The 70,062-nt window shown below is 44.3% G+C and overlaps 3 protein-coding genes across 8 annotated transcripts; 2 read left to right on the top strand and 1 right to left on the bottom strand.

The window, feature by feature from the left end:
* Positions 1-11,383: 11,383 nt before the first annotated feature.
* Positions 11,384-23,078, bottom strand: HIF1AN (hypoxia inducible factor 1 subunit alpha inhibitor). Its single transcript, XM_069459787.1, has 8 exons — positions 22,876-23,078; positions 22,338-22,588; positions 18,870-19,018; positions 15,952-16,097; positions 14,680-14,786; positions 14,199-14,262; positions 13,827-13,937; positions 11,384-12,984 (listed from the first exon to the last, which is right to left on the bottom strand). Exons 1-8 carry the CDS (start codon positions 23,050-23,052, stop codon positions 12,940-12,942), a joined length of 1,050 nt encoding a protein of 349 aa, XP_069315888.1. The 5' UTR covers positions 23,053-23,078; the 3' UTR covers positions 11,384-12,939.
* A 4,200-nt stretch (positions 23,079-27,278) lies between these two features.
* Positions 27,279-32,540, top strand: NDUFB8 (NADH:ubiquinone oxidoreductase subunit B8). 3 transcript variants are annotated; one of them, XM_069460091.1, is made up of 6 exons: positions 27,314-27,432; positions 27,683-27,809; positions 29,509-29,608; positions 30,033-30,188; positions 31,626-31,630; positions 32,140-32,200. In XM_069460091.1, exons 1-6 carry the CDS (start codon positions 27,348-27,350, stop codon positions 32,183-32,185), a joined length of 519 nt encoding a protein of 172 aa, XP_069316192.1. In that variant the 5' UTR covers positions 27,314-27,347; the 3' UTR covers positions 32,186-32,200. The 3 variants fall into 3 exon arrangements, with proteins under 3 accessions (XP_069316191.1, XP_069316192.1, XP_069316190.1); XM_069460090.1 differs by lacking the exons at positions 31,626-31,630; positions 32,140-32,200 and adding an exon at positions 32,341-32,540 and having other exon boundaries at positions 27,279-27,341; XM_069460089.1 differs by lacking the exons at positions 31,626-31,630; positions 32,140-32,200 and adding an exon at positions 32,341-32,540.
* Positions 32,541-35,511: 2,971 nt separating this feature from the next.
* Positions 35,512-68,877, top strand: SEC31B (SEC31 homolog B, COPII coat complex component). 4 transcript variants are annotated; one of them, XM_069460113.1, is made up of 27 exons: positions 35,512-35,561; positions 38,267-38,358; positions 39,066-39,152; positions 39,512-39,635; positions 45,751-45,946; positions 46,155-46,250; positions 47,197-47,340; positions 47,693-47,835; positions 48,690-48,789; positions 48,916-49,077; positions 49,656-49,790; positions 52,205-52,435; positions 54,358-54,432; positions 54,696-54,794; positions 55,150-55,249; positions 55,773-55,951; positions 56,172-56,298; positions 56,662-56,807; positions 57,523-57,696; positions 58,217-58,378; positions 64,233-64,404; positions 65,184-65,498; positions 65,746-65,804; positions 66,086-66,232; positions 66,532-66,651; positions 67,409-67,480; positions 67,712-68,877. In XM_069460113.1, the coding sequence occupies exons 3-27, from the start codon at positions 39,074-39,076 to the stop codon at positions 67,889-67,891; spliced, it is 3,537 nt and encodes a 1,178-aa protein (XP_069316214.1). In that variant the 5' UTR covers positions 35,512-35,561; positions 38,267-38,358; positions 39,066-39,073; the 3' UTR covers positions 67,892-68,877. The 4 variants fall into 4 exon arrangements, with proteins under 4 accessions (XP_069316214.1, XP_069316215.1, XP_069316216.1 ...); XM_069460115.1 differs by lacking the exon at positions 35,512-35,561 and adding an exon at positions 35,747-36,031 and having other exon boundaries at positions 47,200-47,340; XM_069460112.1 differs by lacking the exon at positions 35,512-35,561 and adding an exon at positions 35,747-36,031.
* Positions 68,878-70,062: the final 1,185 nt, after the last annotated feature.

The raw sequence follows: 70,062 nt of genomic DNA, 5'->3' as shown, positions 1-70,062 counted from the left end.
ACAGATTCCTGGGCCCCACCCAGAACAACGTAATGATTCTGGTGGTGGGGCCTGAAGTCTGCATTTCCAACAAGCTCCTCCAGTGATTCCTGTCACTTCAGAATCATTGCCCTAGATGCCTGACTCGTTCACCACTCCTATCCAACTCCGAGAACCTGGAAGTGTTACTGTACTTTGAACAGTTAGAGAACCCAAGACGTACACATTTAAGTTGGTGACAGGCACAGGCCAGTAGCAGGGACTGGGGCCAGGGATTCAGGCTCGTCCACGACCCCACAATGGTGGAGACCTTGGTCCCGGAGACCCTTCCGTCAGAGGAGCGGCCCCCTGCGCCGAGGGCTCTGCGCTGGGGCAGACAAAAGGCCACGCGCTAAGTAGCTCAGACCGGAATGCGTGGCCCCAACGGAAGCCACATCTGGATTCTACGTGTGTCTGGGCCGCCGGCGAGCTTTTTCCACACCACAGCTGTCTTCTTGCCACTTCGGAGACCTGGGCCGGCAGCGCCTGAGCGGAGCGGGCCCCGCGGGCGCCCCACGGCGGGGAGTGCTGGAAACGCAGCGGCTGCCTCGCCGCCCACTCCGCTCCGCCTTTGGCTCAGGAGCCCTGCGTGGAGCGCGTGCGCCACGCTGCGGCCGCGGCGGGGACGGCATGTCCCAGGAGAGAGCACAGCAAAGAGAAGCTTCAGGTCCAAAATTTCCAGGTTCCCTCCCACCTCATCGCCCCGTTTTCTAGACACCCCTGCCCTAAATCCCTTCTAACTAATCCCTAATCCCCCGACATCAGGAAAGCCAGAGAAGATATTCACAGGCCAATGGCTCTGGGCTCCCACCACACGAAGTGAGGGAATGCTGACCCCCGTATTTCCCCCCAAATTTCTGAAATGGGCTCCAGATACAACTGTCTTTGCCTGGGTTCAGGTTATACACGCCTACCCTTCATTTCAGAAATCTCAGCATCATAGAATTTCTAGCAAGTTTCTGGTAACGTTAAGGCCCATTGCCATGCTGGCTCCCTATTGAAAATATTCTCTCATTTGTCACTGACCTTTAAAATAAAAAAGACCTCAGAATTGGACCCAGTATTCCAGAGGTAGCCTTGACCATCTCAGAAAGCAGTGGGGTAAACACCTCTCTTGATCTGGCCGCTGTTTTGGTTAATGCAATTCATGGTTGGATTAGGGTTTTAGCAGTCACATCACACAGTTGACTCATATTGAGCTTGCAGTCAACTAAACCCCCCAGGTCTTTTCTTCATGAACTGCTGTCAAGCTGGGCCCCTGCCCCCACCCGGTACTTATGTCATTGATTTTGTTTTAACCTAAGTGCAGGACTCTACATTTATCCCTGTTAAATTTAATCTTGTTGGTTCCGGCCCAGTGTTCCAGCCTGTTGAAATCGTTTTGAATCCTGACTCTTTCATGCAAAGTATTAACTGCCCCTCCTAGCTCTATCACCTGCAAACTCGATGAGCCTGCTGCCTCGGTCAGTTGTCAATAAAAATGTTAGACAGGACACAGGCCCAGACTCAGCCCTACGGCATACTGCTGGAGACTTCCCTCTAGTCTAGGCTGACATGGATCCATTAATCAACCCTCACTGAGTCTGGCTCTTCACCAAGTTTCATGGCCATTTGGTTCAGATGTCTCTGCCACATCTACAGATATTGGGAGAGGCTCTGTCAGCTGCTTTGCTGGAAATTTCTCTCGCCCCAGGCTGTGGCCCCAACATCAAGCCTAGGCCTTCTTTCTTCCTGCCAAACTTCCAGCATCATTTGTTCAACCATAACTTCAGGGGATTATAGACTCCCAATGGTGTCCCCTCCTGCATGATTTGAGCTAATATTTCTGAGCTTCAGGATCTCCCTGGCTTTATCTTTGCTAATTCCTACCCCATCACCCCATGCCTCCTCTGAGAACATATTCTCTTAAATTCTCTCTCCTGTTGTTTTCTCTGCCTATAAATGTGCAGTGGCCTCCTTTGCCTAAAAAGCCAAGCTGCCTCCTTAAACTGTAGATGGCTTCTGCATCTGTCCTCTTGAAAATCCATGTACTTCTAAATTCACCCCCCGCCCCATGTCTCCTGAATCTTGGGCAACCTGGCCTTCCATTCCTCTGCTGAGTAACCACAGTGCCCAGGTAGTGGGCAGTGATAGTGGAGATGGAGGTAGAAAATTCACAACCAGACCACAAAGATCAGATATGAGAACTTCCTAAAGCACAGAGCCTGGGACCCCTCACAGACTAAAGTCAGGCAGGGGTCAAACTAAGCAGGTGATCAGGAAGTTCATAGGAACTGAGACATGAGGTTAGAGCCTAAGCCAAGTGCCTGGTCACAAAAGGAGCAACAAACATTGAGAAGTCCAAGCCTGGGCACTTCTTACATGTTTCCTCTGGGGGCTGGAATCAGCCCTGGGGCAGGTGAGATGGGAAGACAGCCTGGCTGGCATGGGGAGGATGTGAGCAGAGTGGGGAGGTCAGGGCCTGTATTTTTCCTGAGCCCTTATTCTAGGCTACACGGCATCAGATGTCAGGAACTCCAGTGAGCCTCAAGTTCAGGGATCACACACTCAAACGTCTATGTGGGTCAGACAGGTCACATGAGTGAGACAAAGCAGGCATAGGGTAGAACAATGAGGAGCGGAGACTGGCAAACTGGAAGGAACACACCCACGGGAGCAGGAGCTACTCAGCTCCAGCCAACTGTCATATGGGAAAGGTGATTTCATTGTTGCCTGATCTGATTTTCCAGAGAAGCCAGGAATCTTTTTAGATATAAGTTTTTGATCTTTAATGTTTAATTTTTTAAAACTTTCAACAACATGTATTGGTCAACAAAAGTATGTCTGTGGCCCTGATTTGACCAGTGGTAGCCACCTTTTAAATGCTGCTAGTTGCCTGGTACTTGGAAGGGCGAAGGTGACTCGGTATTGTGGTAACACCATATTTAGAACTTTCCCTGTGAGTTTTTTGATGATTCTTGTGTTCTGTAGAAACAATTTGTATTCCAAACTTAGTTTTAAAAATATATTCAATTTCTCAGAGTTACAAATTTAAAATCCTAGTTCTTTTCTAAGCTTTTAAGTTCAGCTTACAAATATTATTTTGCTTATAAAACAAAGGAGTTTGACATAATGTTTGAACCAACTTACCTTTAATTAAACTCCTTTATTTATTTATTTTTGGGGTTATAGATAACCTTGGTGTGGTGGTTTTCTCAGTTGCTAGTAGTTTGTATGCTGTCTAATTAAACTCCTTTAAATACTTAAAAGACATTTATAAGGTTATTTGACTTCCTTAAGTACTTAATTCATCTGACCAAAACAAACCTTCCCAAGTACTTATATCCCCAATAAATTAAGTTTATAAATACAGAAAATCTTAAGTCATTTTAAATGTTCCAAAACTATACAGAAAGTTAGCAAGATTTCAACTTAAAATCCAACTATAAATACTCAACACTTTTTAGTTGGCATTACAAAACAAACCTGTTACTCTCATAAATTCCCTTCCATATGTCAAGGACTTAAAATACAAACTGCATAGATTCCTTAAAGCAAACAGTAATGATGTAGGTTTGATGTTCTTAAACATGTCTAACCTTTGTTCTAAGGCCTCCATCGTTAAAAGATGCATCCCTTCCAAGGAAACAACTGATCCCCCCTCACCCCCTGTATTTTGGAGGTTATCTTCATTGTCTTCTCAGATGACTAAAACTGCAAAACCACCAGAAACTTAGTTGGGCCACTGACTAGATTCTGAAGAGACCCAGAAAGCCCTATTTATGACCTTGTGAAGCCCCATCACAGAGCCTCCCTTATGTAGAGAGGCAGTCAGCCAGCTCACATCCCTGGGTATAGTGCTCTTCAGCACCTAACTGCACTTTCTCACTGAAGTCTAGAACCCCACTCAGGCTGCCACTGCCATATACCTAGACTGGGTGGTACATTTCCTTGGCTCTCAAAGCACAAAATGGCTTCCCCTCCTAATGATTTTTTTTTTTTTTTCTTCCTTCTAGGTAAACCACCACTCTCAGAGTTTATAAGACAATACCCAGTTGAATGCAGGATTTCTCTCTTTCTTGTGAATTTCTTCTCACAAACTTTTTGTGTTCACAATTCCTAAGGTTTTCCTGACAGAACTCTCGTCTCCTCCCCAGTTCAGTGGCCTGTCCTCCACTCCACACTGCCTCTCCTCGTTTGGCTTTTCCCTCTAGCACTCAGCACACAGCTTCTTTCTTGAGACTCTCACCTCTCAGCATCACCCGTTATGCGCTCCAGCCCCATGCCAAATAGATGGCGAGAGGATCCCTACTGTCTCCAATATTGTAGGTTCCTGCCCCTTTCTCCACGGTTCTTCCCCATTCACACTCACACTCCCTTAGGGCAACTGAACTCACCCCAGAAAAGAAAGGAAGTCTGATATTACTTGTTCACACTAAGAGAAGGACAGCTGAGTCCTCCTTTCTATGCTGGGTAAACTGAATGCTTCCTAAGGAGAAAAAAAATGAAAGAGGGGGAACTAATGCCTATTGAACACTAACTAGGCACTGGCCATGGAGTTAACTGATTCACTTCAATTGTCTTGTTCATTCCTAATAGCCACATGAAGGGACCTGTTAAGAAATCTGGGCTAGGCGTGATGGCTCACTTCTGTAATCCTAGCACTCTGGGAGGCAGAGGCACTTGAGGTCAGGAGTTTGACACCAGCCTGAGCAAGAGCGAGACCCTGTCTCTACAAAAAATAGAAAAATTAACCAGGCGTGGTGGTGGACACCTGTAGTCCCAGGTACGAGGACTGAGGCTGAGGCAAGGAGGATTGCTTGAGCCCGGGAGTTTGCGGTTGCAACGAGCTATGATGACGCCATTGCACTCTAGTCTGGGTGACAGAGTGACGGGGCAACAGAGCAAAACCCTGTCTCCTCCCCCGCCAAAAAAGAAATCCAAGCTCACAGACAGTAAGTAATCTGACTATCTCTGTTAGGAAAAGGTGAAACCAAGATTCAAACCTAGTCCTTGTGATTTCAAACCTTAATCTCTTGCTCAACACACTGCTTTTCCTTCTTAAATCAAAACAAAATCCTACTAGTCAAATACTGGAAGAGTGAAAAGTGTTTTGGTGGTTTTGGTGGAAAGTTTTGGTGGAAACTAAAGCAGCAGTTTTGGTGGAAAACTGCTGCTTTACTGATTTCTGGCTAGAAAAATGAGAGGCTCTAATGTGAAAGCTTGGCCAGGCACAGTGGCTCACACCTGTAATCCCAGCACTTTGGGAGGCCAAGGCAAGAGGATGGCTTGAGCCCAGCAATTCAAGACCAGACTGGGCAACATAGCAAGATGCCATCTCTAAGGAAAAAAAATCTGGAAACTCCTAAAAGTCTGTGCCCTACCCACTCTGTAAAAGCTCTCCCAAACCCCCACTCCTGGCAACATCCCAACAACTAACATTTATTTAATAATCAGTTTACACAGTATTTTCACCTACATTGTCCTAACAACCCTATATGGAAGATAGTATTAGTATTAATCAATTATAAAGATGAGGGGACTGAAGCATAGAGACTGGCATGCCCAAAGTTGCCCAGCCTGTGCAAAGTACATCATGTTTCAGTGAGGTTCACTGCCCCTGAGCCTTGTGTTCTTTCCACTCAGCCACACAGTGTCCTCCACAGACACCTTCCTGCCCTATTTCCTTTGTTCTTCTGGGGATAAGATGGCAACCCAGAACCTACATTTGCTTCTGTTCCTGAAGACCCTACCCTAGTATAATCCTCTTTGTCCCCAGCCCTGCCCTGCTATACTGCACTATATACTATATATTCAAGAGGCAATAAAAACCTGGCCAAGATATAGCTCACATTTTGGATTAAGGAACAGAGTTTCCCTAAAAGATAGCATTGACTTCAATGACCGAGTGAATAGGTTTTAAGTAAACTGAATAAAACAGCAAAATTAGCTAGGGCCAAAGAGGTTTCCAAGGCCCAGAGCAAGTTATCTAGAAGGAAAAGAGGTGACTCCAAGGTGACTACAGAATGGTCTGAAGCCGAGAGGGATGGCTTGGCACAAGCTAAAGACATGTCTCCTTCACCCATGGGGCTGGGGACAAGGGTCTGAGGCAAGATGACAGCTACGTAGAGAGGAAGTGCAGAGAGGCATGGTTTATAGTATGAAGGGGAAGTGGCTGGGGGTGGGGACAAAACCTAAGAGAAGATCAATGGGATCATGTTGTAGAAGGTAATGAGAATACCAGCCAGAATCTGTCACAGGCTGAAGAAACTCGATTCAATATCTCTTCCAAGTAGAGTCTGGCAGGGTAGTTCCAGAGGCCAGACTGCAGATAAGAACAGTGGAGGGGCACAAATGAGCAAGTCAAATTTATCTGCATTCCAGGACAAATCTGGGCCAGTAACTAAAATGATTTTCAAAGACTTCTGGGACTAACCAAAGGGTTTTCTTCTTATTTTGGGGATCTTTTGTCTGGCCCATTTCCTGGAGTGATTAACAACAAAACCTTTAAGCACTGAGCAGCAGAGTGTTTCTGGACTGGAAGAAAGAGAAGCCAAAGGAGAAACTCTGTAACATCTGGTTAACTACTCATCTTCCAGAAAGCAGGTTAGACCCTATCATTTCCTGCAGGAAGTCTACCGTGAGCACCTGAGCTTGGTCAGGTGCTTCTCTTCCATGCACACACCCATAACTCTCATTGCCCGTTTGTCTCCCCCATTGAACTGAGAGCACCACATGGGTAGGAACTAACAGTGCCTGGAACAGAAGCGCTCAACAAATGGTAGCTATTAATATCCCATTCATATTTTTCTGAATTCTGAGTGCCCACACCCACTCACATTTAAATTTTACACACTTGTAATTTAAACATATCAAAGGGCATGGACTAAAATTGAACCAATGGGGCCTGATTTGATGACTGCTGAAGTGTCTCATGGTGTGAGGACTTTTCTCCAGGTGTACTGAGGACTCGTTCAGCTGCCCATGGCCTCTCACACTGTGTAAGGAGAGCTCAGAACCGATAGCTTCTCACCCAAAGCCCCAGGATGGTGTGTAGAGCAGTAAAGTCTGGCCAACCACGCAGAAGAGGCATCAGACACTTCCCTGTTTCCCCTCCTGTAGGACAGGTTTAGGTGCCAGGATTCTTCAGTCTTCCCGAACTCAGTGATGGCTTTTCTCCAGGGTAGTTCTCCTTGTTCTTCCCTATGTTTTTCTTGAGAGGGAAGGAATCTGGAAATCTGTTTAAGAGACCACTGAAACCAAGTTTCTGAAAAAGTCACATAATAAATATAACAACCACCACCACAGCCATTTATTAAGTGCTTGCCAGGCACTGTGCTAAAGCTTTACAAACATTGTTTCGGTTAATCCAACAACCCTGAGGTAGATATTTTCAACATCCCCCCCCCCCCCACCATGTCATTATAGTTGAGGAAACTGAGGCTCAGAGAGGTTAAGTAAATCAACCAAGGTCAACCCCAGCTGGTAAGTAGCAAAGCTAGAAATCTGAACCAAAGATATTTGACTCCAAAATCCATGCTTTTAAACATTATGCTAGATTGTTTCCCATTTTAAGTTAAAGGATACATGCGCTAGATTGTTTCCCATTTTAAGTTAAAGGACACATGCTCCTTCCCAAAATATTACACAAACCAGATTTGCGGGGAGGGGAGAAGTGTTTTTTAACTTCCTTAATCAGCTACGGTATTTGAACTCTTGGAGTGAAGAGACAGTCTGGGTATAAGCTGGCCACTGAGTCCCTTTCTCCTGTTCCCATAGCTGCCAGGCCTTTCTCATGTAAGATCTCCACTCCTGACATCTGACCATTCAATATGCTGTTTCCCTTTCAGCAACCACTAGAATGCAGAGGTCAGCCAAACTTGGTGACAGGGAACCAAAGACACCTGAGAGAAATTAGGAGACATTCACAAAATGCCCATCATTCCTAACTGCTGGACCCTAAGGCACACAGATGCACTTAGATGGAAACACAAATTGCAGTACTTCCACCCTGGTTTACCAGGCCCAGCTTCATTCTTGCAGAGTATCCAGACCAACCCCTATGACCCCTCCCTGTAACTGGCTCTCTACAACTCTCTAGATATCCTCCCCACAACCCATCTCTGGAGGCCTCACTAACCATAAGCCCCTGGGCCTCAAGGCTGCCAGTTTTTGAGGCTTTGCCCCCCATAAATGCCCCAAAAGTGCTCAGCAGGGCTTGATTCAGGATCCCATGACCTATGACGATTAAACAAAACTGGCTGAAGACAAGCACAGGAAAGGCCACCAGAGTGAGACAAGCTGAACAAGGATGTACAGAACTGACAAATGAATGGCAAGAGAACACATGGACAACAGAACAAATGGACTAACCATAGATAAAATAACAGAGCTATCAAAAGTCAGAAATGAAAGATGTCTCTAAGATGAAGAGAGATGACTCCAGAGAGAGGGACCCTGAAGACAAGTCTATCCAAACATGTAGCCACGGAGCTTTGGAGCAAAAGGCAATTGTTTAGGAAAAAGGGCTTTGGTGACAGGGCCACTGGAGAGCCTGGGCAGGGGAAAGCTGATAAGAGAAATCGGAGGCGGCTCTGGAAATGGAAGCCGGAACATCCCTTCAGTGCAGGCAGTTTGAGAGGATATCAAAGAAGTGTGCAGGGACTGGAGGACAAAGAGCTAGAGATCCCAAAGAGGAGTAGGACATGGGCTGAAATGCCAGGGCCTCTGAAGTCCCTGAGCTACTTCCAGGCATACCCCATTATCCACCCTATCTGGGTAAACCTGGTCACTGAGGGTCATTCCCTGCAGCCCTTACTAAGTATTTACGGCACCAGATTTTGAAGGGCGGAGACCCAGAGGTAGGGAACTTACTGAGAGGAGAGACACAGCCCCACTCTTGAGAAGTTCACATTCTGAAAGGAGACAGAGAACCATCAACCCCCCATCCCCTCATCCTTGAGGGAGCCTCTGACCTAAGGAACTCACTAGAGTCGAGTCACAAAACTGAAGAATAAATGCCAACTGGTGCAAATATTGTCCTTCCAAGTTTGAAGGTACAGAGGATGGATGAGAGGTAACTCAGAGACATGTGAAGATTCGAGTTGGGATTCTCCACACCTTAAGACTCAGCACCCACCACACAGCTACAGCTGCACTGATGTGGGGGGAAAAAAAATCAATGCTGTGGGACGCCTAGAGTGACAAGTCCCTCTCTGGAGTGCCCAAGGACTTGGAAGATCCTGGAGATGTAGAGCTTTGCTCTCCACTGATCTTCCTAATCTCTCAACAGTCCCTGACCTTGTCCACACAGGGTGCACAACATACATGGATAGCTTCATAACCTCCGGTTGTTTCGTGTGCTTTCCTCTCCAACTAAGCAGAAGTTCCTGGGGTCTGATAAAGGCCAGGTTTTCTTCAGACCCCACAGTGATAGAATGTCAAATACTTGTCATAGGTAGAGTCTCAGAGTGTTGATTTTTACAAAATTGATTTTCCACAAATAACAAACACAAGTCAAAACTATTCCATTGTTATTCTTTGCCCTGTTGCTTGCATTTGACACCTATCTATCTCTATCTTTGTTGGCTCATGCCCAAAGATGTCTGTTCCTGTATCCATCTCAGGCTGGGGACTGGGCCCCTATTCTTTGTTAAGAAATACAAGCCCCACCCACTTGTGGCAATACTGAAAGAGTACGTGGCCCAGAAGTCTCTGGGGGGAGAGTGAGGGAGTATCTCCCCACAGTAGGCTGGCCCACTGATAAGGATCCTTCCCCTCTCTGTCTCCTAACAGATTCAGATTAATGATCGCTCATTCCTAATTGTCAAATTTCTTTTCCTTCATCCTGTGTCTAATCACCAGTGACAGAAACCATTACGCAAATGAGAGCAGACGACTTCCCCCAACTGTTCGCGTTGGTAAAAACCTTGTAATTTAGAGCTCTGATTTGTAGGGGAAGCTGGTCTCCCCCAGGCATCCTGGGCATCTGCTCAACTGATGCCCAGAACAGCCCCTCCTCCATCGCCTGAATGCCAACCCCCCAACAAATATTTGACTTCACAAAACAGTAGTTTTCTCTGTACCTGCTGGTGTAAATATGGGAACTTGCAATGTGGCTGACCTCTGTATAGGCCAAACCCCTACCTTCCCTTAGTGTGTCTGCCTCCATGCTGCCAGCTAGGACAGGCGTAAGCAACTACAGCAGAAATGTTTCCTCTGCTAACCAGCCTCTAACTTAGGTAAGCAAAGGGAAGAGCCTCAATCTCTTCTTTGGGGAAAGAAGGAGTAGCAGACCACGAATCAAGACTCTTAGTGATCGATCACCTAAGAGTTTCAATTCTATAGATACAGAAGCATGCTTGGAGGAGGTATGGGACAGTAAATGCAATTGAATCTAGAACCCAGTTCCCCCATAGCTTCTTCCAGCACTTATACGGCTTCCCTGGCAGTTTTCCAAAGACGTCTCTAGCTGGAGCCCAGAAGAGCATTCACCCTGAGCTGCATCTTCTGCGCCCTCTTGGGCTGAGTCTGCCTACAGACATTGCCCAGTGGGGTGAGAACTAAGGATAGGGCCTGTGCCCTTGTAAGGGAAGGAGTTAAGGAAGGAGAATCAACATAGTTTGGCAGAAAAGGAGCAGAGGGTTTGCAGCCAAACAGCACTAGGTCAGAATCCTGATTGCCACTCATCACTTAATCTCTCTGAGCCCATTTCTTCACCTGTAAAGTGAGAATACCTACCTTGCAGGATAGTGAGGAACAAAGATAAAAGCACTAGGCACATATTAGGTGTCTAAAAATCAGGGGTTGCTATTAACCAAGGATCAGGACCAATCCGGTGAAAGTTCCAAGGTCAGCCTTCTCCCTCCCTCCCCTTCAGCCACCTTAGGTCAGACTTGTGTCAGCACAGCACCCAGCAAGGACCAGCTGAGTAGCACACACCTCCCTGCCGCACATCACCCACATCTCTGAAGGCTGAGCCAGGAATACAGCAGACCTGCTGAGGAGAACGATAATAATCTGCTGTATTTCCAAGTGTGATTGTGGCCAAGTTTATCCTCCGTCTGCCTTGTTCTTTGCTGCACTCCTCTTGCCCGAAAGAGATGGAGCGATGGAGATCCACTGCAATCACATTTCCCAGCACTGACTATATTGGAAAGAGCTACACTTGAGAAGGGTATCATGTCTTCACACCCACATTGCATCAGAAAACCCCACCATGGGGTACTAAAAATAAACACCCCTTCCCAAAATACACACACAGGCATGCACCGGCATACACACACATCCTCTCAGTCCATCAGTGCACTGTAAACTGAGCTTCGAGAGTGAGAGCCATAGCTCAAACACTGGAAGTAAACCTTAGGTAAAAAGAAAAAAAAAAAAAAAAGGTGGAGGAAAAATAAAACCAAAGACCTTCTAACTCCTTTGTCCTTCCAGAGAGAAGAGAATGGAGATGGGAATGGAGGTAAGTAGACACCGGGCTACTATACCACCCAATCCCAGGCGCCCCACTCCCACTGAATAAATGTAAATGACGGCCCTTCAAGTTGTGCAGTACACAACTAACTGCCCAGCTGTAAGCTGCAGCCCTGAGAGGGGTTCCCATGAGTAGCTACTAACAGAAAAGGAAATTCTACTTCCATGCTCTACTGGTTGCCCTGACTATTGAAGGTGTTGTGGAATATTATTACAGTAGGGTCTGGCAGAGGCGCTGGCTTTAAATGGCAAGGCTACATTTTTGCCCTTGCCCTGAGGTGGATGACAGGTAGTGAGTTAGCTGCCTAAGCTTGACCCATTTCATCTACTTAGCCAGGAAGCTCAGCAAAAGTAGAGGATGTGGCCTGGGCAGGGAGTGTCACAGGGCCCAGAGGCTCTGGCCAGTCAGCCTCAGGAAGGTTGCAATGAGACCTGACCAACATATGATGGCTAAAATCCAAGTTAAAAAGCTTTAGGTTAGGTCAGGCAGTACTTCCTGGGGCTCCCACTGTACTGCCCCACTGGACAAGGTAAGCAGTGGAGAACCTTGGTAAGCAGGGAGGCTGGCCAGTGTGGACGCATACACGCACACCCACACATGCACACGCACACCCACACAGAGGCTTGCATCCCTAGAACCTTGAGAAGCCACAGCTAGAACTCCCTTGGCACCCAGCACCAGGGCAAGAGTTGGTGCTGAAAGAGAAACTGTATGTGTCTTTAATTCAGAACTCATGCACAATCCTTGGTTCTTATGTCCCAAGGTCCTTTCCATGTATGGCTTGAGCTTGTAGGTCCCAGCAGGAATCCTATCTAATCCTTTCTCTCACAGGAAGGCTATTTAGGCTCTCAAAGGCAAGCCTCCCTCTCATTCTCCCCATTAGAGTCCCAGCAGCCATTCCCACCCAGCCTAGAGCTTGACTATGCAAAAACTGGATGGAGGCAGACTGACATAATGGTCAGACTAGCTCTGGCCCTGCAGCCTAGATGGAGTAGGGGTCCAAGAGCATCTCCTCTCACTCAGGCTGAGGCACTGAGGTTGCAGGAGATAGGACTGAGAGCCAGAAATGACACCCTGACCCAGAAGGTAGGAACAAGGAACAGATACATACATGTGTGTGTGTGCACACACGTGCACCCATCCCAAGGTTGACAGACTAACACACAGACAAGATGACAACCAAAAGCTGGGACTCCAAACACTGAATGCAGGACTTGGGGGGTGGGGGGTGGGCAGACGGAAGGTGCCAGGGCACAAGAGGCAAGAGTAAGAAACCCCTCCAAATGGGAGTGGAGTGCCAACCGCCCTGCCTCGCCCCAAACACCTGCCTCCAGGGCCATGGCAAGAGTCCAGTCCATTAAGTGCAGCGTGCAATACTAGCGCTTGGAGTCTCCTGTCCTCATCAATGAAGCGGTGTGGACGGGATAGCAGTCACCTGGCAGGAGGCCGTGACTCCTGGCAGGCTAGTTGTATCGGCCCTTGATCATTGTGTTCAACAAGGGCCCCACCTGTAAAGAGATATGAGGAGCCAATCAGAACTGCCTGTTCCCTGGCCCTGGAGTTGGACGGTGTGTCTTGAGACATTGGATATCCAGCCAAGGGCAGGGACAAAATTTTCATTAAATCTTGTGAACTCTCTAATCAAATCTCTTCCTGAAGGTCAACCAGTATTCTGGGGTATGGCCCTCTCCTTGGGGGTCCATCTTGTACTACCTTCCCTCTCACAAAACCCTGTATCTTACTTTAAAGTAGCATCAAACTGACAAAGAGATGGTCAGAGGAGCTAATAATCCCCAGACACCTCAGAGTGTGTCTGCATGTTTCTTCAATGTATCTTAAGAATGTTAAAAGCCTCTATATCCTCAACAAAAGGTCACCTACAATTGAGGCTGGTGCCATCTCCCAAACCCACAGGTATCTGTGCCTACTGACGTTACCCACAGGAAGGAGGCAAGAGCATTACAAATACAAATTTACCCAATGGGCCACTGGTGTACCTGCGTGGGAAACAGGTCTCAATAGTAGCCTTGGCACAGCTGGGAGAGTGCAAGGAGATGCTTTAGTGCTCGCTTCCTTTTCCAGAAGAATCCCCTCAGGGGTCCCCAGCTGGTGCACAACCCCCATGGGGAACATTACTACCAGCATGGAACAGATTATAATTGATTCACCAGTCAAGCCCAACTCTCACAAGAAAACAAGGATTTTCTGATCATACCCATAACCTCTATGGGCAGAGAGGACACCAGATACTGAAATAGAGGAGCTATGAAGAATGTCATACCAATCCTGACTTTCCTTGGTCAACCCACCCACTGAGCCACAGGAGTGCCACCATGGGGCAGCCACATACCTCTTGTGGGTTCCCCAAGGCCTCTCCAAGCATCTTCTCAATGTTTCTCATTATGGCCACTTTCTGATGAGCTTTGAGAGGATACTCAATTCTCTTAGGGGTGGGAGCCCCCTACAAAGGAAGCAGTCACTTAAGAAATGCCTTTAGCAGCAGGCTTCACTGTCACTCCACTATTCCTAGTACTATCCTCTCCCTTCTAAGAAACCCAATTCAATCCTATCCCTCTTCATCCCACCAGAGACCTGGGAATCACTTCCAGGGATAGCCAACCGCCCCACCCCATCTTAAAAAAAAATGTATTACACGTACCTCACCCCAGCCCCAGTTTCATCTGGAAGAAAAAAAAAAAAAAAAAAAATCAACCGTATTTACCTTATACCAGAAGTTCACAGTGATGGTAATCCCCCCATTTAGTAATGACTCTATATGATGCCACCTGCAAGAAAACAAACAGGCTCCTATTTACCACTGATACTTTTCAGAGGGAGGGATGAAAAACTAGGTAGAGTCCAGTTAAGGGAAACAGCGAAGACAATATCTGTACACTCATCCTGTAAAACACACACAGGGTTGGAGGCAGTGGTATTCAGTATCCACATACCAAAGAGCCAAGAACAGTTTCTCAAGCTGCAAGCCTCTGGGATCTCTCTGGACGTGAGAAATTGTCGTCATGTCCCTAGAGATAGGGCTATCGTTTCCCCCACGTTCAGTATGCTCACATCCAGACATGCCAATCTTCCTGTAGACCACATAAGACTAATTCTGCCACAACTCAGAAGGGACACAGATACGGCTTTCCAGGGAATGGGAAAGCAAGCCCCCCAAAAGCCCCCAGCCCTAGCCCCCTCCTCACCAGTACATTGGGATGTAAAGAACATCACCAGGACCAACCACTGTTTCATAACCAACCACGTTTTGGAAATTAGGGAACCTCTCGTAGTCAGGATTGTCAAAGTCCACCTAAGAGGTTCAAGAGAAAGAAACAAAAAAATCAGTCGATCACCAAATCTTTACCAGTAACTACTCTGTGCTAGTTTGGTAGTTTTAAAAAAAAAAAAAAAAAAAAAAGATGTCAGAATTTCTATCCTTATCTAGCAGAAGATATAATGCACATTACACTCTTTCTTAGAGAACAATGTAAGACAGTCCATGCTTGAAAGTTAAGTGATAAAGGCAGGTGCAATGGCTCACACCTGTAATCCTGGCACTCTGGGAGGCCGGGGCTGGTGGATTGTTTGAGCTCAGGAGTTTGAGACCAGCCTGAGCAAGAGCGAGACCCTGTCTCTACTAAAAATAGAAAGAAATTAACAGGACAACTAAAAATATATAGAAAAAATTAGCCAGGCATGGTGGCGCATGCCTCTAGTCCCAGCTACTTGGGAGGCTGAGGCAGGAGGATCACTTGAGCCCAGGAGTTTGAGGTTGCTGTGAGCTAAGCTGATGCCACGGCACTCTAGCCCAGGCAACAGAGCGAGACTGTCTCAAAAAAAAAAAAAAGAAAGAAAGAAAGAAAGAAAAGTGATAAAGAATCCCAGCCCTCAGTGCTCCTGAGGTCAGAAGACCTACTCCACTGCCTGAGGGTATGAGGAACTGGGACTTATCCTTCACCCAAACCTTCAGAAACTTTCTCCCAAAACCATATTCTAATCAGCAGATTTCCATATGAAGTAGACAGCTTTCTCCTCGAGAAGGGCCACAAAGTCAACCATATATCTCACTTAGATCCAGGAAATATATTAAGTAACATATCCCAATTTTATTCACCCCTCTCCTTATCAAAAACAAATAGTATCCATGAGAGAAGCAAGCAATGATTGAATCCAATGAAGACATATATTTTATTCCATGAATTTTTAAGCCAATCAAACAGAATAACCAGAGTCCACCAGCATCAATGATGATGTCTGCCCCAAGAATTAGCTCTACAGGGCTGTTCATATTTACCAACATCTGGGGACCACCACAGGAGCCTGGAATATGTGAGCTACACTATGAAATTATCCTCTGGGTTTTTCTATATAGCAAGATCAGCCTGTAATCCAAACCTGGCATACCACCACAGGGAAAGAGAAAGGCATTCCTAGAATCTAGAGTCCTATACCCTCCTCAGACCAAACAAGCTTACCTGGCTCTGTCTGTCACACGGGTGATGGACGGGGTATGGGTAGAGGCACTCAAACTGATCCGGAGGGAATAAGATGCATCGCTTGTGGCCTTTTATCTGAGCAAAGAAATTCTGTTGCTCATCATAGTGAGCAGGTGTCACATTTCCTGTAAAGAAGAGAGACATTTTCTTGCCCAGAGTAGTGGCCCTATTGTACAGGCTAGAATATGAGATCCAGTGCTGGAGAGAAATCCAGCCAGTCCTCCCAGCTAAGAGTTCCAAATCAAAATTTTAGACAGAATCGGGGAAATTGCAATCACAACTCTTGGCAAATTAGGTATTACATTTTTATGGGTAATAAGTCTAGCAAACATCACTGGTTAAAGGTCCACCATTAGCTGGCAAAGTAAACTTTCCTAAATAATGGCAGCTGCCCTTATTGGAAGCAAGAACACATCAAAATGATACTCACAAGTCTGGCAGGGCAATACACTGCATATACTTGTACTCTTCTTGACTATGGCAAGGATTCAAGCGAAGCAAAACAGTTAGAAATGACAGAAATGACTGGGATCAACAACATATGCGTGATCTATTTCTAGGAGTTAACCAGTCATCTTAAGTCATATGATGTGTACTTGCTTTGGATGTAGTTCTTTTGGAGCTCAAAGATTCTCAACCTTTGTTCCCACTTCAACACACTGTTGAGATGCAACACTTCTCAGAGCAACACTTGGGCTCGCTGGTGCTGGTGATTCTCATAAGAGGGAAACATATCAGATTCCAAAGAGAGGGCTGTATAATTTAAACAAGGCACATTATTTAAAATGCCACCTTGAAGCAGTTCTGCCCTAGTGTGTATATGTTCCATCTACTCCTTTATAACTGGGATCATGTCTGTTGTTTGTTCTTTGCACAATCCTTGAGTTGAACACACATCTCTGCAGGGCATGAAGTTTAGAAAACACTCCCCAACTCTGCCTGGGTATGTCAAGACAGCTGCTTTCTTAAGTGCTGGCAGTCCATGTGCATTCTCAAAGGAGAGCTGCTTTCTCATGTCTACCTGAGGGAACCACTTCCCTGCACCTTACCACAGGAAAGGAAGGCAACAGAAAAACTGAGTCAGGTAAACCAGAACTGGCTGCTTCCTTACAGGTCAATCAAGAGCTGGTTTCAAAGGGACAGGTTAAGTGTCAATATATAACCTGTACTGCTGGAAAGGACAATCAAAGAAGAGACCAAAGAGCTCAACAGTGAATGAGAAATAATTACTCTGCTAAATTGTTCAACCCAGTTTATTCATCATTTACTAAGTACTTACTATGGGCCTGGCACTGAGCTAGTGCCAGAAATAAAAGTGAGACAATGAACCTGGTCCATAAGTAGCTCTCCTCCTGACTGAAGTTTAAAAGCTTCTCTTTTTATTCAAAAGAAAAAACCAAAAGAACACATTCACATATTTGTTTGTGTATGCATAAAATTCTCTAGCAAGAAACACAAGCAACTAATAACATGCATTATCTCCAGGGAGAAAACTGGAAGGCTGGGAGATAGCATGGAAGAGAGATTTATCATTACACACCTACTTACACCTTTTGAATCTGAACCTCATGAATGTATTATCTATTTACAAGATAAAGTTAGGGAAAGGTGGCTCACACCTATAATCCCAGCATTTTGGGAGGCCAAGACAGGAGATCGCTTGAAATGGAGAGTTTGAGACAAGCCTGGGCAACATAGCAAGAACTCATCTCTACAAACAATTTTAAAAATTAGCTTGGTATGATGGCATGCATCTGTAGTCCTAATTACTCAGGAGCCTGAGGCGGGAGGATCATTTAAGCCCAGGAGTTTGAGGATGCAGTGAGCTATGATCACACCACTGCACTCCAGCCTGGGTAACAGAGTATGACCCTGTCTCTAAAAATAAATAGGCTGGATGTGGTGGCACATGCCTGTAATCCTAGCACTTGAGGTGGGAGGATCACTTGAGGTCAAGAGTTCGAGACCAGCCTGATCAAGAGTGACATCCCTGTCTTTATTAAAAATAGAAAAAAATCAAGTGGGTGTGGTGGCACACGCGTAGTCCTAGCTACTCAGGAGGCTGAGGCAGGAGGATCACTTGAGCCCAGGAGTTGGAGGTTGCAGCAAGCTATGATGATGTCACTGCACTCTAGCCCCGGCAACAGAATTAGACCCTGTCTCAAAATTTAAAAAATAAATAAGTTTAAATTTTTATTGGAAAAATACATTTCCCTTCTTTTACTGGAATAAAAATTTCCTGAACATAGATCCAATAGAGAGCAACAGTACAGTTATGCACTATGTAACAACATTTCAGTCAACAATGGACTATATATACAACAGTGGTCCAATAACACTATAATGCAGCTGCCCTATTTAGGTGTACAATTTTTCACACAAATACATACTACTGAGTTATAACTGCCTACAGTATTCAGTACAGGAACCTGCTGTATAGGTTTGCAGTCTAAGACCAATACACTACACCATATAGCCTAGGTGTGTAGTAGGCTACATCATCTAGGACTTGTGTAAGTACAACCTACGATGTTCAAAAACAACAAAATTGCCTAACGATACATTTTGCAGAACATAACCCTGTTCATCAAGCAATGTATGATTGTATTTCAGAGAGATCCCTAATATCTCAGCACATGCAATCATACAGCAGCTGAGGAAGGGAAAAGGGAATTTCTTAGAGTGCATGAAACTAGCTTAAAGACTTAATGTATACATTATCTCATTTAATCTTCATATTCAGGATATTATCATGTTTCTTCTACAGATGAGTAGGCTGAGGTTTAAGAAAGTTAAGTGACTTGTTCAAAGCTATGGAGCTAATAAGTAGTGGAGACAGAATTAGAAATCAGGTTCATATGACTCCAAGCCATGCAGCTTTCTGAACAATTTCTTACCTTCCATGCCAATGAGCAGCAGGTTAGAGGTCAGCTGCCCCCAGCCACGCTTTCCTTGTTGTTTATTAATCCAGTTCCAGTTAAAACCCAAGAAGTCCATGACAATCTTCCTGCCCACGGTATCATTGAGTGTTTGCTGCAGATACAACCTATGTTCCCCCAGAAGAAAATCCCATTAGTGCACGCACACATATCCCTGGTATGTCCTCCCCACACCTGGAAATACAAACCAAAATCTACATCAGCATCTCCCACAGAGCAGAGCTGTAGTCACACAAATCTTAGCCAACACGGATTCTCACAGAACTGAATTCTTACCTACCTTCAAGAATCTAAGGAAAGTTCCCCATAAAAATGCACATACACACAGAACTTTCATACAATTTCAGATTCCTGGAAGCCTATCCATAGAACTTAGAATGATGAATCAGCCTTGCTCCGGAGACTCTCATGGCCTGAGACATCTCCTTTGTCCCTTCATGGCCACTCTGGTAGACTGTATTACTATTCACCAAGAGCTGGTTCCTTCCTTGTGGAAGAGCTATTCTTCCACACCCCCTTGAAGCCAGGCTTGCTTATTTAACTTGTTCTGACCAATAAAATGTCCACAAAGTGACTTGTATTGCTTCCAACTTTAATTTTTTTAAAAATGAACCTAACATTATGAACATAACCAACTATGAATTTAGGAACTGGCCCACACCACTGCATCTCTTTTCCTCTGCCACAACAAATGCAAAGTTCCAGATAGTAAAGCTGGGGCAATGTAGGTCCCAGAGTGAACAAGACGATGTAAGAACAGGATGATGTGACCCATGACGGACATGAAGCACGTGTGGAAAATAAGTCTTTGCTATTTCAAGCCCCTGAGCTCTGGCTTGAAGCCTCGTTTATCTTAACTGATTCAGCCACCGTATCCTGCTGCAGCCTTCTACAGCTGAAGAAAGACATCTCATCAGGTACAGCCCCCAGGCTCCTAACATACCTGAGAAAGGTCAGAAGTTACTTACAGGGTGTGAAAACCCAGACACCCTTGATCAAGGCCCACAAGAGAAATTTAAGAGTGCACAAACCTAAAGAGACAGAAGCAGCTCTGTGCTGGTCGTTAGAGCATTACTTCAAAAGGCTCAAAGGCATCTCACTGCCTAAAACCATAATATTTAAGGCAACATTAATTAGAAATCTTGATAGGCTGGAAACACTAGCTATCATTTTGGAGACATGGAACCAACCCTCAAGATTCGAATGCAACTCCCCAGAAATTATAACATATGTATTCACACAAAAATTTTGCAAGTAACTTTGAAGGAGCTGGTAACAATCCCCAAACATGAATCTAAACAGCATTACTATTATACCTGAACAATAAATGCTCAAAATAGCTCAAAGAGGATCCTGATACATTTTAACCCATAATTACAACAACCTGTACAATCATACAGTAGAGGTGGCTGGTACTAAAGTCAGTTGATAGGGCAAAACATGTACACACTATACAATTTTCCTTGAAAACTCTTTAGTCACCCATAAAGTACAGATTACACTCACCACTCAGTGAGGCAAAATGCTCTCACTGTGGGAGGCAAGAAACTTCAAGTGACTGAAGAACCAGAAGGTTCATGTGTCTTATCCCATGCTCATTCTAGGGCATATGTTCATTCAACGGAATTACACACTTCATCAGTTTAAACTAATCTCTCTCTCAATGTTGGGTGAGTGTGTATGGGAGTGTGCACACGCATGCTGTGTTCAATTTGAATAAATTAATGCATGAAGTGACTAAACTGAACCAGTATTTATATGACATAATGGACAAATCACAGCTGATACTTTGAAAATTCTTCTAGTCAAATTTCCATTATTATGACAATGGCTAAGAGTCAAGAAAATGAAAAAAAGATATTTCAAATCCGTTCACCTAGCCACATACTACTGACAGCTTGAAGTATTCGGTGAAAGCAATCCCCCAGAGCCAATGTTACAGCATGGGACTGAATGCTGTCTGAGACCTACATAAGAGGCTGTCGTCCTAAGTAGGAATAAAAGCAGAGAAGAAGAATCACTCCCCTGTGTCTCGTGTTTGCTATTGTGATAACAAAACAAAACTAATCTATTCTTCCCTAAACTGTCTCCTTTTCTCCAAAATCACAACAAACTATACAACTTTTCAGCTTGAACTGTCCCCAGCCAGTGTAGTACTTTAGGACAAAAGCTGCAAACTGGCAACCTCACAACTAAATCCAGTAACAGACATTTTCGTTTGGCTCCCTGCAACTTTTTAAAAAAATTTTGAATTACTTCATTACTTTTTTTTTTTTTTTTTTTTTTTGAGACAGAGTCTCACTCTGTTGCCCAGGCTAGAGTGAGTGCCGTGGCGTTAGCCTAGCTCACAGCAACCTCAAACTCCTGAGCTCAAGCGATCCTCCTGTCTCAGCCTCCCGAGTAGCTGGGACTACAGGCATGCGCCACTATGCCCGGCTAATTTTTTCTATATATATTTTTAGCTGTCCATATAATTTCTTTCTATTTTTAGTAGAGATGGGGTCTCGCTCTTGCTCAGGCTGGTCTCGAACTCCTGAGCTCAAACGATCCGCCCACCTCGGCCTCCCAGAGTGCTAGGATTACAGGCGTGAGCCACCGCGCCCGGCCCTACTTCATTACATTTAAAAGTCAAAAGATTTTTTAAAAAATAAAAGTCAAAAGATTTTAAGTAAAAATTCTGATTTTGAGGCCAGGTGCAGTGGCTCATGCCTGTAATCCTTGCACTTTAGGAGGCTAAGGCAGGAGGATCACTTGAGCCCAATAATTTGAGACCAGCCTGAGCAACATATTACAGCAAGACATCTCTACAAAAATCAGAAAAATTAGCCAGATGTGGAGGCATGCACCTGGAGTCCCAGCTACCCAAGAGGCTGAGCCAGGAGGATCACTTGAGTCCAGGAGTTTGAGGTTACAGTGAGCTATGATGACAGAGCGAGACCCTGTCTCAAAAGAAAAAAAAAAAAAATCCTGATTTCAAGCGTCTCTTGAAAAATCAGAATATCTGGCAATGCTAGGACTGCACTCCCAAATGGACACAGAGTTAAGCAACAACTTCTTACTTTGAACAGGGCATATGTCTTCAGCTTCATCATAACTTCCACCACTTCACTCATTTAATTCACCTACCTGACCATTCTAGACAATTGTGACTCTCATTTTATGAGGAAAAAGATGAAAAACTAGACATTCACAGTTCAAATCTAATTATCCCTTCATCCCTCAAACTAGAAAACTAGCTGGCTGTAGCCCCAAAAATCCCTAAGAATGACTCAAACAGGCTGGAAGAGCAAACTATTCACTCAACAGGAATCCAGAGATGAGAGATACCAATCTCTAATCACCCGACTCTACCACACCTTCAAACAAGTACAGGAAAAGAAAATGGATGCCCTAAATCCAATAGAAAACCAAGATTTAGGAACTTACCTCTCTTCCCCTCCTCGCTGCTGTATATCCTGCAATTTCTGAACAAACTCATGAAATTTCATTTCCTCCCTATTGGACCTCGGCTTAAAGTTCTGGAAATTAGCCATCTTCTTCTCATCATAGTACAAGAACTTATGGGTGCTAGCACTGTACACAGAGAAGTCTCCATTACCGATATTCTCTTGTAGGTATTCAAGGTCCCATTTCAGGGCAGGATACACAAGATTTGTGTCGGTCAGCACCACGGGCTCCTAAGCGAAAACACGAGGTGGAGGGAAAAAAATGAAGTAATCCCAAGGAGCTGGTGGGTTCTCCGCCCATGATCCCAACTACTTTCCAAATTGAGATTAATTTCTCCCATTAGCCAGCACGAACCCCTCAAGTTCCATTTTTCTTCGCCTCCCTCACCATCTCTCCTTACGCTCCAGTCCACAGCCCGGCCAGTCCCTCGCCTCTTCCACCATTCGCCTCTGACCTCTCCTCCCAACTAGGGAGGAGACCTTCCTCCTCTCCCTACAGACGCGGCCCCGCCTCCCACCTCATTTTCGATCAGCTCCTCCGCCCGGGGGTCGCTCTGACTCAGACGCGGGATGGGCCTGGTGGGAAAGCTGTAACTGCGCAATTGGGATTCATCCCAGGCGGGGCCAGGAGCTTCAGCCTCTTCCCGGTGGCTTCCAGAGCCCGAGGCCACAGCCTCGGCCGCTGTCGCCGCCATCTCCGCCGCTCGGGACGGCCCCCGCCGGAACCGGAAGCTCCGCCTATTCCGGATGAAACCACAACGGAAACCATAGAGGTGAGCTATGAGAGAGAGCGGTCAAGAGACATGAAGAACACGGAGCCGAGGCTTGGGGGAGCGCCTACCCATGGTGTCGTACAGCTCTACACCCTAGGCTCCATCCCCGAAGAACTGGGGCTAGACCTAGTCCCACTGAAGAGGCGTGGATTACCTGACAAACCAATCCACAAAATATCGCTGCCTCAAAATATTGTGCCCAAGCCTACACAAGGGGCAAAGTAGGCAAGTTTAGTTAGGCATTAAACTTCACACTCATGAATGGGGAGAGAAGCAAACTCTTGACCCACCTAAGGAATTCAGAAGGAAAAGCAATTGTCACATTGGTAGATGTTGGGCAAAGGCTGCCTGAAGGCCCAGGCAAAAGATATACAGCAAGTGGAATTCTTTTAAAATCAAGAGTGGTTTTCTTTTGTTTAGCATTATTTGATTTCTCTGCCTATATTATCATCTCTCCTACTTGAATATTTTCTTGCCATGAGAACAACGTTATTAGTTGCCAACCATGAACATCCCACATTTTCAAACAATCTATATTGACTGTATAAGGCCATATCAATTACCTATATTACTAACTTAGGGAGCTTTTATGCCTGGCTGTGGGAGGTGGAATTCTAAGATGGATCCCAAGATTTACACCCCATGATACACACACCATGTATATATAAGTCTCTCCTCGTAAATGAGATCAGGACTGTGAATATGATAGGGTATCACTCCTGTAATTAGGTCACCTTGTAGGGCAAAGATGTAATTAAGATCCCTGATCAATTAACTTTGAGTTAAACAAAAGGGAGATTAGAAACAGAAGTCCGAGAGATTGAAGCCACAGCAAATGCTGTCCTGTTTGCTTTGAGGAAGGATACTGCTATGTAGCATGGAATGGCAAATGGACTCTAGGAGACGAGAAAAATTCCTGGTTAACAGCCACCAAGAAAGTAGACATCTTTGTCCCACAAATGCAAGTGACTGGATTCAGCCAACAACCACTAAGCTTGGAAAAGAACAAAGAGCCTCAGATAAGATAACCATCCCAGACTATCCCTTGATTTCAGCCTGGTGAGACCCTGACCTGAGGACCTAGCTAACTGGTACCTGGACTCATGAAATATGTGCAATAATAAATTGGTGGTGTTTTAGGCTGCTAAATTTATGGTAATTTGTTATGCAGCAATAGAAACTAACTATGTTTGACTATGTAATTATGCTACACAGTAACTGTGCTACACCAAACTGAGAAGAGGGTTACCTCTGTAGAAGGGTTTGAGGCTGGGGGTGGAAATCAAGGCTTTAGTTTTATCTGCAATGTTTGAATTTTTACAAAAATATATTAATTTATAACCTTGGGAATTAAAAATAAATTAGATCAAGAAGATTCCAATAACTAAAATCAGGAATGAAACAGGGACATTACTGATGACTTTACAAAAAGAAGAATGTACATAAGGGAATATTATGAACAATTATGTGCTAAAAAATTTAAAAGCCTATGTGAAATGGACAAATTCCTAGAAAGACACAAATTATAGTAACTGATTCAAAAAGAAATAGAAAATCTGAATAGACCTATTATAAGAGATTGAATTAGAAATTTTAAAAAAATCCCACAAAGAAAATCCCAATATCGGATAGATTCACTGATGAATCTTATCAAATATTTTAAAAAGAATCAACACCAATCCTTCAAAATAAACTTCCAAACAATAGAAGAGGAGGGAACACTTCCCAATTCATTCTGTGAGGCCAACATTACTGTGATATGAAAACAAGACAAAGACATCACAAGAAAACCATAAACTCGTTTAGGAATATATGTACAAAAATTCTCAATAAAATACTAGTAAACCAAATCTAGCACCATATAAAAAGGATTATATACTACAACAAAGTAGGATTTATTCCATGAATGCAAGGTTAGTTCAACATCTGAAAATCAATCAATATAATATACCATATTAGTAAAAGAAAAAAAGTGATAATAGACACAGAGAAAGCTTTTGACTAACTCTAACACCTTTTCATAATAAAAACAGAGTTCCAAAGGACACCATCTAGAAAGTAAAAAGACAACTCACAGAATGGGAGAAAATATATACAAATCATATATCTGACAAGGGAATTGTATCTAGAATATATAAAGAATGCTTACAACTCAGCAATAAAAAGACAACCTCATTTAAAAATGGACAAAGATGTGAATAGACATTTTCCCAAAGAAGATATACCATGACAAATAAGCACATGAAAAGATGCTCAACATCATTACTCATCACAGTAATGTAAATGAAAACCAGAATGAGATACTATTCACACCCACTAGCATGGCTATAATAAAAAAGACAGACAATAACAAGTGTTGATGAGGATGTAGAGAAATTCAGAACCACAGACACTGCTAGTGGATGTAAAATGGTGCAGCTGCTTTGAAAAACAATTCTGCAGTTCTTCAAAAAGTTAAACGTAGAGTTGCCCTATGACTACTTGGCAATCCTACTCTTAGGTATACAACTAAAAATAGAAAACATACATCCATACAAACACTTTTGCAATGTTCATAGCAGCATTATTCATAAATGCCAAAAAGTTGAAACAACCCAAATGTCCATTAACTGATAAATAAATACAATGTTGTACTGTGTATCCATATAATGAAATATTATTGTATCATAAAAGGAATGAAATACTAATGAGATACATTTATCTAATGTACAACCCAGACCTAAGATAATCAGATTTATAGGTAGGCTTGGATTTCTGATATGAGAAGTTGAGTACTGGGGGTCAGAACTCTTATGATTCCATTACTAAATCTCACTTGGATGCTTGACTATGTGTTTGTTATATAGCCTGTGCTACAACACAGACAAACCTTGAAAACATTATGCTCAGTGAAAGAAGACAGACACAAAAGGTTACATATTATATGATTCCATTTATATAAAATATCCAGAATAGGCAAATCCATACAGACAGAAAGTAGATTAGTGGTTGCCAGGGAGTAGAAGTAGGGGGAATGTGCTAATGGATACGAGGTTTCTTTTGGTGGTGATGAAAATATTTTAGAGTTAAATAGTGGTGATGGTCGCACAACTTTGTAAATGTACTAAAAACCACTTTATTGTACACTCTAAAAGGGTGAATTTCATGGTATGTGAATAAAAAAGTAAACTAATTAAACCAACTGTTTCTTGACTTAATTAGATCAGGGCTTGCTATTGGTTGAATGTAGATGCTGTTCAATTATTTTGACTATCAACTAGTGGTGCTCATTTACAAGAGGGCAAGTTGCTGTGTAGTCCTCCCCAAAATTTGTATACTAAATAGTATATATCCATTTTTATTGCTGTGATACACATTTGAGAATATCTATAATAATACATTCTGCTCTAAAACAGTGATCACCAAAACATCACTGGAAATATATACATATTTATAATGTGTAAGTTATTAAAATCCCAAGTGAAAGCATATTTATATGCAAATATTATAATGTCTTCCATTTCTCTGTTGAATTAAAGTTTGTTACTTGTGGGCCGGTTTGAAATCTATTTACCCAAGTGCTAGCAAATCTGAGGCTTTAGAGTGTCTCTAGAGAGCTGCCTCAGGTGATAGGTTTAATTTTACATTTGTTGGGTTGAGGTGACTGGGACATGCAGATGTAAACACGGACTGAGACTGAGAAGCCAATTCGTGGTCAATCTGTGTGTTGCACCGAGCATCTAAGAGTAGGAGATCAACCAGTTTGGAGATCAGAACAAGAACAAGCAAGACCAAGGGCTGAATTGGAGAATGATCACGTTTGGAGACGGAAGGAAAAGGAAACGACAAGAAGCCAGAAAAGAAGAGAATAAGACAAGCTCATTTTTGCTAGCACTGCTCCTGGGGAGGTGAGTCGGTTGTCTACCTGAGATGCTCAGGTTCCGAGTCCCCTTTATCCCTGGATGGGTCTAAGTCAGCTGAGAAAGAAGAGGGACGCAACAATCTGAAATGTCAAAAGAAGTGACCTGTGTGGTTTTCTCTCCTACCCGATAACACTCCCAGACTCTGTTCCAACCACTCATCTTCCTACTGGTTTCCCAGCACCGTTTTTAAAGCCCGCCCCTGTTGCACGCTGAAGACTTTTCTTCACTACCGGCTTCCCCTGTGGAGTTTGGCCCGGCTCAGCCGCCGTGACAGGCCTTTGCGCATGTGCAGAGTGGAACGTGAAGAAGGTGAAGATGGCGGCTGCCAGGGCTGGGGTCCTGGGAGTCCGATGGCTGCAAAGGGCGGGCCGGAATGTTGTGCCGTTGGGTTCACGGACAGGTCCGCAGAACGGGCGAGGCCTCAGTGTGGGAAGGGGATGCCTGAAGTTTGTTGTATCGGGGGGGGGGGGGGTGGATCGTGGATTTGGCGGTGGGTGTGTCCGGGCAGGGGGCGGAGGTGGAGTTGATATATCCACAAAAGAGGGTGGAGGGTCGCGCGAGTCCTGCGAAGTCCCGGGCTCTAGCTTCTGCAGCTTGAAGCCTTCGGGGCGGCGGGAGAACGGTATGACCTGCCCTTTTCTGCACTCCAGCCTCCCACATGACCAAGGACATGCTCCCGGGGCCCTATCCTAAGACACCAGAAGAACGGGCCGCCGCCGCCAAGAAGTATAATATGCGTGTAGAAGACTACGAGCCTTACCCAGATGATGGCATGGGGTGAGATGGAGAGTGTGTGCTCTCACCCAAGTAGTGACGGGAGCAGGTCGGCTGGGCTGGGTGGCTGGCCTCTGACCCTTTCTTCCAAACCTTCTCGTGACCCCTCAGAGTCAATGGTGTGGGTGTTTTTCTCGGTGGGAGGAGGTGGGAGGGGGAGGGGGAGCAGCTGCAGCTGAGAGGACCTCAATTTTCTCCTTGGCTCAGGCCGTTTCCTCAAATGAGAAGCCGAGGTTTTAATGTTTCCCTCGAGGACCGCCCCCCCCCCCCCCCCATAGCAGGAACCTTCCTTGGTTCCACGAGAGAGCCTTGGGTTTCATTTAGATTGAGCATCTGCCGGGCTCAGGTGCTGTCATCCAGGCATGTGACCTGGCTGGAGCTGGACTCTTGTCATGAGAACCTTATTTGTAAATGGAGTGTGCTATATTTTGTGTCTCCTTTTAAAAAAATATTTTTTGCTGTCTGGGCTGTGGAAATTGTAGCAACTGTTAGGTAGATTAAACATCCAACCCCTTACTCCAGTTGATGTTATCCCTTCCACTCTCCTCCATGTCCACATAACATCCCTATGGTTAATTATCCGATGTGATTATCATCACCTTCATTTCCTGCCCTAGCATTACTTTTGCAATCTTGTTTTCAGCAGCTCCTATTCTTCTTGTTTTCCACTCATTTTCTGTGACACATGTCTAGTTGTCATCATTTCCTGTGTTTTTTTATTGTGTTGTGAACAAGAGCAGCCTTGGTCGCAGTCTTGTAAGATGAACCTGGATTTGTTGGGGGGAAACCCAGCTTAGCAAGAAGTCCCATGAGGTGTTTAAGACATGGAGATGAATGCCAACTCTGTGGTTAAGGAACACAGTTGCTATGAAAAGAGTGCTTTTCTAATCTGTACCCTTATTGTTTTTAGTCCAATTAGCTGGGTGACTTTGGATTCAGACTGTAAATTTTAATTTCATTTTCTATTTAAGGGTAGCAGAGTTCAGTCGTGTCAATTAGCAACAGGGATACTTTCTGAGAAATGCATTGTTAGGGGATTTTGTTGTGCAAACATCATAGAGTGTACTTATATGAACCTAGATCATAATAGCGTACTCCTAGGCTATAAATATTAATATGCACAGCATGTTACTGTTCTGAATACAGTGGGCAATTGTAGCACAATGGTATTTGTGTATATAAACTCTCTAAACATAGAAAAGCTACAGTAAAAATACAGTATAAAAGATAAAAAATGGTGAAGACTTTTCTTCACTACTGGCTTCCTCTGTCGTTTTTGGCACCTGTATAGGGCAGCTCCATTATAATCTTATGGGACTGCCACTGTCTAGGTCCATTATTGACCAAAATGTTATGCAGTGCATGTTTGTAATGGATTGCAAAATTCCCTTTCAACTCTAAGGTTAGAGCATTGTGTGACTTTTTTTCTTTTTGTTGAAAGAAGGTAAGGAAACATTATATATGTTACAATGTTTCAGAGTTTGACATGAACTTTTACTTAAAATTGGGACTTCTATGGTTAGTTCTATGCTTAGTGACTAGAACTTGAGATCTTGATTTGAGAGTCAGTTCCTCTGTCCTTAGGTGAGACAGTTATCTCTGTCACTTTGTTTCTCATCTGTTTCTCATCTTTGAGATGAGGAGACTCAAAATTGTGTGAGACTGCTCACAGGCCCTTCTAGAAGTTCTCTCTGTCTCTCAGGTATGGTGACTACCCGAAGCTCCCTGACCGCTCACAGCACGAGAGGGATCCATGGTATGACTGGGACCACCCAGATCTGAGGTTGAACTGGGGTGAACCGGTGAGAGAACCATATCCCATTTGACCTTCCTTCCTTCTCCCTATGTCTTCCTGGGGATTCTGTCTTTACCTCAAATGACACTTCTCTGTCCAACTAAGCTTTTCTGTGAAAAGAAATAAGTTCCAGGGAGCTGAGATTTAAGGTTCCATGTGTGACACATGGGATGGTACTTCTGGGAATAACCAAAGCTCTGTACTGTGAGAGTTGTGCACTTCCATGATTGAGCTGTCCCTGGTCAGCAGAACCTAGACAGAAACCACCATCTAGTCCTGTGTGGGAGTGTGTCTCAGACCTGGCTCTCAGAATATTGCTCCAGGGCAGTAGAATGCTTCTGTCAAGCCTTGTTTTAGGCTCTGATCACTTTGGACTGCCTACATTTTTCAGAAAGGGTAGTAGGTGACAGTTATTTGTCTTTCTGCCTCAGATCCACTGGCACCTAGACATGTATATCAGGAACCGGGTGGACACGTCCCCCACACCTGTTTCTTGGAATGTCATGTGTAAGCAGCTCCTCGGCTTCGTGGCCTTCATGATGTTCATGTTCTGGCTTGGGGAGAAGTACCCCTGCTACCAGCCTGTGGTGAGTATTTGAGAAGTGCTCTCTTAGGCACATTTGCTTGCCCTGTTTCCTGAGGGAATGAAGTCTCTGGAGTAGGGATTCAGTCAATACCAAGCTTGGCTTCCTGGAGTCTTAGGAGATAGGAAGATAGGAGGGCCTTACCTATTGGCCTGGCACAAGTACCAGAGCACTGCTCTACCCTTACTTCTGGGACCTGTCTGAGTGAGAAGGTACACTTTAGGACTTGGTGAGGAATGAGAATGTGGAAGCCAGCTTGTCTCTAGAGTTGCCATTTGGGGATTGTACTTACCAATGATATTGCAGCAAGTGATCTTTCAAGGTAGAGTCAGGGGATCTTGAGTTGAAACTTTACCCTTTCTTGGACATGTGAAGGGTACTTCCTGTGGTATACTGGAAGCAATTAAGTATCTATTTATTATTATTTATAGATATTTATTTATTTAGAGACAGGATCTAGCTCTGTCATCCAGGCTGGAATGAAGTGGTCTGATAATAGTTCAGACAGTTATATTTTGGAGAATGTAAAGGATGTAGAAAATATATTCTCTAAGTTAAGGAAGTTTGGTTAAGAAAATTTAGATAAGTGACATGATAAGCAAGATTTGAACAGATATATGGAAGTTTGGCACAGTTTAGGTTTATATATATGTACAGTGAAAGTATGTGCTAAGTGGTATGAGCTGCTCTCAAGGAAAAGGTTTACCTAGATGCTAAAATAATAGGATTTGGGTGGTAGGGAGAAGTTAGAGAAAACATTTGGGGCAAGAGGAAACAAAAAAGGAGTTGTGAGTCAGCTGGAGTGGGATAGATATATAAAACAGTTTCTAGATAACCAGCTGCATTGGTTTCCTGGTAAGCTGCTAAACATTCATATTCCCAGGCCCCACTTCTTGGAAATCCTAATTCAGTATCGTCACAGTAGGGTCCTAGAATCAGTATTTTTAACAAGCTCCCAGGTAAATTCTGATGTACATATAGATTTGAAAATCACTGTATTAAAAAATATTGTGAGGTAAGTTGATCGGTTTAGGTCTGGCAGCTTTTATTGCATTGCTAAGGGATTTGGATTCGATGGTGTAATAATGCACTAAGTTAACAAATATTTATGGAGCCCCTACTACATACCAGGTGCAGACTGTGCTAGGGGTTGGGGACACAATGATGACTTGGTCTGCCTCTGGGTAGAAGGGAGCCATTTTGGGTTTTTGAACAGAAGAGTGTCATAATGAAGGCTGGGTTCTTAGGAAGAATAATCTGGAAGTAGTCTACAGGATGGATTGGAAAGAGAGGGATTGAAAGCAGGGAGGCTGCTGCATTTGCAGTTGGCTGCCCAGTGCTACCTCTGCAGAGATAATCAATGTCCTGAAGGTAGCTGGTATGTCTGTGTGCACTGACACGAGCCTTCCTACCAAGCCCCAGGGGCTCCATGCTGGAGAGTGCACGTGGGGCTGGGGTGAGCACTAACTTCACTTCAGGAGAGCAAGAAACACAGTATGGCTCTTCCATTTTTCAGTTCTGTAAGCACATCTCCCTTTCTCCTCCCCTTGAGCTGTGTTCTCTGACAGCTGTTTGTTGGTAAAGCCAGCAGCCTCTAATGCACATCCCAGCCGTGTCTCCTCTGTGCTTTCCCCCACCACTGCTCCTGCACGCCTCATTTGCTAGGCCACTTTAGTGGTGGAACCATTAGAGGCTGAGTGACTTAAAGGAGATTGAGTCTGTCTCGACCCAAGAGAGAGTGGGATGGATGGATGCACCGTCTCATTTAGAAAGCGTTGCCTCCGACTCTCTTTCTCTCTTCCTCTCTCCCCCTTGCCCCTTCCCCTCTTCCCCTCTTTCCCTCTCCCCCTCTCCACCTCCTCCCTCCTCTTCTCTCCCTCTCTCCCCCTCCCCTTTTCCCCCTTTTTCCTCCCTCCTTTCTTTTCTCCCTTTTCCTCTCTCACCCATGGTATAGGCACCACTTCTCTTACAATTTAGGCTTTCTCTCTGCCTTAGGCTGAGCGGGGAAGAGTGCTGTTCCTGCAGTTCTAGCCCAGCTGGGTCTGACCAGAGGCTACTTCGTGCCCATTTACTGTGCATGATTGTTAACTCAGAGTGGAGTGTAGCCACGTATTGGCTGGATGTATGTTCTTGCTGACCTGTGTTTTTTCCTTAGGGGCCAAAGCAGTACCCTTATAATGATTTGTACCTGGAACGAGGCGGCGATCCTACCAAAGAACCTGAGCCGGTGGTTCACTATGAGATCTGAGGAGGCTTCATGGGCTTTTATGCCTTCTAACTAGGATTTCCTCATTCCTAGAAATTAAACCTTAATGAAATCCCTAATAAAACTTAGTGCTGTGGTATCTTTGCCTCCTTTCACCAGGAAAAGTCACTGCTATGAAGAACTTCATCCTTTTCCTTTTTTTTCCCCCCTGCCTTCTATCTGCCCTCTTCCTTGTTTTCCTCTTCTGAAATTGGAAGGATCGGAGGGTGGTTGGGGTGGGGTGGAGGGTTAAGTGCAGGTGTTAATTTGTTAATTTCACTGAGCCTGTGAAGGTAGTTGAGGGTTCCAGTTGTACAGCAGGTGATGAGAGTAGTTCCTTTTCCCATTTACTGGGTCAAGGAAGAAGGAAGATATTTTCCTAACTTCCCAACTTGGAACAAGATTTGTTAATATTTCCCATATTAAAAAACCTTTTTAATAGTAGTGGTTAGTTTAAAAAAATTGTACTGGGGTACTTGAAAGTACTTGAAACATGCCACCGTACAATTTTTTTAAACTAACCACTACTGAACCTACTATTATAATAGCTTTCATTACCTTAATAACTCATCCATGTTCCTATAATAGCCTTAGAAGAGGAAAACCATGTTTTTGAAAGTCTATCTCAATGCATCTGTTTTTAAGTGAACAAACTCATGTATTTTGTGTCCCTTTGGAGACATTTTCTTAAATTATAGTAATACTGCCTGAAAACCTGTCCCATAAAAAGAGCATACATTTAATGTGACCTATAGAAGTAAGTTCATTCACATTAACTATGGGGTCTTTTAGTGGTTGTCCATGCAGTGAAAGAGACCTTTTTTTATCTATCTTCATTTTCTGTCCTCTATTGGATTTGACAATCATTTTACAAACATCTGTGGGACTAATATATACACATATATTTTTTTTTTTTGAGACAGTCTCACTCTGTTGCCCTGGCTAGAGTGCAGTGGCGTCAATCTAGCTCACAGCAACCTCAAACTCCTGGGCTCAAGGGATCCTCCTGGCTCAGCCTTCCAAGTAGCTGGGACTATAGGCACACACCACCATGCCTGGCTAATTTTTTCAATTTTTAGTAGAGACAGCATCTCCCTCTTGCTCAGGTTGGTCTTGAACTCCTGACCTCAAGTGATCCTCCTGCCTCAGCCTTCCAGAGTGCTAGGATTACAGGGGTGAGCCACGGTGCCTGGCCTATGGGACTAATATATATTAGACACTCATAGACCATAGGAATATAAAACTGAGCAAGACAAAATAACTGCCTTCAAGTAGTTACCTAGGAGGCTGACAGTTACAAAACAAGGTGAAAAGAATTCTTAAGAGATGTGTGAGTTGAGAAAATAATGCATTTTCTATTTTTTTAAATCATGTCCTACTTGAAACTATGACCTTATGCCTCTGGTTCAGATTTATTTCTTCTGGAATACTCCATCAGTGACACTTGTACCTTGTTCCTTAATTCTACTCGTTGCCTAAGGTTTAGTTTTCAACCCTGTTTACTTTTCCCCAGATCTCATTCATTGTTGTGGTGCTAAGAAGTTCAAGAAATACCTGAGTGCTTAGTAGGTAGAAAGAGTGGGCCAGGCACAGATAATGCCCTAAGTAATCTTCTGTCTGACTTCAAAACTCCCAAGTCCACATGAAAAGGAACTGTAGAGTTGTGATGCAATGAGTTGGGCCCCATCATGATAACTGGCTCCCCACCTTTGAGGTATATCAGGAATACAGCAGAATTCATGCATTAAGTGGAAGTTTTGAATCAACTTAGATCCAAGATCTTCAGTTGCCTACAAACCATTTATATTTGGAAGTGCCACAATTCTTTTAACGTTAAGAGATGCATATGATCTTGGCTGGGTGTGGTGGCTCATACCTGTAATTTGAGCACCTTGGGAAGCTGAGAAAGAGTTTGAGACCAGCCTGGGCAACAAAGCAAGACTGCTGTCTCTACAAAAAGTACGAAAATTAGCTAGCCGTGGTGGTGTGGGCCTGTAGTCCCAGCTACTTGGAAGGCTGAGTCAGGAGGATTGCCTCAGCCCAGGAGTTTGAGGTTGTAGTGAGCTATGATGACACCATCGCACTCTAGCCTGGGCAACCAACTGATACCCTGTCTCATATATACAATCTCTTCACAGCTCCTTCCCCTCAAGTTCTCTAGCTCTATTAAAAGAGCACTACTATTTTTCTGGTCTCTCAGGCTCCAAAGCCATAATAATCCTTAACCTATATTAGTCCAAGCTTTCATCACCTGCTACCTGGATTGTTCTATTAGTCTCCTAATTTGAGTCTCTGTCTCCAGCTCTGCTCCAAAGGGTACCATATTGCTAGACTCAAAATACAATCTTTATCTTATTGCATCCTTCCCTGTAATTTTCACAACTCTCAATTATCTGCAGAATTGAATTGACACTCCACAATCTGCATCCAGACCCCACTACCACCCCGCAGCCACTGTTTCATTCACAGTATGGAAAACGCCAGGGCGCCCCTTAGCCGGTCTGGGCCCTTTCTCCTCCTTTGCTGGAATGTCTCCTGTCTCATGTTCCTGAAATCTTCCAAGAAGCCCCTGGCCCCCAGTAGTCTCGCCCTCCACACACTATGACCCTTTATTCTACCAACGGTTTCTGAGCACCAGTTATTGCTGCGCTGCAGTGCATCACTCACCGTCATTTACTTACGACCTCGAGTGCTTTTTACCTTTTCAACTAAATGGATTCCACTGAGAGCTCCTGGGGCTAGGGCGGGTCTTCTCCCGCTTCAATAAATAGATAATGAATTGAATTAGTATTTTCCCTTTTTAGAGGCTGCCCCCAAGCCTTGTTCAAATTGAATAGATTAGAACCTACTAGTCGGGATCTGACCCACTGCGCCAGGACTGCGCAATCACAAGGCAGGTGAGGGAGGCCGAAGTAAAAGCAATAATCCTATTAGAAACGTTCCCTGTGGGTTTGTCTGGGTCCCGGGCTCGGCGCTCCCCGGCACGTATGGGTGGCGGTGCCCTGCCGGGCCAGGACTACTTTTGGCCCTCCGAAGCTGCCGTCCACAGCGCCCGGCTGCGCACAAAAGCCCTTTGACAGGCCGGCTCCGGCTGCCGCGCCTGACCCCTGACCTGAGCCTGAGGAGCACAGGTTCGTATTCCCCCGTGGGTCTGGGGCCCCTGAGGCCAGAGACTGTGCTGGGGACTCGAAGCGCTGCTCCTTCCTCGAGAGGGCGCTGAAAGGAGCTCGCTCGCGCCGGAGACCCGCCCCCCCGCGGGTCCAGTCAGTTCTCCCGGCTCTGGCCAGGGCGCCTCTCAGGGGCCTTCACTACGCCCGCCCTTGGACTGGACCCAGGTCCACTCTCCCCGCGCGCCGGAGTCCTGCCCGACGAGGGTCTCTCTTCAGCGCCGCCCTCACGGCTTCCCATCTGCCTTCGGCCCTGACCTGGCCCGAAGCCCCCACTGAGTCGCTGCATTTTGGCTTAGTGGGAAGGCCTGACATTGCTGACATTGCCGACCTTGGCGCGCCGCGCTTTGGCGATGGCGGGAGAGAACCTGTGCTGACCGTCCTCCCTAGGGACTGGACTGCCAAGGAAAGCTGGCGCCCTCTTCACGGCAAGAGTCTGTTCTGCTCTTGGTTGAATGGTCGTAGCTCTCCTCTCACGCCTCCTCCCCCATGGCCAATCCGACCCCAGCAGGGTCCCTTTTTGTGAACAGATGCCGCTGAACAAAGTGAATTAAGAGCCCATTTGCCCAATTCCTAGACTGTCAGCGACTTAAACATTTTCTGGGGTTTAGTTTAGACCAGCGTAATGGTTAAAAGTACGGGCTTTTGAGGGTGATGGAGGTTCACATCCCGGCCTAGCCAGTTGTCCTCTCTGTAAAATGGGGATAATAATAGTACTTACCTTAGAAGCTTTGAGAGAGTTAAATGAGATATGCACATCAAATGCATAGTTGCTAATCGCTACTTCTACTTTTGTTACTAGGGGATCTTTCCCCAGAAACATGAAAATAGCTGTGACCAGCAGGTGGCACTGGTGACTGTACAGTGTGCAACTGGTCAGAGGCTACCTGATAAAGCCACAAGTGTTTAGAGATCCCCTGGAAATCTTGGCTTAATTGGCAACGTAAAACTTTCCTCAAGCTGGAAAGTACGTTAGAAATTACTGTTGAACTCGGTTCTTTTTTTTTTTTTTTTTAGACGGAGTCCTGCTCTGTGACCCGAGCTAGAGTGCTGTGGCATCAGCATGTCTCACAGCAACCTCAAGCTCCTGGGCTCAAGCCATCCTCCTGCCTCAGCCTCCTGAGTAGATGGCACTACAGGTGCATGCTGCCACGCCCAGCTAATTTTTCTGTTTTTAATAGAGACGAGGTCTCACTGTTATTCAGGCTGGTCTCAAACTCCTGAGTTTAAGCGATGCTCCTGCCTTGGCCTCCCAGAGTGCTAGGGTTACACGCTTGAGCCACTGAGCCTGGCTGAACTCCTTGGTTCTTAATCTTCTTGCAATCGGAGAATGAAAGCAAGAGATCGTTTTGAAACAGCAAGCAGAAAAGTTTATTAAAGTGAAAGTTCACTCTTAAAGGGGTTAAGAGTGGGCACACATCAGAGCGGACTGTGGCACTGGGGTTTCTTTGGGTTTCTAATCAGCAAGTGATAGTACACTCCAAAATGGGTAGGAGTGGGCAGACGTCACAGCAGACAGTGACACTGGGGTCTCTTTGTCATCCCTTTTTCTCTTGTCTGGCCTCTCCTCCTTCATGATGTCTCTTCTTTTTTTCTTGACCAATGGGGATGTTGTCTCCTTCCAGCTGTCAGGCAGGGGGAGTTTTTCACCTTATATGGTTAGACCCAGATGTGTTGTGGTGTCCAAAGACCATGGAGGGGAGACTGTAATTTATAATGTGCCCTGTGTTGTTTTTGTTACCTTTCTTGTGATAATTGTAGCTACCATTATCTTGTTATGGTTACAGCATATTCTCTTACTCAGTATCCCATTTGTTTACATTGCTGGCTTTTGTGTCTCACTTTTCTTATACTAACATTCCATTACACAGCTACCCTTATCTTGCAGTGTGTGTTTTACTCAGTGTCTGGTTTGTTTACATGGCCTGTTCTGTACTTCCTCTGCTCTTATCTCACTAACAATACTACCTCCTATTTTTGTAGGTGAGTCTGATCTGACTATGGCTTGCTCAGCGTGAGTCCTAAGTTTCTTCCCTCAGGTTCAGTGCATTTAAATAAAAAGAAAAAAACCTTTCTGCCTTTCTGCTAGCCTGTTGGGATGGGCCCTTGAAAATACATTAGAATTAGATTGGAAACCACAGAGTTGAAATGGATGTCTGCATCCTTTCAACAAATATTTATCGAGCATTTACTATGTGCCAGATATTGGTTTGGGCACTAGTTATAACATGGTGAACAAAGCAGACATGGTGCTAGCTCTCATGGAGCTTACAGATTAGTGGAAGAGACCAACAATGTAAATATAAATAAATAATTATAAATTGCTAGGCTGTTTTTGATTGGGTGGTATACCTCTTTGAAAAGGTAAGAAGCTGAGCCCAGAAAGATATGATAAGAAGACAGTCATGCTGAAAGTAAGGGGAAGAGAATTCAAAGTATAGGGAACAGCATTTGCAAAGGCTCTAAGGTAAGAAAACATCAGGAAATGAATAAAGGCTAGTGTGGCTGGAGCACAATGAATAAGGGGAAAAGTGGCAAAAGATGAAGTCGAAGTCATAGGCTGGAGCCTTTGAACAGAGCTCAAAGGAGCTTGAATTTTATTGTGCATGTGATAAAAATCATTGAAAGATTTTAAGCATGGAACGCCAAAATCCTATTTTTTATTTTAGAAGTTCACCCATTCTGCTGTGTAGAGAATGAATTGGGTAATGACATGAGTACCAAGAGGACAACCAGTTGGGACACTATTATAGTAAATCAGGTGAGAGTTGCTGTTATCTTCAAAAAGACTGGTGGCAGTGAAGGTGGAGAAAAGTAGACAGACTAAGACATGTTTTGGAGGTAAAATCAGGAAGACTAAATGATGGATTAGAGGGGAAGGAGGAATCAGAGGGATATTCGTGTTTCTGGATTGAGCAGTGGGTAGATAGATCATTTACCAAGATGAAGAAAATCAGAGGAAGAATAAGATTTGCAGGGAAGAGATGGTTGAATAGAGAATTCCATTTTAAACAGACTATTTAGGTATCTTTGCTATATATCCAAGTTGAAATACTGATTAGCAATTGCACATAAGAACTTGAAGCTCAAAGGAGAGATTTGTGTTGGTGATACACATTTGAAAGTCATCAGCATACGGGTGATATTTAAAGCCAAGAAATGGACAAAAATCACTGAGAGATTATCTGGCTTGATGGTTATCACCATTGAGCCTGTGCCAACCAGTGTGGTTGAATATCTTTTGGGGTTCAAAGCATTAGATTTCAGTAATTCGGTAAATGAACTGTCCTTGTATCTGCAGATGGTCATGTATTTGTCACCCTATGTTGCCCTGAAATGCCCCATCTTATGGTGGAGAAAGAGAAAGAAGATCTTGTGTCCACAGATGCTCCCTGGATCAGGCTATTACACTTGCTGGTTTCTATTTTCAGTGGGCTGAGGGCTATGCCAATTTTCTGCCACCTACAGGACAGACCATGAAGCTGAAGGAACTTGAGCGGCCAGCTGTCCAAGCATGGAGCCCAGCCAGCCAGTACCCTGTGTATCTGGCCACAGGTATGGTGATACTGTGGATTAGGATTCATTAGAAGTATATAGGCTGAGGGGAAATTTAGTATCTAGAATTCTTTACTGAACATCAGAAAAAGCTTTCAGATCATCGAAAGGTAGGGTTGGCTCACAGCATAAGCAAGGGGATATTAGATGTTTTGGGATACTTAAGAGTAGCCATGGACTCTGGCTCAAGTCTAGGCACCTCATGCTTTCTTGCTTTCTTTGGAGTTACCCTTTGAGAAAGGGTATACCCGGTCCTCTCCTGTTCCTCCTCCTCTCTATTCCTTAACCCTTTTATACCATAAATCCGTGCATATATTGGTGTTCATATGCTGCCTCTTCTTGACTTTTGTTGTGCCTAGGAACATCTGCCCAGCAGCTAGATGCCTCCTTTAGCACAAATGGCACATTGGAAATCTTCGAGGTTGATTTCAGGGACCCTTCTCTGGACTTGAAATGCAAGGGAGTCCTTTCTGCCTCAAGCAGGTACTATATCTGAACTATTAATGCAGGGCAGATCCTGATGAGAAATCCTGGGAGTAGTGTGTGCTTCTCAGGGCTCATGAGGAGACAAGTGAGGGGAGAAGGAGCTTTGCCAAGTTGGAGAGAAGTTAACTCTGGGCTTATTTTGCAAAAGGATTTTGAAAACAACCATGCCCAGCTTTCTGGTCAGCAGCAGCAGCAGTTCAGGCAGAATGCATGTGATAGAGCTACCTTACACAAGCCTGGACCCACGTGTACCTGATCTCTTTTTGAACCTGGAGATGTTGGCTCCTTCCTCCCTTGACTTTTGTGAAAATAACAACCTTACACAATATCACCCTCTTCTGTCAACAAAGAAGAGAACGAATGATCCTCTCCTCATTGCTATAGTTCTCATGGATTTCATGGCTCTGGCAGTCTTACAGGGCTATGTACTGTCATTCATTGAGCACATATATTATGCCAGACATTGTGCTATGGGCTCTGTATGTTTTATTTATTGCTCAAATTAAGCCTAAGCATTAGGTATCATTATTTTCATTTTACATAGGAAGGAACTGAAACTCTGAGAAGCTAAGATTTAAGTCTAGGCCTATCTGAGTCTAAAACCTACCTTCTTCTTTCCATTATTCTACTGTACTTTTAAAGGTTTTGTAAAAGTGGGGCTTACAGTCTGAAGTAATGGTCTCCAGATTTTTATACCATCAGAAAAAGTGTGAATATTTTTATATGCAAGTTATATATTCAATATAAATAACATACATGTATTGCTATACTATTAATAAGGTTCTATTTCTATCATTTTTAGATTAAAATAAAATATTTTTCTTATAGCCCAGTGAATTATCTTGTCCACCCTACTTTAGAGATTACTGGTCTAGAAGGCAACTTTCCATCAAATGATTGATGAACTCCTTGTGCATTTCTTCATCCCTCCAAGAGATTAGTTAAAATATTTAGGCAGAAGTACACTCTCTTTCTTTTCACAGATTAACCTAATAATGAAAGGTTAGTTATTGTTTGCCCTTTCTTGAGCCCCTGTATCACTTTACAACAGCATCCCTTACTTGCAGTTTTTTTACATCTTTTTGTATTCCAATACCTGTACCCTTTGAAGAGGAAGCATTTGGATATTTACCAATAATGATGAGATATTCTTAACCCCTGAGAAAGCCTTTCAGAAAGGGACCCTGAAAGGGGTGAGCTAATTCAAGAATGTTTATACGCCTGGAAATAGGAAAATGGTGGGTAGTGAGCAAGGGTTCTTATCCTCAATGAGCCAAGCTAGAGTTTCAGCACAGTAGTGGCTCCTTAGGGCTAAGGGTTTATTCCTAAGAAAGAGGCAATATAATTGTTTAAGAAACCTTGAGAGGGGAAAGGAGAGGAGAGGAATAAACCAACTTGATGAGTACTATGATCACTATTTGGGTGAACAAGCACACGTATAGCCAGGACTCCAGCATTACAAAAATGATCCATGTAACCTAAAACATTTGTACCCCCTTAATATTTTGAAATAATAAAAAAAGAAACCTTGAAACTGAATTCTAAGATCCATGTGGGCAGAGATTTTATCTGTTTCATTCACTGCTCTATCTCCATCACCTGGAACAGTGCCATTATGTTTAATAAATATTTTTTGAATGAGTGAGCGATATTAGAAACTTGTGGGTTACCAAACTGAACATTCATATCCAACACTTCAGTTAGTTTTAGTTAGTCTTCAGTTAGTCGTAGTGACTTAAGAGCTTTTCAAGGGTTAGTTTGAATTTGGGAGTCATGAACTTTACCTCATACTCCTGCTCCACTCTGCAGAGATTTGGGGCCAGTAATCAAAATAAATATTTAATACTACAGTTAACACTACTGATAGTATTTCATCTCTTTCTTTTCCTACCTCTATAACTATGTTTGAAGACTGAGTCTCATTCCCAAAGACCTCAATCCCAAAGGGATTACCTTAGGCACAGTAGTGTTGGAGCCTTTCTGAAGAATCATGTCAGACATCCCAGTGTCTAAGACATTTCTTTCTGTTCCAGTCTGGGTTATGTCACCTACTCAAAATTCAGTATCATAAACTATTGACCAAGATGATCAGGGTAGATAGAAGGTTACTCATTCTTTGTTTTGTGCTTTCCTCTTTCTTTTCTTTTCTATGTCATCTTCCGCATAGTGTAGTGGAAAGCACAGTTGTATTGGGCTGTAGCCTTGACTATAATACTAATAAAGCTGTGTGACCTTGGGCAAGTTAAGTCAGTTATCTTAGGTTTCCTCATTTATGTATAAAGAAGAGGTTATACAAGATGACTTTGAAGAACCTGCTGACAGCCAAATTCAGGTCCTGTGTTCAGTCTTTTCTTCCCTTTTATTTCCTTCCCTTTTTCTTTTTTTTTAAACCTCTTCCTGTGTCTCTTTATTATCAACTAAACATACACCTTTTAAAATCTTCCCCCTTCCTATGCCTGCTGTTTTCACCAAACCCATGCCTCAGCCAAATTTGAATCCTGGAGACCCCTCATCCTCAATCCACAATGCATCAGAGAAATATTTAGAGATATTGGACTGAGAGAGAAACATTCTGAAACACTGGTATGGTTATAGGACTGAAAGAGAAATGTTCTGAAACACTGGTTTGGTTATCGATAAGGGACAGCCTCAAGCTATAAATAGATAGAAGAGAGTGCATGGATAAATGCCTCTGTATACAATCAAAATCAATATGAATTAGCATGTGCACTGAAGCAAACAATGTTTGGTTTGTTAGATGAATTTCACTCAAGAAGAAAGGTTTCTGGGAGAGTAATACATTATGTCATTGGCTGAGGACATAGCTGCTGTGGCTGAATGAGGTGAAAAGCCAGTGTATGATCTGCTGTACTTCACCCTCTGTCTACACTGAGGTTCTAGGTCTCTGAGTGGCCTCCATAATCTCTGCAAGACCCATCCTCTAGTAACCTGGAGAAAGTCAGGGATCTATCTTCTATCATTCTACCATTGTCTAAATTCTAGCTATTTGAAGAGCACTGTGCTTTGTCTTTGGGTACCTGTGTAAGGGAGAACACTAAGCAGAAAAAATCATTTTGCATACTTATTTTTCCTATTCTCAAGACTTGCCTTTTTTCTAGAGGCATCAAGATCATAGAGTAGAGAGAACATGGGCTTTTTTGTTGGATAGACCTGGGTTCAAATCTCAACTCTGCCACTTACTGTCTCTTGGGCACGTTGTTCAACTTCTCTGACCCTGTTTTCTCCACTATAAATTCAGGATTCATAGTAGATACATAGCAGTTTGGTATATAATGGGCATTCAGAAAAGGAGCTTGCTTCTCAAACAGCCATTGCTCCATTCATTCTCCAGCTTGAGGTACTGCCTTTACCACTCTGTTTGCCTTTTAAGGAGACTTGGATTTCCCAAACTGTTTTGGCCTGGATGTGGACAAAATCTTTTTCACTTTAGTTCACTAACATAAGGTTGGCATTTTTGAAAAGGAACCGTACTAAGCAAATGAAAGCAAAATCCAAAACAAAGACGTGAATAAATCATGGGAGACTTTATACAGCATATGTGTCTAATCGTAAGGTGCTGAAGTTTGGTCTCAGATGAGCTTAGCTGCTACAGCATTCTGATCTCATAGGCCTTAGGTTATTCTTTTCAGCCTGTCTCTTTCATTTTTCCAGAAGCGTAGTGATGAGCTGGTTGTTAGGGCCGGCTCTATCTTTATGAAATTCAGCTTCTTCCTCTATTGGTCTTAGCTGATGTGCAATCTGATGCATCTACTAGAGTGGTTTTCAGCCCTTGCTGATTGTTAGAATCACTGGGGGGCCCTTCCTAAAAAATGTAAATTCTGAGGGCCTATCTCTGGAAATACTGCTTCACTAGGTCTGGTGGGAATCAAAGAACCTATATATTTAGGTACCACCTATCATTCTGTGATGCCATATAGTCTCCATCATTGCCAGCCATTATCCTGGGAACCTCTGTAGCAGAGAATTCCAGCTACATTCTCATGTTTTAAATGTTCCCACCTTCCTACAAAACTCTTCATCATATACCTTCTCCTTAAACTTCTCAGTTCCTATTTTCAGGCTAAAGGCCACCTTTTTTGTTTTCCAACTTTTTATTTTATATTCAAACTTACAGGAAAGTTGAAGAACAGTACAGTGAACAATCATATGACCTTAAGTTAGAGTTATTAGTTAACATTTTGTCATATTTCCTCCCCTTTCTCCCCATTCCTCTACTCCCTTTCCCCTTCCACCTTCCACACACACACACACACACCCAACTATCTCTTGTTCTCTGTCCTTTTGCAGAGTAGAGATGATTGACACTCCTTGAGCCCAACTTTAGATGGAACAATCAAGTCTCCTTTCTTGACCCGGGTGTTCCCACTCTCCCAGGTGTTCTCCATATCACAACCTATTCAGGTGCCAGCTTCACCCTCACTAGGGCGAGGTGGTTAACAACAGAAATATGCTTTCTACATGCAAACAGAAAATCATTCTGTCACACCCTGTGTGCTGAATTGCAGCCACTTTAAAGTAACTGCAGAAGAACTCTTCTTCAACCCTTTGGTGACTTCCCCTTGAGGTCTCAGGAACCTTTTGCTCTGATCTGTATGCTCTGAGCTTACTGGGGTCACCACATCCTCTCCATTTCCATGTGAGTTTTCTCACTGGCCATACCCTACTTTGGTTCCTGTGTGACCTACTATGGGCTCCTGTTGACATGCCCTCTGCCCCCACTGAGCTCAGGTCCCTGGATGACATAGCAGCCTCCTGAGCCAGTATGGAAAGTGTTCTTCTGCCATGTTAAGATCAGTGCAACCTTAGAAAACAGCCTTTCTAACAGTAGCCTCGTAGCTAGCATTGTGTCAGCTCTGCTGTTTTGCTTTAGATGCTGACCTGGTCTGAACTAGTGCTCTGCTCTTTGCTTCTAACAGGTGGCTGTGCTCCAGTGACTGGCCAAAGTTTCTTGCCCTGTCAGCCCACTCAATTTCTTTGCTCACTGTTCACAGGGTGTAGGAATATTCCATTGCTAACTGATCTTGTAACATCATTTGGTATGAAATCTGGCTTCTCTAAAGAGCTGTGGAAATGTCCTTGGCTAATAGCTATGAAATGGGAGACAGACCACCTGTAAAGTTTCAGGGATTTCACATGCCTTCCCTGGGGGTTTTGCAGAGGACCCAGACCTGTCTTCAGGGGATCCAGAGTCCATCTTTTTCTTCTGTGCAATACAATAACAATATCTTGTTAGAAGCTTCCTCAGAAAGCCAGAAAAGTTTCCCAAATGGGGCATTTATCCTTTCATGTCTCTAGGGCTGGCCTATTGCAGTCATATGGCAGTTTCAATGGGCCATTCACATGGGAGAGGCATGGGGTAGGGAGGTCCTTGAGTCTTTTCTCACTTCCAGTTTGATAGTGAAGAGAGGGCAGCAATTGTTGGTCCAGGGAGATTGCTTCTAATCAGTTACAGAAGAGTTTGGATCTTCCTTTCATTAAGAGGCAGTATTTTAGGAGCTCTAGAATAATATGGGCCTCACTTTGAACGTTTGACTCTGCCACTTCCTAGCTATAAAATGGGGATAAAATTACTAGCTCTGTACAGAAGTTTTATAACTTCATTGTGCCTCAGTTTCCTCAAATCAAAATGGAGAAATAGTAATACCTCATAAAGTTGTTAAGTATTAAATCAGCTAATACATGTTAAACACTTAAAACAGTGTCTGGTACATAGTGAGTATTCAATAAGTGTAAGTTATTATTACCTATTTGAGTTGTGAGGATTAAATGAAATAATCTATTTGAAGTATTTATCATAGGGCCTATATAACCCCAATGTTAACTTAAAAAAAATATATGTATATACATATGTACCGCCACATAACTCAGAGGCTGTAACTTCCTTGCTTCTACTGTAACATTGATGAAACAATTTTTCAGAGAAAGGGCAGGTCTGGGCAGAAGAGACTGCTCTTCAATGTCTGGGAAATGGAGACAGGTCTCACCTAGGGGTGGGGATGCCTGCATAATGGCAGAAGTTGACAAAGATGCCTGTCCTTTGCTACTAACATGGACTTAAGTTGGTGCTGATGTGAATTCCTCCTCTTTGTAGGTTTCACAAGCTGATCTGGGGGAGCTTTGGCAATGGGCTTCTGGAAGGCTCCGGGGTTATTGCAGGCGGCGGGGACAATGGCATGCTTACTCTATACAATGTGACCCACGTCCTGTCTTCGGGGAAGGAGCCTGTGATTGCCCAGAGACAGAAGCACATGGGGGCTGTCAGAGCCCTCGACTTTAATCCTTTCCAGGTACTACATTTCAGTGGGTCAAACATGGCCAAGCCATGGAGCAACAGGTCTGAGTGGAAGCATTCACTTGTGCTCCTAGTCTGTAACTCCGAACCCTTTCCAGGCTGTTACAAGGGAGGCATTTGACAGCCCCAAATGTGGGCTCTTTCCCCATTTCCTGTTCTCATCTCTTCCTGGGTGTGTCTCCAAACACTTTTTATTCATACAGGGCAACCTCCTGGCCTCAGGGGCCAGTAACTCTGAAATCTTCATTTGGGATTTGAATAATCTGACTGCGCCAATGACTCCAGGATCCAAGTCACAGGTGAGGAGTTTCCTGTGCCCCCACCCAGCTGCTGCTTATAGTATGCAGCTGGTTATCCCAGGCAAAGCCTTGAGTTCTGGAGCCAGCCAGAGCACAAGAGATTTCAGGCTTCACCACTGGAGGGCAATAAAGCTCCACAGACTAACATGCTACCAGCCAGACGAGAGCTGGGATGGAGAGTCCGGTAGAGATGTATGTGGGGTGGTTGGTTTGTGGCCATTATCTATTCTAGGAGTTTATGGAAGGGAGATGAAGTTTGGGGAGAGCAAAAGACATTGAAAGAAGGAATGGGAGTGCTATTTATCACAGTATAGCTTTGGCAGGGTTGGGTAGGGCCCTGGGCTCGGAAGAGAGGGAGCAAGAGTACAGCCCCAGACATAACATTGTCCTTTTCTGGGAAGGGTTCGCTTTGTTCTCTCTCTACATGGCTCTCCTATGCAGTTGGGGTCTGGCACGTCTTCTGTCTTTGAATGTGCCTATCTGTCAGTCTGTAACTGGGCTTGTCTTTTGCTTCCTGGCTTTTCTCTCTTATACTTACAGTACCATGAGGTAAGCTAAGTACGAATTTGATAGCATCTTGTGGTTTTTCTTTCTGCCTCACTCTCTCTTGGGTGGCTATAATTCCCTTCTTCCCTTACCTTCTTCCTTCTCTCCCCCTCTTGTCTCTCTCTTGTCCTAGACAAGAGGGCTGTTTTAAAATCTTTATTCTATCCTCTCAGGAGAACTTTGGGACAGGGGTAAAACTCAAGTGTGCCTGTCTTTCCCTCTGCTTCTATACTTGTACCCTAAAGGATCCTCCCTGGAAAATTCAACTCCCAGCAACCCGAAACTGTCTTAGTTTGGGTGGCCGCATGCTGTGGGTGGTTGGGAGCAGAGGAAGAGCAGATGTCACTAGATCCAGGGGATGATAAGTTGTCATTCTCCCTGCCACCCAATCCTGCCTCAGCAGCCCCCAGAGGACATCAAGGCACTCTCTTGGAACCGGCAAGTCCAATACATTCTGTCTTCTGCTCACCCCAGTGGCAAGGCTGTTGTGTGGGATCTCAGGAAGAATGAGCCTATCATCAAAGTCAGTGATCACAGCAACAGGGTGAGTAGTGGAGGCCAGAACATAGGCTTGGGCTCTGGCTTCTCTCCTGTCTAGCAGTTGGAGCTGCTCTGCCCCAAGCAAGGGTTCTGCTTTCAGCTGTTGGACATGTGGATTCAGCCCCTTAGCAGATTTTCTACTGAGAAAGAAAACTTAGACAGAGCTGATCTGGAGGTTTCTACCATTCCTTACTTATTCATGGGCATCACCTACTCCCTGATGGCCGTGGTGTTCCCTGTCACATGGAAGAGACACAAAACCTATCCTTAGAGTGGTTCCACTCCAGCTGGGCATAAAGGGTTCATAACCAGAAGAGTCAGGTTACATCACCCATTGGGATCTGCTTTGTTCACAGATGCACTGCTCAGGCCTGGCCTGGCACCCAGACATAGCCACCCAGTTAGTACTGTGCTCAGAAGATGATCGTCTCCCGGTAATTCAGTTGTGGGACTTGCGCTTTGCCTCCTCACCCCTGAAGGTGCTAGAGAGCCACAGCAGGTAGCATCTCTAATCCCTTCCACATCTTTGGAGGGATGGTGGGCATAACTGACCTGGGCAGGAGGCAGTGAATACCTCCTTTAGCCACCAAACATCCTCCCTGGCTTTAAAGCCATTCCAGTGAACATACAGTCACACATTACTAGTTTCAGCACTAACCGAGAGGAGTTCCTTTGGACCCATAATGGAAAAGAGCTTGAGATTCCATCTAACTTCCAGACATGGGAGTGGGATGGAGTCATGAGAAATATTGAAGCCAGTGTTTAGTCCACCGGGGAGAGTCCCTAAGCTCCGATTTGAGGATAATGTTCATTTCTTTAGGTGATGAGCTTGCCTCCTCTGAGACTTCTCCTTAATAAAAACAGCTTGACTCCTCTCTGTCCTGTGAACAGGCCTGCCCCTGAAGCCGTAGCTCTTGGACCCACAGCAGAGGAAGTGACTCCATAATCTATTCTTTCTAACCAAAGGCCTGTGTTGCCTTTATATCTTCTTGGGGACTTTTGAGGGTTAAGGTTTTCCCTACCCTTTTTGGCTATAAACACCATAGGGATGAGTGTTTGCATGATTCATACTGATTCATAGTCCTTACTCTCTAGTCAGTGAAAAGCAGGCTGTCCTGCAGTGACCTGTGGGAGGCAGAGTAGTGCAACACATAGTGCATAGGCTCTGGGGTTTGACTTGGGTTCTGGCTGTGCAATTGTCTGAACGTTAACTTTTCAAAGCCTCATTTTCCTCTTTTGTAAGATGAAATCAGACCACTCATTTTATAGGGCTGATACTTATCTAAGACATGTAAGCACCCTACTTTAGTAGGCGTTCAACAAATGTTAGTTCTTCTTTCTTTCTCTTTTTAGGGGGATCTTGTCAGTGTCTTGGAGCCAGGCTGATGCTGAACTGCTACTCAGTAGTGCCAAGGACAACCAGGTCTTGTGCTGGAACCTGGGGAGCAGTGAGGTAGGCTGGCTCTTCTGTGGGCATGCTGGGATGGGAGATGAGACGGCAGCAGTATCCCAGCTGCAGCCATGTGTTTTGGGTTTTGTGGACTGTGTGGTCCCTAATGACTCTGTTCCCTCATATTAGGTGGTATATAAACTACCCACACAGAGCAGCTGGTGCTTTGATGTGCAGTGGTGCCCTCAGGACCCTCCAGTGTTCTCTGCTGCCTCCTTTGATGGCTGGATCAGTTTGTACTCTGTGATGGGTAGGAGCTGGGAAGTCCAGCACATGAGACAGGCTGACAAGGTTTGAAGGGCTTGGTGGAGAATGCTAGAGGGAAGGGACTACCTCTATTTGTGGGAAGAGAGAAGGACATACATCCTGAGAAGAAATGGGGACTATTGGAGACTGGGAGACCAGGTCCCTGGGTTTGGGAGGGCTGAACTGTTGCTTCAGTGCTCATCTTCCTGGGAGGGTGTTAGTTTCTGCCACAGTACAAAGGAGTACACAGTAAAAAGGAGGCCTTCACCTTGACTTTTATTATTGGATGTTCCCTGTAGTATTTCAGGAACAGTGGATCTCTGTGATGGGACCATTATTTCCAGAGTATGAACTATCTTTTCTCTCTCTCTCCTATAGATCCATTTTGTACCACATTCCATTGTAGGCTTTGAATGTAGTAGGCTTTCCCAGAGCCTACTGCCTGGGAGTCCCACCCTCACAACCAGTCCCAGTCCCATCCCCATCCCCTGGAATATGGGAGTCTGGCCTTTCTAGGTCAAATTGAGTATCTCAAGGATTCCTCCTAAAATGGAGTTTGTAGATGGAGTTCTTAGCTAAGCTGCCACTTCAGGCTAGTGATGCAGATGTCTTTTTTCCCCTAGATCTCCTCTTCCTTCAGCAAAGGCCAGCCTCTCCCACCATTGCAGGTACCAGAGCAGGTGGCCCAAGCATCATTGATACCTCCCCTGAAAAAACCCCCCAAATGGATTAGAAGACCTGCAGGCGTTTCATTTGCCGTAAGTGCAATGAGTGTATGGCTATAGTTGTGTGTGTGTGTATGTGGCTGTGAAGCCTGCCATATGCCCAGCATGGAGTTAAGTTCTCTAGAAGATTTATTCCCACCGCCTCTGTCTCAGATCAGGTCCCTCTTTACCTCTCAAGCAGAGAGTTACTATTCCTTCTCTACCCCTTCACCCATTCCACACCATGTTTGTGGTGCCAGTTCTGAAAAGGAATTGATTGCCTTAGACCTCTTGCTTACGGAGAACAGCCTGCAACTCTATCTGAGTTTTCTCTGACTCTTTCATGTCTGGGCTGGTAGTAAGGAATACAAAGAAGGAAAATAAAAATAGATTTCATCCTGTCATTCCTCTGCTCAAAACCTTTGAGTCTCCACTGCCTTATAGACTCAAGGCTAAATGTGCACAGGGCATCATTTCCCCTTCCAGTGCCATCTCATTCTCATGTGTTCCCTATGCTCCAGTTACATGTGACTCCTTTCTGCCTTGTGAATAACTTCTCAGCTCCCCTGCCTCTGCTGTGCCCTGCCCTTCAGCTTCTTTCCTGGGCCCGCTGAATCCTACTGTAGCCTTTTAAGGCCTCCCACTTAAATACCACCTCCTCCATGATGTCTGTCTTTAACCCTAGTCAAAATTAACCTTCCTCTATAATCCCACAGATTTATACTCCTGTAATGATACATTCTAACTGCACTAAAGTTATTTATAAACATGTGTGGAGACCCTACTAAGTAATGGACTCCTTAAGGATAGGGACTATGTCTTGTTCATTTTTATATCCCCAAAACAGTGCTTCTCAGATTTTAATGTGCATATAAATTACCTGAGGATCTTATTAAAATTCGGATTCTAGTTCATTTGGCCTGGGATAGGGCCCAAGATTCTGATTTTTCCAATAAGCTCCTGGGTGATACCCTTGCTGGTCTTCAGACCAGCACTTTGAATAGCAGGGCCCTGAAGTACCTAGTACAATGCTTTAAATATTAGATTTGAATTGAAAACATGTATAAAAGTAGAAGTTCTTATTTTCAAAGGAAACAGTTTTATTAAGGAGGTAAGATTACCACACTCAAAAGAGGCAGTGAGCTTAAGAAAAAAAGAGGTAGGGAGGTGAAGAATTCTGAGCTCAAGAGGCCTGAGTTCTTATCATAGATCTGTCATTTATTAGTTGGGTAACCTGGAGCAAGTCACTTAACCTTGCAGGACTTCAGTGTTCTTATCTGTAAAACAGGTATAGTAATGCCTGTCCTGCTTCAGTTAGTGAATTGATATGAACCTCAAATGAGAATACATGTAAGCACATTGTAAAACTATCAAGTACTATGCAAATCAAAAATTAAAATGGTTTTGTTAGTAGTAAGCTGTGGTATAGATTTTGTGCTGAGGAGTTAAGATAAAGAAGAATTCTAACTGGGAAAGTTCACTAAGGAGGCAGAGATTAGAAAAAGAAATAGTTAAGAGTTAGAGAGTAAAGCAGTAGTTGTCAACGTTGGCTAGACATTGGAATAACTTGAAGAATTAAAAAAAATACTGATGCCTCCTTCCACCCCCAGAGTTTCTGATTTTATTATTTGGGGTGTGGCCTGGTGACTCCAGATACCTCTCCAGGTGGTTTTAATGTGCAGCCAAGGTTGCGAACTGCTGGGGTAAAAGGAGCCATTCTAAGCTCCTATTCTGTGCCAGGTGCTTATATAAAGTATCTAATTTGATGAGTAGGATGCTCCAGGTAGAAGTGGTGTTGTGGGCAAAGGTACAGAAGCAGGAATGCACCAGGCATTGTGGAGATGTGGAGCAATCACATAAATGAGCAGGAAAGAGAGATGCTGGGAAAGATGGGTTTGGCCCTGATTTTATGAGGTTTTGTGCACTGCAGGAAGAGGAACTTAAGCTCTCTCCTGTGGCTTTGTGACACAAATATAAGCTCCTGAGTAGCAGCAGGGTGGTACAAGCAATAGAGTGGTAGTCTAAGGCTTGGGTTAGAGGAGGGAAAAAACAGAATGCTAGCAAATGATTCCAGTAATTTGGGTGTGCTAGCATGGAGGAGACCTGCGTGAGAGACTGAACAAGAAGAGGTAAGATTTTGCTTCCTGGCTATAATGGGTACAAAGGCTTTGAAAATGCTTCAGTGTTTAGTCCAGGTGACTGGGAGAATGGTGGTAACAGGACAGGTGAGCCGAAGATGGTACAATGTGGTGAAGTTTTAGTATGATGGTGCTAAGAGTGCAGAAGTGGTTTTGGTATGAGGGCACATTTGATACTTGATTCCTGATCCTATTCTACTCCCAAGAGCTCTCTTATTATTGATTTCCTATCCTAGTGATGACCAGTAGATAGCCTCCCTGTGATCCTGACTTGGTGTTCATTTTTGGCTTAAAGGTGTAACCTTTACCCGTCTTGCTTTTCCTCACCAGTTTGGAGGTAAGCTGGTTACCTTTGGCCTCCCCAGCTCCCCTGCCCATCATGTGCCACAGCCTTGCCCCCGCCAAGTCTTCATCAGTCAAGTCACCACAGAATCCGAATTGCTGATACGATCAACTGAGCTGCAGAAGGCCCTGGAATCTGGAAATCTCCTGAGTTATTGTCAGAACAAGAACCAGCAAGCTTCACTGCAAAGTGAAAAGATGCTGTGGCAGTTCCTAAAGGTAGAAGGCCTGAAGGGTGGCTGCTCCCCAAAGCCTGGAACTACAACCACTGTCAACTCCAGGAGAGGCACAACCACATTGTCACCCAGATTACAGAGGCCCTAACTCTCATTGCTTTTCCCCCCACACTACACCCACCCTCTGGACACAGAATCTTCACCCTTTACCAGAGGCTTATAGGCCATTTATGAAACGGCTAGGGAAGATGGAGAGTATAAGAGATGTTTTCCTTTGTTGCTACTATTGCTGATGTCCTAGATACTTTACCAGAGCCAAGGTGAAGGTTTTCACAGGATCATGCCAAAGGGCAGATAAAGTGATGGGAAGGAAGAAGAAAGGAAGGAAAGAGGAACAGAAGAGAAGGAAAAGATTTGTTTGAAGGGTACCTTGTCATAAGAAGGCTTTGAGTTTGTTTCAAGGAACCCAAGGCAAGTCCTTGTGGGTGGGCCACTGTACTCTGGAGGTGTGGATTCAGTTCCCATTCTAATTTAATTTCAAATTGTATATGACATCAGGAGGAGTGCTATTCCTGTCAAAGGAAATGAACAAGTGAGAGATCTGAAGGAAGAGAGGGAGCTGACTGGTCAGGCAGTGGGAGGATTATGCAAATCTCTGGAATTGTAGAGAGGAATGCAAAAAGAAGGGTAAGCCGTGTCTGAGCTGAGAGTCTGAGCTTTAAACATAGCAGAACTTTATGAAGGTAGACATTGGGAAACTGGGAAAGAGAAGAAGGATTTGAGAAAGATTGTTGGCTATAGAGTGAAGCTAAAGAAAGAGGTGGAAAGAAAAGAGTAAGAAATATGTTCCTATTATAAGCAGGCTGCAAGCTCTAGGAGTGATGAGGTGGGAGAGAGAACAGAGGGAGTGGGCAGGAGTTCAGCCTTTACACTACTGAGCAAAGGAGACAGCAGTACCTATGGGACAGAGGGGAGTCTGGTTTAAAAGCCACCCAAAAGCTGCCTATCATGATGGTTCCTGAAGTCAAGTGTAGATGAACATTTCCAAGAGCATGAAGGAACAGGGGGCCCAGAGAGACTGTGAGAAAGATCATTGTGAGAATTCACGTTCAGTGTGGAATAAATGAAGGTCTAGGCCAGCTAACCCAGATTAGGGGGGCTTCAGGAAGGCTTGTTCCTCAGTGTTTGGGACACTGAGTGGGAAGCTGACTTTATTTACTATATCCATGCATCTTCTACCAGGGGTCTTCTCAACTAAACATTCAGACTCTCAAGGCTACTGTAGGCTACATTTGGCATCAGTCTCCTCAGAGGGATATGGGCCAGGGACCTCAGCAGGGTAGCATCAGGCGGTCTTCTGTGGGAGTCCTTTCAGCAGTCCACGCAGCAATCCAGAGTTCTCGTCTTCAGCAACTCATAAGACAGTCCAGGTGCAAGGAGATGAGTCGTACATCAGCAGGTGTAAAAGTTGCCTTGACTTAGGAGCTTCTTGCCCACAAAAGCCAATATCTCTTATGCCAGCTGCAAAACCGTAGCTTCCAGAATCCCTGCAAGGGATCTGTCCAGTTACAAAAGTCATTGCAGTCAGGGAAACGTAAGCATAGTGTCCACATAAATTATTTATAGTTTACATAGTTCCAGTCCAGATGCAATTCACCAATCACAATGTTGACTAGAAACATCTGACATTTTACTCTTACCAGGTTACCAGGGTAACAGAGTTAGGAAGTCAACTGAAGGTTAAATTCTCATGCAGAAGGGGTGAGGGGTTATGTTAACACTGCCCACATCCAGGAATAAATCAAATCTGGGGAGGAAAAGGGAGAGATGTACTGCTGAGGGCACTTCTGGTAGTACAAAGAACTATATTTGACAGTACACTGGCATAGACATCCAGCTTGGTGCATCACAAGGGTCATTCACATTCATTTAATGGAGACTTTTCTGTGTTCTGTGGTTTCTTAGGTGACCTTAGAGCAAGACTCAAGAATGAAATTTCTGAAGCTTTTAGGATACAGTAAAGATGAGCTTCAGAAGAAGGTAAGCTGCTTTTCATATCAGAAACATGTACTTGTTGCAGAGAACAAGAGAATCCTACCAGAGGAAACCCATCTCAGAATATCTCTTCCTGAGCTTAATTATTGCATATGTGAGCATTTTACCTCCTGGAGTTAGGCTTTTTTCAGGGAAATAGATCAAGAATCCTAGGAGTCCAGTTGGTGTGGTGTGGAAGTGGGATGAGCATGTAATGCTTATTTGACTTTATGCTGGGAAGAGTGGTACTCATAAATTCCTCCCTGCAGGTGGCCACATGGTTGAAGAGTGACTTGGGGCTAGGTGAGAGCCCTCAGCCCAAGGGAAATGACCTCAGCAGTAACACACAACAGGCCTTCTGCAGCCAGGTGTGGTAGGCGCCCACTCAGCCTTACCTAGGGTAGCACAGGAGATTTGCCATTAGAGTATCTTCCGCTTCCTGGCCCTTTGCTTGCTCTCAGTAAATGCTTAGCTTCTGCTGAAGTCTTCAAACTCCTCACTCTCGTGGAACTAGAGACACAGAGTCCATAAGCTTTTGGGTTGGGAGTGGAGCTGTGTCTTAACCATGAACTAGGTCCCTTCCCAAACCTTACCTGGTTATTCTTTCAGTTTCACCCATTAAGGGCTAAATCGTAGTGCTCTCAGAGAGAGCTACTAAGCCAGCTCTGTGCCTGTCTTCTGAGTTTGTTTCCTAAGTAGTCACCTCTGTCCTTCCTTATACAGGCTTCCAAACACACCACAGAGGAAGCCTCTGCTTCCTCAGCCTTCTTTGATGAGCTGGTCCCTCAAAACATGACTCCATGGGAGATCCCCATCACAGAAGGTACCCTGATCCTAAGGGAGAGAAACTCTCTGCTTGGGAGTAAGTGGGCCCAGAGTTCTTGGACTTGAGACATTCCTTCCTTGTCCCCGGCCTCCTTCTCCCTTCCCACTATCTCAAATGCTGGGTGAGTCTCTTACCAGTTTTAGCTTTCTCTGGTTGTAGATTTTCACAGATGGGTCCTTCTGATGGAAGGCCTTCTACCAAGAGCTTTTTTTCTATCCTTGTCTTCTTGCTCAGAGAAGATGTATGACCCTGCCCATGCTAATCAAGCACATGTCACACCTGTGATACTGCCACATGAGTTACCTCCCTTGCCTTGGGTCCTGTCTTTAGTTACTACTATACCTGGGTACCCCTGGGATTTTATTGCCAAGAAATTATACTTGAGGGTTTTTTTTTTTTTTTTTTGGAGCAAGGCAGGCTGGGTGATATAGAGATATAGGTGGTGTGCTGTGAACCCTTCTGGGGAAAGGAAGCTAGGGTCTGAGGGCAGTCTAATTGGAGGGGATGCCTCTGTCTGCAGATGCTGATGGACTCTTGATCCAGGCTCTCCTGCTTGGGGAACTGGGCCCTGCCGTGGAGCTGTGTCTACAGGAAGAGCGCTTTGCTGATGCTATCATCCTGGCCCAGGCTGCGGGCACAGATCTGCTGAAACAAACACAGGAGCGCTACTTGGCCAAGAAAAAAACAAAGATCTCCTCGGTAACTGCCTGTTATACAGGAGAAGAAGGGAGGGGATTACTTGGACCTTGTCAGGTGGGACCAGTGTTTAGAGTATCTGCCTGTTTCTCTCTCTCTCTTTACTCTACCCCTACTTCACACTAGCCCCTACTCAGTGGTGTAACAGGAAGCCTATGCATGACTCCTACTGCCTATACCAGATGACTGGCTGATGGCCTTCTTTTCTCTCTGCCCATTACAGCTTCTAATCTGGGTTGTGCAAAAGAATTGGAAGGACATGGTGTGTACCTGTAGCCTGAAGAACTGGAAAGAGGCACTGGCCTTGCTACTGACATACTCGGGCCCAGAGAAATTCCCTGAGCTCTGTGGTAGGTGTGGCTCCAGCATGGAGTCAGTGGACACATGCAGGGAGGAAGCAGAGGAACAGCTTGAGCTCTGGGAGGCCAAGCCTTGTGGTCAGCGCGAAGGTTTGGCTCAGCCAGTGTGCAAAGACTATAATGCATGCCCGTACTTTTAGTGGGGATCGTTTATTGTTCTATTTTACTTTGTCTTGTCACATCATGAGGCAAGAGCTTTGCCCTTCAATGTAGAACAGGGTTAGTCTCAGTGTTGTCTTAAAGCCACTCCAGCTACTTGTCCCACAGCTCAGTGTCCTCCACTTGTTCCAAATAGGAGAAGAAGGTGGCTTACTGGACAGCTATGCCATTAATGAAGTTTTTTTCTCTCTGCAGACATACTGGGAACTCGCATGGAGCAGGAGGGCAGCAGGGCACTAACCTCTGAAGCCAGACTCTGTTACGTGTGCTCAGGGAGTGTGGAGCGGCTGGTAGAGTGCTGGGCAAAATGCCACCAGGCTTCGTCTCCCATGGCTCTGCAGGTACCCCTTCTCTGCAGGGTACTGGCTACTCCATACCAGGCCCTTAAGAGAGTCTAGCAGTAGAGATGTTCAGAGATATCCGAGGCAAGTCTTCTAGTTACAGGTTGGAGCCAAGGTGTTAGGGAAAAGTGAAGGTCCCAATGTCTTGGATCTTCACCCAAGGGTGAGATTATCACCTCCTTCCTTCAGGGTAGACTGAGAAGCAACAGCTTGGTATTAACCTTCATAGTATTTTCCCATTTTGGGTTTGGTTCCACAAGTTTATTCAATATCTGAGTAATTGTGAGCTTGGCCTTTTTATTAGCTGCTGTGAAAATTTGTGTGGATATTAACTATCAGGTGCTTTGCAGGTAACTAGAGAAGGTGCGGGTCACAGACTTATGGAGAGACAAAAGTCACACTTGAAACAATTAGCATAACAGAGTCTATGATTGATGATATACTAGCAGAAAGGATACAGAAAGAAAAAGAGAAGGCAGAGATGTACAAAAATCTAAGACCCAGGTGGGCCCAGTTGAATCCAGTCCTAATACCTTGGGAGGTTAGGACAGAGCCCTTCTCTGCCATGGCTCTTACATATCATTGTCTGCTGCCTTCACCTGGGTGCAGCCAGGTGCCCTCTACCAGTAGTAGAAAATCCTTGGTGACCTGCCTGGACTTAGAGAGCAGGATGTGCTTTGAAGAGGGCTTACCACCCTCATCCTTGTCCCTATAGGACCTGATGGAGAAGGTGATGGTCCTTAACAGGAGCTTGGAGCTACTGCAGGGTTCTAATGGGGTGAGCCCAGGCCCTGCCACAGCCTACAGGGTCACTCAGTATGTCAACCTCCTGGCATCCCAGGGCAGCCTGGCTGCTGCCATGAGCTTTCTACCCAGTGACTGTGCTCAGGTGAGTGGGGCCACATGGAAAGCACAAACCACTTTATTCAATCAACTAACACTGACTGAGCATTTCCATGTTCCAGGAACTATGCTAATGCTGTAGCTCCTACGATGGATAACATCTAATCCCTCAAGCAAGTCATAATCTACTAGGGGAAGATCAGATGTCACTAATTTATAGTGCCATAACAGAAGCTTATACTAAGTGCTGTGGGACTGCAGGGAAGGGGCTAATTTTGCCTGGAGAAGTCAAGGAAGGCTTCCTAGTGGTTAAAACAGCTGAGCTGGACCTTCAAAGAAAAGTAGCCTACCAGCAGATGTAGGGCATTCTAGGTAAAAAGAACAGCAAGAGGGGGAGGTATACAAGTGTTTGGCAGGGATTAGGGAACTTTGTGAGTCATTTAAAGTAGCTAGAGTGTAGAGGGTCTGCTGAAGTTTGACTGCTATATGGAGCCAGGCTTGTAAAAAAGGATGTTTGATTGTTTTTATTTACTTAACACAGCCCTTCCTTATTACAACTCTTATAGCCACCAGTTCAGCAGCTGAGAGATCGGCTTTTTCATGCCCAAGGTTCTGCTGTCTTGGGCCAGCAGCCTCCCCCTTTCCCCTTCCCTCGGATTGTTGTGGGAGCTACCCCCCACTCTAAAGAGACATCATCTCACAGACTGGGATCCCAGCCTTCTCACCAGGTAAGACCTTATTTGTTAATTCATTTGTTCATTCATTCAAAATACTTATATTCCAGGCATAGTTCTAGGCACTTGGAATATATTAGTGAATAAAACTGAAAATTCCTGACTTCATATAGCATAGATTCTGTTGTTTTTCTAGTAAATGTTTATTGAACAACTACTAGACTCTTAGGACATAAAGGTGCACAAATCATGATCCTTGCTCTAAAGTTGCTCATAGTGCAGTGGAAAGATAGATATGTAAAAAATAACTACAGTAAAATGCATAAATGCCATGATGGGTATGGCAAGGTGCTATGAAATCATATAGAAGAAAGCAGTTTACTATGTGTATGTATGTGCAGAGGGGAGAGAGAGAGAGGGAGAAAGGGGGCAGTTCAGGGAATGTCTCAGAATGAGTATGATGCTTGATTTGAATCTTGAAGATTAGAAGTTATTTAGGCAAAGGAATTGGGTAGGTAAAGACTGTTTCAGGCACCAGGAACAGTATGTACAAAGACATTGAAGCAAGAGTTAGCAGAAGCCTTTCGAGGAACTAATATTTTAGTGGGGCTGCAACACAGGTGTTTGTGGCCATGAAGTGAGGTTAGATGAAGCTGGAGCAACAGGTAGGAGAGAGATCACTAAGGACCTGGCATTCTGTGCTAAAGAACTTAGATTTGACCCTGAAGATGGGGAGGACCTATTGAATATTTTTATTCAGGGGAATGACACGATTAGCTATATGTTTAGGAAGGCTGGGCTGGGAGGCAGTTAGGAGGCTATGGCAAGAGATGATGAGGACATGAAATAACCTAAAGCTAGACAGTGAGGTTGGATTTGAGATATTTAGTAGATAGAATTGACAGAAATTGCTGGGCGAGGTGTCTCATACCTGTAATCCTGCCATTTTTTGAGGCCAAGGTGGGAGGATCACTTGAGGTCAGGAGGTCAGGAGTTTGAGACCAGCCTGGTCAACATAGTGAGACCCCCATCTCTACAAATTTTTTTTTTTTTTTAAATTAGCCAGCATGGTGGCATGCACTTTGTAGTCCTAGCTGCTCAGGAGGCTGAAGCAGGAGGATCACTTAATCCCAGGTGTTTGAGGCTGCAGTGAGCTTTGATCACACCACTGTACCCCAGCCTGGGCAACCAACAGAGCAAGACCCTGTCTCAAAAAAAAAAAAAAAAAAAAATTGAGAATATTCCCCAGGTTCTGGCCAAAGTTCCCAGGTGGGTTTGGTACTGTTAACATGTGAGACCATGAGCTAACTAGAGGAGCTGGGGAACAAAATCCAGGGAGATTTGAAGATAGAGGTATCAGGCAGAAGCACTGATGATTCATCTTATCCTGCGTTCAATTCCCACCCTAATTCCTTTTCTTTCTTCCTTCCTCTCACTTCTCTCCCCGTCCCTCCATCCCCTCCCCTCCCTTCTATCTCCCCTTTCTCTTTTCTATTTTGAAATAATTGGAAGTCTCCTGCATCCCAATGCCACCTTACCCCATGCTAACATCCCATATAACCACAGTACAACATCAAAACCAAAAAATTGACAGTAGTACAATCCACAGATTAAGATTTCACCATGTACTCATTTGTGTGTGTGTATATAACTATGCAGTTTTGTCACATTGTGGTGTGTAACCATTACCACTATCAAGATACTCAGTTTTACCATCATCACAAGACTCTCTTGTATTACCCCTTTATAGCCACATCCATCCTTCATCCCTAACCCTTGGCATCACTAATGTATTCTCCAGCTCTATAATTGTTATTTCTCAATTGGTACATAAATAGAATTATATAGTACGTATGCTTTTTGAGATTGGCTTTTCTCACTTTAGCATTGTTTCCTTGAGGTTCATCCAAGGTATTGTGCATACCAATAGTTCATTCACTCTTATTGCTGAGTGGTATTCCATGGTATGGATGTACCACAGTTTTCTTGGCCATTCACCCTTTGAAGAACATTTAGGTAGTTTCCGATTTTGGGCTATTATGAATAAAGCTGCTATGAGCATTTGAGTGTAAGTTTCTAAGTGAAAATAAGTCTTCATTTTTCTAGGATAAATACCTAGGAATGTAAGGATACAATTGCTGAGTTGTATGGTAAGTCCATTTTTAGTTTTAAAAGGAACAGCCAATCTATTTTCCAGAATGGTTGTACCGTTTTACATTCCCACCAGCAATATAAAAATGATCTACTTTCTTCACATCTTCACCAGGATTTTCTGTTATCACTGTTTTTCAACTTAGTCAATCTGATAGGTGTGTGGTAATAGCTCATTGTGATTTTAATTTGAATTTCCCTAATGGCTAATTGTGTTGAACATATTTTCATTTTTGTATTTGCCATTCTTGTATCTTCTTCAGTGAATGTCTGTGTATGTCTTGCTTAATTTCTAATTCCATTGTTTTGGGTTTTTTGCTTTTGTTTTTTGGGTGTTTTTAGAGACAGGGTCTCGCTCTGTCATCCAGGCTAGAGTACAGTGGCACGATCATAGCTCACTGTAACCTCAAACTCCTGGGCTCAAGCGATCCTCCTGTCTCAGCCTCCAAGTACCTGGGGCGACAGGTGCATGCCACCACATCTGGCTAATTTTTTTTTATTGTAGAAATGGAGTCTTGCTATGTTGCCCAGGCTGGTCTCAAACTCCTGGCCTCAAGCAATCCTCCTGCCTCAGCCTTCCAAAGCACCGGGATTACAGGCGTGAGCCACTGCACCGAGAATGGATTGTTTGATTTTTTAATGTTGAGTTTTGAGAGTTCTTTATATGTTCTAGATCCAAAGAACATATAAATCACATTGTTGAATATATAATTTGCAGATATTTTATTCCAGTCTATAATTTGTCTTTTCATCTTTTTAACAGTGTCTTTCACAGAGCAAAAGTTTGTAATTTTATGAGGTCCAATTTATAAATTTTCCCACCTATGGATCATGCTTTTGTTTGTTTTTTGGAGGTTTTTTTGTTTTTGTTTTTTTGAGATAGGGTCTTGCTCTATCACCCAAGCTGGAGTACAGTGGCACGATCATAGCTTACTATAACCTCCAACTCCTGAGCTCTACTGCCTCAGCCTCCTGAGTAGGTAGAACTACAGGCATGTGCCACCATGCCTGGTTGATTTTTTTTTTTTAATTTTTTCATAGAGATAGGGGTCTCGCTATGTTGCCTGGGCTGGTCTTGAACTCCTGGACTCAACCAATCCTCTAGCCACAGCCTCCCAAAGTACTAGGATTATAGGTGTGAGCCACCATGCCTGGCTGGGTCATACTTTTGGTGTCAAGTCTAAGAATTCTTTGCCTAGTCCTAGTTCCTCAAAATTTTCTCCTATGTTCTTCCTAGAAGTTTTATAGTTTTATGCTTTATAATTTTCACATTCTGTTTTTTGGTTAATTTTTGTATAAGGTGTGAAGTTTTATTTCCAGATAATTTCTTTCTATTTTTAGTAGAGACGGAGTCTCACACTCTTGCTCAGGCTGGTCTTGAACCTGACCTCGAGCGATCCACCCGCCTCGGCCTCCCAGAGTGCTAGGATTACAGGCGTGAGCCACCGCGCCCGGCCTTTTTTTTTTTTTTTTTTCCCATGAAGTTTTACATAAGGTATGCCAATGGATATCCAGTTGGTTGCACCAGCACCATTTATTGAAAAGTCTGTCCATTCAATGATTTGATTTTGCTCCTGTGTCAAAAATTAATTGGGCATATTTGTATGGATCTGTTTCTTAGTTCTCAGTTCTTTTCCATTAGTCTGTGTGTCTATCCCTTTGCCAATACTACTCTGTCTGGATTACTACCACTATATAGTAAGTCTTGACATGGGAAAGTGTAATTTCTCCCACTTCATTTTTCTTTTTCAAAATTGTTTTGACCTTTCCCTTTCCCCATAAATTTTAGAATAAGTTTGTCTATGTCTTCAAAGAAACTTGCTGAGATTTTGATAGGAATTGCATTAAAGCTATAGATTAATTTAGGGAGCATTGACATTTTTATTGAATATTCCAGTCCATGAACATGATATGTCTCTCCAGTGCTCTCTCCATCAGCTTTTTATAATTTTCATCATACCAATTCTGTACATATTTTGTTAAATTCGTACTTAAGTATTTTTCTCTTGAGCAATTTGAAATCAAATGATATTACATTTTTTGTTTTGGGTTTTCTTCATTGTCAGTATATATTACTAGAAATACAATTAATTTTTATGTGTTGATCTTGTATTCTGTGACTTTCCTGAACTGACTTATTAGTTCTAGGAGTTTTTTGTGGACTCCATGAGGTTTTCTAAGTAGATAGTCATGTTATCTGCAAATAGAGTTTTATTTCTTTCTTCACAATCTGTATGCCTTCAATTTCTTTCTCTTGCCTTATTGTAGTGACTACGACTTCTAGTACAATGTTAAATAAGAATGTTGGGCATGAATGTCATTGCCTTGTTTCCAGTCTTGGAGGGAAAACATTCACTCTTTCACCATTAAGTATGATGTTAACTATAGGTTTTTGTAGATGCTGTGTTTGAGGCTGAGGAGTTTCCCTCTATTCATGTGTCTTAGTCCATTTTGTGCTGCTATAACAGAATACCACAGACTGAGTAATTTGTAAAGAACAGAAATTTATTTCTAACAGTTCTGGTGTCTTGGAAGTCCAACATCAAGGCACCAGCAGGTTTGGTGTCTGATTACAGGGTGGCACCTTGTTGCTGCATCCTCTGGAGAGGAGGAATGCTGTGTCTTCACGGGCAGAAGGAGGAAGGGAGGAGAAAGCGAACCCACTCCCATATACCCTTTTTGTAGTGACATTAATCTATTCATGGGCACAACCCTCATGGCCTAAACGCTTCCAAAAGGCCCCACCTCCCAACGCTGTTGCATTGCGGATTGAGTTTCCAACACATGAATTTTGGGGGACCACATTCAGACCATAGCACCTTGTGTACTGGATCATAAATGGGTGTTGAATTTTGTCAGTTTTTTTTCTGCATCATTTTCTATGATCATATGATTTTCCTTCTTTAGCTTGTTGATTTGGTGTATTACACTGATTTATTTTTAAATATATTGGACCAGCCTTATATGACCTGGAATAAATTCCACTTGGTTATAGAATATTATATTTATATACATTGTTAGATTTGATTTGCTAAAATTTTATTGAAGATTTTTGTGTCTAAGTTCATGAGAAATATTGAGCTGTAGTTTTATTTTATGCTGTCTTTGTCTGGTGTTGGTATTAGGGTAATACTGGCCTCATAAAATGAGTTAGGGAGTGTTCCTTCTATTTTCTGGAAGAGATTATATAAACTTTAGTGTTAATTCTTTGAATACTTGGTAAAATTCTCCAGTGAAACCATCTACACCTGGAGATTTCTTTTTTGGGAGCTTTTTAATTACAAATTCAATTTCCTTGTTTTTTTAATTTTTATTTTGTTTAAATTAAAAAAAATTTTTTTAGACTAATCAAGTGCAGTAGTGAGGAGGGGGAAACATTACAACAAGGAGTTCATAATTTCTTTAATAGTTATAGGACTACCTAGTTTTCTTTCATTTTGGCTGAGTTTTGGTAGTTTGTGATTCTTGAGGAATTGCTCCATTTCTGCTAAGTTGTCAAATTTATGGATGTAAAATTATTCATAGTATTTTTTATTGTCCTTTTAATGGCTTCAATGTCTGTTGCAATATTGCCTATTTCATCTCTGATATTGATGATTTATGTCTTCTCTCATTTTATCTTTATCAATATTTATAGAGGTTTATCAATTTTATTGATTTTTTTTCAAAAAAATAGTTTTTCATGAATTTTCTCTATTGTTTTTCTGTTTTCAATTACTTACTTTTCCAAGAGCTGACCTTTTTTTTCTCTTCGCAGGTTCCAACTCCAAGGCCAAGGGTTTTCACACCTCAGTCATCCCTAGTGATGCCCTTGACACCTTCCCATCCTAACCTTTATCAGGGCTCCAGAATGCAGAATATAAGTGACTACAGGGTACCTGGGCCCCAGGAAGTCCAGCCTTTGCCTTTGGGCCCTGGGGTGAGGCCTGGTGAGTGAGTGAATGAAGATTTGCCTGAGTAGAGCACAGATGTCTCAGGGAAGCAACTGGCATGACCACCATGGATTGGGGAGGCAGTATGTCTTTCTAGTGAGAGGAGCTTAGAAGTTGAAGTCTGAATTCCTGATTCTGTCACTTACTGACTTTGTTCCTTTTGGTAATATACTAAAGTAGTTTTTTTTTTGAGACAGAGTCTTGCTCTGTTGCCCGGGCTAGAGTGCCGTGGTGTCAGCCTAGTTCACAGCAACCTCAAACTCCTGGGCTCAAGCCATCCTCTTGCCTCAGCCTCCTGAGTAGCTGGGACTACAGGCATGCGCCACCATGCCTGGCTAATTTTTCTATATATATTTTTAGCTGTCCATATAATTTCTTTCTATTTTCAGTAGAGACGGGGGTCTCGCTGTTGCTCAGGCTGGTCTCGAACTCCTGAGCTCAAACGATCCGCTCGCCTCAGCTTCCCGGAGTGCTAGGATTACAGGCGTGAGCCACTGCACCTGGCCACTAAAGTAGTTATGTTGGTTATTTCGATGCTACAGGATTGTTTTGCAGGTTAAATAAGGAATATAGTTAAAGGTACTTTATAAATTATAGATCTCCATAAACATGTATTAATTATTTATTAGATTTTTTTTTTTACTTTTTTTTATTATTATTTCAGCATATTGTGGGGGTAGATTTTTTAAATTGCTGTCCTATTCCTCCGTAATGTGCTCTGTGACTCTCCTGAATTGAAGTTTGGTGGCAAATACCCTGTTTCTGTTCTACTTCAGCTTTGTCTCAGCCACAACTGTTACGAGGGCAAAGAGCTCAAGCTCCTAACCCTGTGGGATTCCTCGGAACATGCCCTCTTCCTGGCCCCTCTCCACCCATGGCATCCCTAGACATCATGCAGCCTGGCCCAACCCCCCTGCCTGAAACTTCTAGACTGCTCTCTCTGCCTCCTGTGAGACCACTAGGTCCCAGACCCATGAGCTCCCAGCCCCCAGGCCCTCCTGCCAGCTTCCCTGCTGCATACCCTCCTGGAGGGCCAGGTGCTCCATGCTCTAGCACCCTCACAGCCACTGGCATCTTGACTTCCCATCCAGGTCAGTCTTCCTTCCATGGCTTCCCTCTTTTGGGTTATTGCCTCCTTTTCCTCCCCTCCCCATGATTACCTTGAGAGTCTTTTTCTTCAGTGAACTGGGACCCCTTGGGGTGGAGAGTGGCTGGGAGTGTGGCTGGTCTGCAGAGGGAGGTATGGTGGACTCCAACTAAAACAATTTTTCCAGCCTTCAGACCAGAAATTTCCAATGTTCCTGACTATGCCACTAAAAACCTATTTTTACTCTATAGCACCTCAAGATTCCTGGAAAGATGCTCCAGCCCCCAGGAGAAACCTCCAGAGGAAAAAGGTCCATGCATCTTTCCCTACCCACTCCCTCATACATTCACCAGTGACCCACATTCCAGTTCCTTACAGAATTCAGTCAGTCTTTCCCATTTTCAGGCTGTCCTCACTTTTCTATCCTCAGCACCCTCCTCTTTCCCTCTTACATACTCATACCAGTCTTCCCATTTCCCTGTTTCCCACTCACACTTCTGTCTCCTTGTTCACTGTAATTTCCACCACTCCCTGAAATCAGGGCCTATGGAGTCTCTTAGCTTAGACTCATGTGCCTTTCTCTCTCTTTAGCTGCCAGAGACATTTATGCCCCCAGCACCAATTACTGCTCCAGTTATGAGCCTCAGCCCTGAACCACGAAGGATCCTTCCCTCACAGCCCCCTGTCTCCAGTATGAGTCATGCTCCCCCAGGAGCCCCAGGAGAACTCAGCCTGCAGGTGACAGGGACAATGTGTTACCCTCCCCTGGGAAACCTTCCAGCCCTCCTTGGGTGTGGAAAAGTGGGGAGCATGTTAGATGGGTCTCATTCCTCAAGGTAGAGGCAGTCTCTGAGCTGGGGGAAACTGGATTGGGTACCAGGTGTCCTTACTGCAGAGAAGAGGGGAGAGTGCTCCTCTCCCCAACTCTGCTGTGTCCTAATGGGAGCAGTGTGATTCTGAATCACTGTGGACTAGTCCTTAGAGAAGCCATGAGAAGGAAAGCTTGCCTGTCTGTCTTTTTCCTACCTCTTTATCAGCAACTTCAGCAATTGCCACCTGAGGAGATGGAAAGGAAAGAGCTGCCCCCAGAGCATCAGTCCTTGAAGACCAGCTTTGAGGCACTTCTCCAGCGCTGTTCCTTGTCTGCAGCTGACTTAGTGAGTCTGAACCTTCCCCACAATGCTCTCCTCACACCCCTCGCTGGTTCTAGGACCCCTCAGCTATAGACCAGTTCTTTGTATGACTCTCTTCTCACTGTCCCTTAACATGCTGTCTGTATCTTATATTTATGTCCATGAGGAACAGGGGAGGGACTTGGATTCTGGTCTGAAGTCTGGCTCCTCAGCAGGACTCAACAGCATCAAAACTTAAAGGCAGCAGGAAGTCCTAGAAGGAGGGTGAAGCCAAGAATAAGGAAATCTGCCATTCATTTGCTGGCTGTGTCATCTTGAGCAAGTCACTTACCCTCTGGGTCTCCATTTCCTCCTCTGTGAAATGGAGCAAGTAGCATTAAGCCAATCTAGCTCTAATATATTGTGATTCTTTATAACCCTATGTAGTGTTAGACTTAGGGGCTGGGGTCAGAATCCATTTTTTGAGGCTGGGCATGGTAGCTCAAGTCTGTAATCCTAGTACTTTAGGAGGCTGAGGCAGGAGGATTGATTGGGGCCAGGAGTTCGAGACCAGCCTGGGCAATAGTGAGACCCTATCTCTACAAAAAATAAAAAAACTTAGCCAGGCATAATGGTGTATGCCTGTAGTCCTAACTATTCAGGAAGCTGAAGCAGGAGGATCGCTTGAGCCCAGGAGTTTAAGGTTGCAGTGAGCTATAATGATGCCACTGCACTCTACCATGGGCAACAGACTGAGATCCTGTTTCAAAAAACAAAAATAAATCCATTTCTCTCCTTGCAGAAGACAAAAAGGAAGCTGGATGAGGCAGCCCAGCGTCTAGAATATCTGTATGAGAAGATCTGCGAGGGGACAGTAAGTACAGCTAGCTGTGTTCCCTCTGCCTCTTGCCCTTCTGCCATCACCCATGGCCAAAGGAAGCCCAGTGTCTTTTCTTCCCAAAGATCTCCTCAATCTGGGTCCCCACAAAATACATACATCTTTTCTGGACTAGGCTCCAGAACTTGAATCCTCTCTTATCCCTTCTATGCTGCCAGGGTGGAGGCTGATATGGGCTTACTAACTCAAGGGTCAATCTCTCCACAGCTCTCGCCTCATGTCCTGGCTGGGCTCCACGAGATTGCCCGGTGTGTGGATGCAGGAAGCTTTGAGCAGGGCCTCGCAGTGCACGCGCAGGTGGCAGGCTGCAGCAGCTTCAGTGAAGTGTCCAGCTTCATGCCCATCCTGAAGGCTGTACTCACCATCGCACACAAGCTGCAGATCTAAACCGGCCAGCCCCTCTTGCCAGGAGGCCACTTCTGCTGTTACTTAACTCCTCCCTGCAGAAAAGGGGAATTTTGGAACAGATTCTATTGTTTTTCCCAATCCTCTTTCCTTGCTGGCAGGTATGTGATGCTGTAGGCTTAGCTCCAAACAAACCAGTTGAGTGCCTGCTTTTTCCCCTTTATGCCTGGCCTTCTAGGATCTACCCAAGATTCTCTCAGCCCCAGAGGCAGAGCACAGAGTCAGTTCTTCACGTTCCCTAACACTGTACTCTGACAGGACCTGGGGCAGGATATCTTCTCCCCCTGGGATATTCTGTTTAACTGGCCTGTGACAGAGTGAACAGGATCATTATTTCCAAGTCTACCTCTGCTGTAACCTACCTTGTGGATCTTTTGTTTTTCCCTTCTGTGATTATGAGCCTGACCTTACCTTCTCCCTGCCTCTGACTTCATATTTTCAGGTCCATATTTCTCTGTGGCCCAGGAGCTGGGGTAGAATTGACTGCTGTTTACCCTTTGAACAAGTCATAGACGTGAGGGATGGGTACTGAGCAGAACCAAGAGAGGAAACTTTGGCCCTTTTTAAACAAAACTTTTCATGTGCCAGCATTATTAAGGATGGGCTAGGTTAGGTGGAAGGTGAAATGGGTGAACTGCCTTGCTGGAAGCTGTCATAGGCTATTAGAGAGGAGCAGTGGGACCAGAGGCTATGGGGAAAGGCCCTTGACTCCACTTATGTTTGAGCCCTGGCCCAAGGCCCTAGACTATTCATTCTGTGATTATAAGCCCAGTTCTGGAATAGGAACCATATTAATGATGGTTTCTTTTCCAGCACTGCTCCTCAAGGGCTGGGGCGCTTCTCCCCCTCAGCCACCACATGTCTCAGGGCTACCTTCTCTGGTTGTATTTTCATTTGATGCATCACATTTGATTCACGGATATACTTAATGGTGCAATAAAGCCACTTTGATTTGGTTTCCTCAGTCATCTCCCAATCATTGTCTCCTCTGGGTCCTATTTTGCCATTACCTATCTTTCTAATCCTCTTTGTTCTTGCTTCCTGCACCCTAGTAAGGCAGGGGAGAAGCTTGGGGAGAGATAAGAAGTCAAGAGAGTTAAAGAAAGGAAGGTGTCCAGTTCCACTGAATTAGGCTGCAAGGCTCTCCTTGCAGCATTTGTGGCCACTCTGCTGAGAGTGTGTGTGTGTGTGTGTGTGTGTGTGTGTATCTTCATCCGTGCCTGACGTTCAGCTCCAGGGTTTTCCCTACACCACTTCAGGGCTGAGCTCAGCTGCACAAAGGGACTGGGTGTGAAGCCAGAGGGTACTAGCCCTAATCCTGTTGTAGATCCCATCATGTCTGCAGGCTAGATGTGTGTGTTTGGGAGGGAGGGATTGTTAGGCAGTATTTGTTTGTAAAGCCACTTGCTCTTCAGATAATACTTGCACTAACTTCTATTGATGAAGCAGTGTGAGCCCCAGCAAAGTCCTTTCCCAAAGTGTCTTTGAAGCCAAGAGCCCATTGAGGGGAAGAAAGGCCGGGAGAGGGGATTAGTTTGTTCAGCAGCTGTGAATTTCAGTGGGAGGTTGATGAACTCCGAAGTCTTTGTTTAAATTAAAGGGGGGGAGAAAAAAGCCGCTGCTGGAGCGAGAGCCCCACTTGGGGCCCTGAACTAACACAAGGAGAAGTCTGAGCTGCAGGGAGCTGTGTACTGACTGCGAAGACTTTTCCCAAACACTTTCGGAAAAGGTGTTGTGAGAAGAGAAGGGGGCGGAGTGGCGGATTAGCATGTGAAATGAAGTTTTCATTGACTCCAGTGGGGGTAGAAGGCTATTTTAATGGCATTTTGTTCCCCTATTTTCTCTTCTTGAGCTCTTTAGAGATATTGTTTTGCTAAGACAGGCTTTCTTCCCCCTTCTTTCCAGTCTGAGGATTGCCTCTATGGGAGCCAACATAAATATTTCTCCTCCAGGAATGCGGGTTAATTAAAAGGAAATGAATGAGTGGAAGCATCCAATCCAGACCCACAATAGGCAAGTGCCCTGGCCTGCCCTCCCCTCCCACCACCACCAGCACCACCAGCGCCGAGGATGACCCTGTCTCTGTCTTTGCCTTAACCTGCTGCTAAGGCCAGTTGAGGCTGGGATTCTTTTCAAGAAAAGAAAGCCCTGCC

This window comes from Eulemur rufifrons, chromosome 28, assembly GCF_041146395.1.
Source record: "Eulemur rufifrons isolate Redbay chromosome 28, OSU_ERuf_1, whole genome shotgun sequence".
NCBI lineage: Eukaryota > Metazoa > Chordata > Mammalia > Primates > Lemuridae > Eulemur > Eulemur rufifrons.
This window is presented reverse-complemented; position numbering and strand designations above follow the sequence as displayed.

Coding starts and splice junctions, on each gene's coding strand:
- HIF1AN (XM_069459787.1), bottom strand. CDS start 23,052: ATGGCGGCGACAGCGGCCGAGGCTGTGGCCTCGGGCTCTGGAAGCCAC. Junction 22,589..22,875: donor AGGAGCTGATCGAAAATGAG/GTGGGAGGCGGG, acceptor GTTTTCGCTTAG/GAGCCCGTGGTGCTGACCGA. Junction 13,938..14,198: donor CTGTGAACTTCTGGTATAAG/GTAAATACGGTT, acceptor CTTCCTTTGTAG/GGGGCTCCCACCCCTAAGAG.
- NDUFB8 (XM_069460089.1), top strand. CDS start 27,348: ATGGCGGCTGCCAGGGCTGGGGTCCTGGGAGTCCGATGGCTGCAAAGG. Junction 27,433..27,682: donor GCCGTTGGGTTCACGGACAG/GTCCGCAGAACG, acceptor TCTGCACTCCAG/CCTCCCACATGACCAAGGAC. Junction 29,609..30,032: donor GGTTGAACTGGGGTGAACCG/GTGAGAGAACCA, acceptor TTTCTGCCTCAG/ATCCACTGGCACCTAGACAT.
- SEC31B (XM_069460113.1), top strand. CDS start 39,074: ATGAAGCTGAAGGAACTTGAGCGGCCAGCTGTCCAAGCATGGAGCCCA. Junction 55,952..56,171: donor AAAAAACAAAGATCTCCTCG/GTAACTGCCTGT, acceptor TGCCCATTACAG/CTTCTAATCTGGGTTGTGCA. Junction 67,481..67,711: donor AGAAGATCTGCGAGGGGACA/GTAAGTACAGCT, acceptor ATCTCTCCACAG/CTCTCGCCTCATGTCCTGGC.